The 72,089-nt window shown below is 37.5% G+C and overlaps 1 protein-coding gene across 5 annotated transcripts; it reads right to left on the reverse strand.

Annotated features, from left to right (window-relative positions):
- Positions 1-4,838: 4,838 nt before the first annotated feature.
- On the reverse strand, positions 4,839-53,356 carry VGLL3 (vestigial like family member 3). Of its 5 annotated transcripts, none has more exons than XM_032882212.1 (6): positions 53,159-53,356; positions 39,403-39,688; positions 31,153-31,680; positions 12,877-12,913; positions 6,849-6,931; positions 4,839-5,219 (listed from the first exon to the last, which is right to left on the reverse strand). In XM_032882212.1, the coding sequence occupies exons 1-6, from the start codon at positions 53,282-53,284 to the stop codon at positions 5,215-5,217; spliced, it is 1,065 nt and encodes a 354-aa protein (XP_032738103.1). In that variant the 5' UTR covers positions 53,285-53,356; the 3' UTR covers positions 4,839-5,214. The 5 variants fall into 5 exon arrangements, 4 of the variants coding, with proteins under 4 accessions (XP_032738103.1, XP_032738105.1, XP_032738102.1 ...); XR_004385535.1 differs by having other exon boundaries at positions 5,209-5,219; positions 6,849-6,926; XM_032882214.1 differs by having other exon boundaries at positions 4,839-6,931; positions 39,403-39,520.
- Between the last annotated feature and the right edge of the window lie 18,733 nt (positions 53,357-72,089).

The following is a 72,089-nucleotide window of genomic DNA, read 5'->3' on the forward strand; positions in this document are numbered from 1 at the left end:
TAAACCAATCAGAGCTAAGTGAGTAGAGGGTAAGGCTAGATAACTTATGTCTTTAATGGTATATGCCTGTTAACTTTCTCTCTTGTGTTGGACATAATTAGTAATAATACTGTAAGCAAATTTTTTTTGATTTGTACATTTCTATTTTCCACAACTGACTAATTCAAACCAGCACGTGAGACACATGGGATGAGCAAAAAAAGTCTAAATTATACACAGGTTGGAATATTGGCTCCTTGAGGGATAAACTGTGTTAGAAATACAAATTCCAGAATGCCTAATTTCTAAGGGAATTGTCTCTCCCTTGCTTTTTTTTTTTTCTTTTTAATTTCAGATTATATAAATACTAATGGCATTTGTTACAAAGAGATTCTTCGGAATTTTTCTTTGTTACACTCTGTACAACATTGTCATGATTGAATTTTTTTTTTTTTTTATAGCTAAGACTTACATTGACATCTGAACAGTTGTTAAATAATCTTTTCCAATTAGGTTATTCTTTCCAAAGTATTTTAGCTCCAGGAAAATTTTAATTCTGATGTCTAAATAGGTTAATGTGTTTTATTTTACAAAAATATATGTAGAATCACAGCCCTTTTAGAATTAGAAGAAGCCTTAAAAATTCTGTCATTTTAATGTCATTATTTTATAGATGAGAACACACACCAAGGACATATAGTGATTTTTCTAGAAGCACATGTGTTGTTAATGACAGATCTAGGTCAGAAATCCATTTCTTTTTAGATAATCTAAGAAAGCATTCTTTGTTTCATTATACAGTAAGACTTCATTTTTTTGAACATGTTATATAATTCTGGTTCATGATCATGAATAGCTGCAAATATCATATAGCCTTTTTTTTTTTAAGATTTTTTATTTGACAGAGGGAGAGAGATCACAAGCAGGAAGAGCAGCAGGCAGAGAGAGAGAGGGAAGCAGGCTCCCTGCTGAGCAAAGAGCCTGATGTGGGACTCGATCCCAGGACCCCAAGATCATGACCTGGGCCAAAGGCAGAGGCTTAACCCACTGAACCACCCAGGTGCCCCAGATAGTCTTTTTTTAATCCTTAAGAAAAACAAGACTGTGCTGTGAAGTGTGTAAACCTGGCGACTCACAGACCTGTACACCTGGGGCTAATAATACATTATATGTTAATAAAAATTAAAAATTAAAAACAAAAAAAAAAGAAAAGAAAAACAAGACTGTTTTTTCCAGGAGGTAACTCATTCCTTACTGTTCTCAGCTTCAGGTTATTTGCACATAAATTCTTCAGTTTAGTCATCTCATAAACTATTTTCTCCTTGTCTATATTAAATTCCTTCCAAAAAATTTCAGCTTTTTCTTCTCTCTCCCTCTCTCAAATGGAAGCCTTTTTAAATCTTGGTTATTCAGTATGAAACTCTTATCATCTTTGGATTTGTAGTTTAATGTACTATAACATACAGGAACTGGAAAATTAAAACTGTGAAGCCACATATCAATGCTCTTATAAGTAGGACCTTTTTAAACAACAGCAGCAAAAACAAACAAAAAAACAAAACCATGGGAGACACATTTAAGAGGCATGATTTGTCCTAAGCTAATGAGAATAAAGCTTGTGGGCGCCTTATTTGCAAGGACCACCTTCCAAAGCTCTGAGATGAATCCTAACATTCATCTTGACAGAAGTTTTTGCAAATTTTAAAAGATAAGCTATTTTAATGACAAGCATATAAAAATGCTTTCTCCTTCACTCAGATATCCCCTCCACCACACTTTCCTTTGTGGGTTGGTAAGAATCAAGCTATCTACCAGATAGTTTGGATTTACATTTAGCGGATATATTCATACCTCCATATATAATTAAGTATTCATGTCCTAGGGAACAAATGGTGTTTAGGAATACTGCAACCCCTCACTATGTTGTGTCAAGAGGGGCTGAGAACATATTAGTCTATGAACAGAACCTACCTGTTCTACCACCAAATATGAGAAAGGAAAGAAACATGGTTGAAATGTACTAAAGATAAAACAAAGATAAATGTGCAAGCTGTTGGAAGGGTAGTATGTTATGTTATACATATGGCTTGAACAGGTAGTGAATACAAATTTGCATGATTTTTCTTAATTTTGTGTTTATGTTCATCACCTTTACAAAATTTGTTGGGATTTCTCATACATACTCTAAATACTCACTCTCATAATTTAGTATGATTTTGTATCTTCTTAAAAAGCTCCCCTCTGCACAACTTTTATAGGATTCAGATCCTAGATCAGCCCTTGGGTGATCAGCTTGCCAAAGTTAATCATTTCTGCCTTCAGGACAGCTGGAACCTGGCTCACTTCAGGAGCTAGAATCAGCAGGGCTGGGTTAGGAAAGACCCTATTATGAGGAACTGAAGAAGTCAAAACAGGTACAAACTTCTTTGGGAAGCACAATAAAAAGTTCAACATCAAAGCAGTTGAATTCTACTGATGTCTAAGGGCATTATCATGGGGCCAGGAAACAGACAAGTTCAGAAGCTTCGCAGGCCCAAATGTATGGCAGAGAGCAAGAAGCAGTGGTTGCATCTAAGAATATTTCCTTGAAAAAGCTGGCTTTTTAAAGACTTGTTTTTATGAATGGGAACTGCCTAATAGGAAGGTAGTTGGCTTATCTCAAATAGTCAACATGGACACTATATCCACTGTTAACCATTCAGGCTAAAGAATTTAAAATCCATATGACTTCAAGACCATAGCCCCAAGGGATTGCAATCATTACTTCATTTTGCTTGTATGAATGTCATTAGCGTATATAGGTGATCTGTAGAAAAAGTAGATGGGAGAAGAAAAAAATAGGTTACATACACATACACACACAGTAAGTTCTGAGGTTCCAGGAGACGAGAGACATTAATTTCTGAGGTTCCAGGAGCCAAGAGATTTCTACTGCTCCATTTTCATAGGATTTGGAGGAAGAAGAAAATGGGAATTATTCCAGTTGGTAAGAAATTATTAAAATATTCTCACTGCAAATACCTTCACTTTAAAAGGTAGTATGGTGGTCTAAGATTCTTTTCTTGGTTAAATCTGGGTTTGAATCTGGTTCTGCCACTTGTAGTCAAGTTCCCTTGGGCAAGGACTTAACTGATTTCCTAAATTCCCTAAATTACTAAAAATAAGGTTAATAAGAAGAAAAGCATACTATTTACTTAGTGATAAATGATTTATACATGTTATTATTTAATTGCTGTAACAATTGTTTGGAGTAGTTACTTTTAATATCTTCATTTGACAGGTGGACACACTGAAACTTAAAGAGGCTGAGGAAATTGTCCAAGAAGACGTCCAGCTTCTAAGTAGCATCATTAAAAATGAAATCTGCATGGTTTTTATAATGCTGACTGCCTCCCAAATAATGCTGTCTACATGTTGCTATTTGTGAGAATTCTTTAATATAAATTCATGCAATGCTCATGATATACAGAGGAGTTTTAACAAATATCAGTTCCTTCTCTTTGTATCTGTACAGTACTATTAATTTTCTCAAAGCAATTCACATTTATTTTATTTGATTGTTATGCTACTGATAAGGAAACTGACTAAATGATATCAACAAATTATGACTGGATCTGATCCTAGGTCCCAGGGTTTCTCACTTCACATTTTCCACCTTCTCGTCTCCAAACCAGTCCAAATGTCTTTAGAAGAGACTCGTTTTTACTTTCTCTTGGGTCCTCCCTCCTTTTTATAAGCTGTAGGCAGAAAGGAATTTTTTTTTTTTAAATAAATGAATGAGTGCCTTGATGTTACAGAACCTGATAGCACACATTTAAAGTGATTACTCTCTGTTCTTTGGGAACATCAGAGCAGGAAGGCCACGCTCAACCAGACATTCCCTCGCCTTGCAATGACAAGCCTTAATGGAATCTGGCCTGCAGAGTGTCTGGGCTGTGTGCGAGGCTGGTGTCAGAGCAAGTGCAAGCAAGTTCGGGAAGCACAGTCTTTATGACATCGTGTAACTCAAACAGTCCTTCAAGGCGCCACCCACCTTTTCCAGGGGGAATCTGCTTAAGTGATTCTCTTGGAAACAGTGTGGAAGGGGGGTGTGTGTGTTCAGTTACGTGCTTTTGTATGTGGATGGGTGAGTGGGTGGAGACAGGTGGGGGTTTGGTGAGGAAGATGAGAAACAACGGTGGAAAAAACCACCACCACTGCCACAAAATATTCTGCTCGAGGATGAGGGAGTACACCCTACAGCTGTTAGCACTGTTCAGCATATTCTGCATATTTACATATACCAAGTATTTCCAAACAGCCTTGTGTTTGTTTTAAAATCCCACATGAAGATGTCTGGTAAAGCTGTCACTCGAAAGCTTATTTTCTCGGTGATGTTTACAAAACTGTTTTCAAAATTCTCTGTCTACATCATAGACCAAGCAGAAGAGTTAACTGTCGTTACCAACTTTATAATTTAGACTAATCCATCTACGCATCAGACAACATTCAGAGCAAAACACCCATGTTCTAAGGCAAAGAAAACACCTGGTTGGTTGAAGACAATTTTTTTTTTTAATTATTTTTTGGTTCAATACAAAATGAAACACAGAACATCACCCAGTGATACTCTGTCTTGAAGCCACCAAAGTGTGATATTCTTAATTACTATTGATTCTAATCTTTGATTTAGAAATATTTTGTTTTTAGGGGGGTTTTTGCTTGGCACTTTTTTGGTGTGTCTTTTGTTTTTCGTTTTGTAAGAAAAATGCTTAATAGTGGCTGGATTTCTCATATAGCCATTTTCTTTAGGAAATATAAAAATACAAAACCACACATAGCCCATTTGAAAAAAATTAAGAAACTTCCAGCAGAAGGAATGGGGTTGTTTAAAGCTTTATTTTTCTTTTAGCAAGATCCACAAGAAAAGGATAGAGTGTCGTGTTTAAAGGGGAACAGATTTTGTATTTTTTGGCAAGATAATAAATCCTCTGTTGCTATATTTGGCTCTCTGCAAACAGTGTGTTTTACAAGTGCAAAGCAAAGATCCATGCTGGTGTCCTTCATTCAGCCACAGCCAAACTTGGTGTGGAAAGTAAAACGGTTGTACTTGAGTGTTTCGAAGACAGTCTAGCTCATTTACTGATCAACAACATTCCAGAGTACAGGTACCTACTTTACACATTAAATGCATCAAAACAGGTTTGCTTTCCATCACAGTTGTTCCACTGCTTAACTGATAACAGATGTAATGATTCAATCTGGACAAAAATGTAAAAGCTTTACTGTGTCAGTGTGGTCATATATAGATATTTTTGTCACATGTGTATAAGCAGGTCAAATGAGATGGTTGGAGACTTAAGGCATCACAGGATGATCACACGTTCCCAAAAAAGGAAGCAAAACAATTAAATGGTAGTTGATTATCCCCAGAGAAAACACACTTCAGCTAGGAAGAATCTACACCAGATGTCCTGCCCTCCACCCCCCTGAATGCTTGTCTGACATAAATACCGCATAGCCCTTTAGATTCCAAGGCACTATAATAACCACGTGAAATGTTTCAAATAACAACAGAAATTCCCTTCATATGCCATTATTTAACTGAAGGAAGATGAATTCTCCACAAATGACCATTGTAAACATGGAATAAGCCTTGCTAGTTTCAGTGATACATTAAATACTCTCAGGTTACAGGGCTGATGAAAAAATATATCGAAATCTACTACTAATTGTGGTGGTAGAATAATGCCCCTTTCAAAAAAATACTCACATCCTAATCTTTAGGACCTGTGAATGTCACCTTACATTTAAGAACTTTGCAGATGTAATTAAATTAAGAACCTTGAGATGAGGAGACTACGCAGGCAGACTCAATGTAATTACAAAGGTCTTTAAACATGTGAGAGAGGCACAAAAGAGAGGGTCAGAGTGATGCTATGTGAGAAGGACTTGGCCAGTAGCTGATGGCTTAGAAGATGGAGGAAGGGGGCCATTAGTCAAGGACTCTAGAAGCTTGCAACAAGGAAAGAGACTCTCCCTTAGAGCTTCCAGAAGGAATGCAGCTGACACTTTGATTTTAGCCTGAGAGCAGTGCCGAATGTCTGACCTACAGGGTGGTTAAGATAATAAATGTGTTGTTTGAAGCCATTAAGTTTGTGGTAATTTTTTACAGTGGCCATAGAAAACTCATAACACTAATCTCGTTTAAATATGGCAAACAGTTAAGAATGCGAAATTATCTCACCTAATATGTTGGAGAGCCTACTGATTCAAACACTTATTTCTAGACTTTTGCACTTCTAAATGAAAGATCCATTTAAGAAGAAAGTAGAGTCCAATGTAGGAAAACTCCAGCTTCCTTCAAAAATTCTTAGAATTTTCCTTTCCAGGTGCAGTTGTTCAGTGCCAATGAATTGTTAGGAAAGTTTTTTTGTTTTGTTTTTTGGATTTTTTCCATAATACTTATATCAAGTTCTGTAACCAACAAGTGTAAAAACAAAGCAACAAAATGCATTTCTCATAGTCAATGATAATTTTAGAAGCATTGTACTAAATTCATTCACAAGCTTCCTGCTGTTATGTAATTAACATGGCCCATTTCACTTGCCCTTCCATTATAAACACTTCGCTTCTAACCCACTCCTCACTGTAACAATTAGATTCCCTGGCCTTAGAAATTAACCTCATAAAAACAAACAAACAAAACACTAGAATGTTTTAATTTCCAAAGATATTTATAAATCGCTTAATCGGATAAGAAGAAAACAGAGCTTTAGTTAATTGTCAAGAAATGCAGACCAAACCAAAATGCTACCTTAAAATACAAACATTAAATTCACATTAAATTATTTATTGAACATATTGAAGATAACATTGTTTTTACTTACAAAGTCCTCCACCATCTTTTATCACTGACATATTATGCGACCTGCATTTGAAGAATGAACAGAAATATGAAAATGTCTCTTTCCCGAACCCCAGAAAAAGAACAGAAAAAAAATTTAAGATTTTTGAATTAGTTTGTAAAGCCAAAAGTCTTATGAACTTTGTAAATTAAGACTGACAACATAGGCAAGATTACTTAATTTGTCTTTCTGGAAATGTAAAATTAAGATAGCATAAAACTGCTCATAAAACTATCAAGTCTGGAATTTTATTGTACTTCAATGGTGCAGGATAATATTTCTATTAATAGTTTTCAGTTTACTTAATCAAGTGACAAATATAAAGTCTTCCACATTATTTCTTATAAAAGTATTTCACCTTCCTAGATTTATATGATAAAAATTAATCCGTTTTCCCTTTCAACATATGCATTTTAAAATGATACAAAGAATTCACATGGAAACTCTTCCCTATACTGTATATCCAGAAAAATGTATGGAATAGTCTTTTTAAATCATATATAATATCCAAGATTGTAAATATCCTAAGAAATTAAATCATGTGTGTAAATAATCATTATTAATTTCTGCCCTAGCCACAGCATAAAAAAATGTACATCTCTATTAGTATAAAGAGATATCATTAGAAAAGTTCACATCTTATGCATACACCAAACAAAAATCTCCTAAAGAATCTTATATTCTAAAAGAGCTATTCTTACGTCAAAATTTAGTAGTCCAGAAATTTAAAAAAAAAGAAGCTAATTGACAGTAACCTGCCCTTTCTAGAAGGTATCATAGTTTACTTATATAATGGAATTGGTAAATTACACTTAATCCAATTAGTATTTCCTGGAACTTTAGAAGGAGATTCAGATAAATTTATTGGATCTAATTAATTTGCAATTTCAAGTGAATACTTGTTTGATCAATTATTTGAAACTATACAAATATTTTTCAAACAAACAAATAAAGCATAATGGACAATAAAGGAAATAAGAAAATTAGGATATTTTAATAATAATGGCTATTTCTATATTTTGGCAAAGTGTATAGGGTGAAATTCCCAGAGCGCACTAAAAGAAAACAGCCCGTTGAAAAATTCCGAAAGTCTGTTCTGTGCCCAATGTCCATGACCAAGTTACCAAGGTAATTAACATTTTGAAGCTCTTCAGACTGAGGTCTTCCTAGAGGGCCCACCCATACCCCAATCTTCAATCATCCACTTTTGTGCAGCTTATCTATTTGTCTTCCACACACAATTTTTAACTAAAACTATAATCCGATTTTTTGAAAATGACTTTAATAAGAGTTTTAATACTTTAACAAGAGATTTAAAGAGCTCTTAGGCCATGTTTTCAGAGAATAAATTTTAATTTCTCAAAGAAGCTTTAAATTTTCTGAAAGACATGTCTTTTATCCTGGAGGAAAGAAAATACAAAATGAAGCGAAACTGGGTTCTTAAGATCCTGTATATGAAAATCAGCAGGCTGATTTCAGTCTTGGTCTCATACAGTTTTTGCTTTTCTGCTGTCCTTATGTCTGCTGTAAAGGTGATCAATCACAGGGATTCTAACTGCCATCAATACTCCTTTGTAACTGCAATGGTTCAAGTGAACTCTTTCCATCTTCAATAACTGACACAGTGTCAACATCTGCTTCCAATAAAATTGTTTCTTTTTTCTCAAGCAGAGTAAATCTGCTGAGATTGTAAAGGGATTTTTTCCCTCCCCTTTTCATGCAAACGATTTTTTTCCATCATATTTTGCAATTTTTCCTCCAAGGCAAGTAAAAAAAAAAAAAAAAAAAAGAATAACTTCAAAAGAGAGGTTTTAATTCCAGGTGCTAAAGAAGCCAAAATAGAACTGAAAAAATATAAATTTTGGTGATTTAGTAAAGATGTTGCCTTAATATGAGAGAAAATACATAGGATCCTGGATGAATAGGATTTTGGAAATGTAAGAAAACTCACAGTTGGATCTACATACCACTAAAAGGTTAATTTATTTTCCTTCATAAGTGACACACTAAAGTAACAGAAATAATTAAGAAATTTACATTTTATCTTCAACAAATAATAGTGGACAAGATTCTCTTGCAACAATTTGTGATGAAAAAGCAGTCATATATCTATTTGATTGCTGCAGAAGTGGATATGGGAAGTATAAAGAAGGGACATCTGGGAGCTCAATTTTATGACTTACTTAATTGACAGACATTTGTGGTACACTGTGGTACTTACTGAACATTTACTATGAGGCAGAGATGACTGATGATAGATAGATAGATGGATACATAGATAGATAGATATGATTTTCAGACTTCACAGCCTGCCACTTAGGTACTGTTATCTCACTTTGCTCATAAGATAAATAAAACCCAAATCACACATACCTAATTGTGGCCAAGCCAGAATTCAGACAATGACCTAACGCACAAGTCAATGCTCTTTTCCATGAATTCATTTTGCTTCTCTATTCATTCCTCAGTCAACACTCCAATATATAAACCTTCCTTTTCCACCACTAATGCCATTGCCCCATTGACTTAATTTGGCAATATTATGTAACAAAGGGACACTCGTTAAGAAATAGAATTTAGTTTCTTGAAATACTGTTTCTGATTGCAACTTCAAATGACAAATGTAATATTAAACCAGATAGCCAATGCAAAAACCGGATAGATCCTGCGTGTTCTGCAGGTCTTAGCATAGGAATAGGCAGTATGATTTCCAAAATGAATAATGAGCTCCACAAGGGCATGTTTTATGCCAGTTACTAAAATTTGTCTTTTTTTAAGTTTTTTTATAAAGTTAACAGAATTAATTCCTTAAATTATTTGCAACCCACTGGTTCTCATTTGCAAAATGTAGAGCAACCCTGGCCATTTCTGCTTAAAATAATAATGTAAATAATTTTAAGAGGACAGAGAAAGAAAAAAAAAAGCAGATGAAAGTTCAGAGGGGATGGTTAACCTTCTTAAGAAGAAACACTGGTTTTTAAAATATTTAGATGCTCTTTTCAAATAAACAGTGAGGGACAAAATAGCCTGTTGAGATCTAACTTAACACTACTATGTTGTTCCTTAACTCATGTTGGTTTATAGCGGTCGAAGCCTTGACTCAATGTCAAATAAATGAGATGATTTAATAGGGTCTATCTAGCTCAAAGACCTTTAAAAACCTTGAAAGAAGTCTAATTTTTAAAGTAGTCAAAAGTGGAGTGGTTCCAAATGAATGGGGAAGAAAGTTGGTAGCCCTCAGTGAAGCAGGTTAGGAGCCTCTAAGTTCAACAGCATCATTTTGATGTGCAAAGAGCAGACCCAGAGAGTGATAGCATTTTAAACTTAAATTTAGAATATCATGCTAAATTACAACTCATCCTCTTTTAATTAAGGTGGTGTAGGTAATATGATCATAACAAGGGGGTACCAGTCAAAAAAAAAAAAAAAAACAAAAAAAAAACAAAACAGAACACCAAGGGGATGCCAGACAAAGATAGAGACATGCACTCTCTTTTTACTTAGACTTTGATCCATTCCTTGCTTGTTTAAGGATCTAATCCTTGCAGTATGTCAACAATGCCTTTTCTTAACAGGAGACCTCACTTACAAATCTTTCCTGGATACAGCAGAATTCAGATCTCCAACTTTTCTTGGACCCCAGAGCCAAGGAACCTTTCATACTGTAGTTATCAGGAGTGGCACAGAACACAGTCCAAATTCAGGGGGTAGCTATACAATTGTCTCTCTCTCCTTGAATTCAGTTCAATGGTGAGTAAGGAAAGGAGCAGAGAGTTAATACTTTTCTTCTCCCTTCGTTGGGAAAATCCAACTGAATGACCTGAATGAGCTGGAGTACAATGCTGTTCTAAGAGAAACTGCAAAGGAAATTAATAGGTTCCAAGGGAAGGGGAGGAAAATAAATAATTCCCAGGGAGTCATCCCATGGGAACTGCACGAATACTTCACTTTGAAAACTCAGGAGGACACAAGAGGAAACCAATTTTATAGATTCATTTAACTTCATGCTCCACATATTGGGCAAAGTACATATAACCATAACGAATCAAACTATAGATCAAAATATAGATAATTTAACCAAGCCACTCCCTAGAAATCTAAGTTCATATCATTTGTAATATGATTTGTAAGTCAAAAATTCCTTAAGTTTTGACCTCACATTCGGTAAAAATATGCACATTGTGTTAAGGAAAATTTGGTTAAGAAGAAGCAACTTATAACAATATAAGAGAGTGTATAGATTTATAACTCATCAGAAGCACCAGGAAAGAAAATCAATGCAAAAAACAGAGATAAGGGAACTACTTTAAATTATCTGTAAGAACCCTGCCTAGCTGAGCAGAGGTTGTGCTGCTCTTATAGCTAAAATGTTTATGCACAAGATATACACAATTTAAAGTGGAAAGTGGTATTTCATTAAACACTGTATTTCATATGGGTGAAGACCAGGATGGGGCACATTTGAAAAACTTTTACCAAACTAAAACTTCTATATAACACTAACTTTTTAATGTGACCCATCTCTGGAAGCAGCTAGATGAGAATGGACTTGGCATCAAAAATTCTTCATAACTGCTACTTTTATAACCCTAATCTTTTCCTAACAAGGTCTTAATGGTAATTCCAACTTCACCTTATTTAGATCCTGAGGGCCATCCCAAGTAGAATCCTGAGTTTTCAAAGATAAATTTCAAAGAATAGTCAAATTGTAACCCAATTTAAGTAACTGTGGCATAAATTCCAATTTAAATTTCATTTTGCTCTAAAAAGTTTTCTTAAAAGAGTTCAATCAACTAAGACCAGATTTAAACAAACAAGAAAGTCTTGAAAAAAAGATGTTTAAAATATTACATATATAATATATTATTTTTTAATTTACAATGACGAGTAAAATTATCAGAAATAGTCATTGAATTAAAGGCTTTGTGACACGTCTAGTACCTTCCCAAATATTGTCCCTTGAACATCTCTAGGAAAAAAAAGTCCACTTAAAATATGACCTTAAAAATTGCCATGATTGCATAAATAGAAACAAGGAAACCAAGCCACTGGCAATCAAAGGTAGCATGGGTAAATGCATTTTTTTTTCCAGTAGTTGATATAAACTGGTTCCATTTATCAACGTTGGATGGGCTAAAAAGACAATTATATACTCTAGGCAAACTCTCCCTCTGATTTAAAGTTTCTGCAAAACTTAGTCAACTTCCAAGTACTCTTTGGGACAAATCGAAGTAATGAAATATCCTTTTTTAAGTGTGGTCATTAAAACACTTCCTTTTCAAGCTATGCATATAACTCAAAGCTAAGTGAGCTAGCATGGCATTAAATCTTCACTGAGATTTAGTGTAAAACAATACTATATTGGCTTGGCTATGGTGCTACTTTTATAAAAAAAGGAGAAACTGTCAAACACTTGAGGTAACCTAGAAAGCACAGAGCATATTACAGACATCTTAAAGACAAGCCTTTTCAACATTTTTGCCAGTGCTTCTCTGAGAGCAAGTTCTTTAAACAGAACTTAACAATTTTTACAATATTAAAAAAAATACATCCCTCAAAAATAGCCCATCAATGCTAAATCAAACTTTCCGTATTTCTACAAAAATAGATACACATAGAGCTACAAAATCGTATTCCTGAAAGAATGAGCATTTTCATTTGTGGTTCATCTTTTCCTGACAAGGTGGTTGGTTTAAAAAGGAAAAAAAAAAAATCCAAAGGAAACAAAAATTAAACCATGTATCCATAAAAGCAAGACTTAAAAAAGAGAGTTGCACAGTTGGCAAAGGCTCAGATGAGGGGAAAAAACAAACAAAAATGCTTTTCTTCAATGTCTAGAACCCACTCTGCTTTCTCAAGAAAAGGCTTCCAACCAAAGTCAGCTGGCTGATACTTCCTCTTCTTGCATATCTATCGTGTCCCACTGCAGAATGGGAAATCCTGGCAGCATCTTTCCCAGTGGGCCCACGGAGTCACACTCCAACCTGACTTGCTAATACTGTTTCAGTACCATGGTGATTCCTTGCTCTTGTCTTGATGCTGTAGACCTGGGAAAGATGAGAGTGAGAAAAACGAAAAGCTTTAATATAGGAAGTACTCAAAAGTGGGCATCATCTACAAGGCATTGGATATAGAAGCCAAAAAGACAATCTAGCCCACTATAGGATATGGACTAAGGATGACCTGATCTCAAAAAAATTCCTTGCTTGAGTTCACAATTTTCACAAAGCCAACCAATACAGCAGTGGACAAAAACTCTAGACCAGCACAGTGCTATTTGGATAGTAGAAGTTGTTCTTCTTTTTTTCTTTTGGTATAGTAGAAATTCCTTACTGTAGTTTTTTATTTTCTTAGAGTATGAGTGATAATAAGTACAATAAAATAATATAAACAAAACCTTTTTATTTCTAATTCCAAAAGGAACTGATATTTGGAGAAAACAAGTTAACCAATCTTTGGGGCACTTCGGTTAATACCTTTCAGCAATAAAAATGATACTTTCGGACTAAAGGACTGAGTCAAGTCTGGTGCTATTTTGGAAATGTAGTCCATGGAAATGTAGTCACCATCCAATATGGTGAGCAATGAGACATGGTTAAAAACTGGATTTAATAGTGTTTAGTAAAACAGATACAGTTGGTTCATAGCTAATAGCACAAAATATTATTTTTATAAATGTACTTATTTTTTCACATCGTCCTCCAGAAAATAATTAAGATGGTATAAAAACCTATACTTCATAGCAAGAAAATAAAATTTACAGATAAAGTTTTAAAAGTAGTAACAAGGAAAATAAGTGAACACATATGAATTCCAACTCAAAGCTAAAGTGATTAAGAAGCTTATCAAACAGAAAATGGAAATTGTGATTCTGATTTAGTTCCAATACAGTCAGTTGACTGATTTCTGAGGTGGACAATTAGCATAGCACCTTCAGCTTATACCTACTTGAAGTCACTTACCTCAGGTTCCTTTATTTTTGGCATAATCATTTAGAAGAGGACAGACAAAGCAATGATTAAAACCAAATACCAAAACATTAAGGAGTGGGTAGAAAAGCAGCATGTCTGCTGCTGTACGGGTGCTCAGATCACAGGGTGTTTTCTTGATCCTCGATCTAAAACGGTTGTAAGTCTGGGGTGGATGTCAGAAATGGAATGGTTAAATGAGCCAGTAGGGTTTTAAATTAAAATTGTTACTAAAACAGCTGCAATGATTTCATTTCTTGTCCCTCTAACTTGTCAAAGAATTTTACAAAACAATGGATATCATTACAAAACAGACACAATTAGTCAGTCATTGATGGGAGACATTAAGACAATCTACAATAAGACTACATAAAGGGAGAAAGAACAAAGAGAAAAAGACAAAGCACCTCATAAGAACCATAAGTCACCATCTATATCCTATAGCACTTGCATACTGGGGGAAAAAGCAACACTTTCTGAAAAAAAGATTAGTTTCATCTTAATTTTTGTTTTCTCTTGAGACTAGTATTATGTTTAGATACAGAGTCAACAGTTTGTTTTCCTTTCAAAAAAAGAGGAGGAGGAGGAGAAACAGGAGGAAGAAGGGAAGGAAGAAATAAAAGGATTTGGGGTATACCCATTCACTCTAAATTTTCTCTACTCGTTTTCAAATGATTTTGTGGTTAGAATAATTTGTAACCTGACACAGTCTCTGTTTGGTGACTCTTATAATCTAAACCACCTTAACTGACAATTTGCTGACTGCATAAACATTTTTTTCATTATTGAAACGTCTCATCTTCTGTATGACTCAGTATTTCCAACACTTGACGACCCCATCAATCTATAGAATGTCAGCACGGCAAGTCATGAATAGTGTTGGAATCATCAAGTGGTTTGAGTGTCTTTTTTTTCCTCTTAGATAAAGGCAATCCCTAGTTTGCTTTGCAAAGACATATGACTCCTTCAAAATCATGTTAGCCTTTTTCTGCAGACAACTATTGCATTACTTATCATAGCTCCACATTTTCCAACCAGAATTAACAGAGAGCATTCTCTCCTTATAACTTCATCTCATTGTTTTGTTTCCAAGTCTTTGCATTACTGTAAAGCAAACCTTAAAAAAAAAAAAAAATCAATTCGTCTAAGGCCTCAAATGTATTAAATAGCTAATGTGGTCCTTGTGGTTTAGCTGCTTCTTGGTGATGGTACAGTCTGTCAAACCTTTGCTTTAATTACCAGGTATTTCAAAAATATGCATAAAATTCAACAGTTAGGCATAGGTAAAACACAAGAAAATGAACAACCACAAACAAAACACCCTACTACTAATAAGCTGCAGGAGAGAAGCAGCTAGGATTTTTCTTATTAGACAACTGATGAGGATAGATCGGGACATTTAAGAGTCAGCTGGCATGTTTAGTTTTTTCAGCAAGGGTTGAAGATGACAAAATCATTGACTGTATGTGGTCTACATACATTTGGGGTTTCCCCAGCTTTTCTTACCAAAACACAAAATCTACTCTGCTATGTTCTCCTATTCGGGCTTGTTCTGCCTCTCACTTTCCTAACTCAAACTGATAGGAAATTGGTTCGTAACATATACTGAAATCTCCCCACAGGCTGTCTGAAATCACCCATGTTTATCTTCTTGATATCAATAACTCAGTTTTAATTTTATTGTTTAGTCTGTGAGATTTTTAGTCGAAAAGAAAATAAACATCATAAAAATGTCAGTGAACATTTTCTTAAGGCTGAATATGACAGGCACTGTGTGAAGTACTTTTCATGAAAGATTTCATGTAATGCTCCCAACCATGCTACAATAATATTTATTTTACAAATGAGAAAATTAAGACTAAGAGAAATTATGAAACTATTAAGTGGCAGAGCTAGGATTGAAAACAAGGTGGTCTGATGTCAGAGTCAAAGGTCTCAACTACAATGTATATGGCTGCCCCCATATGGACTATATTTGCCAGAGACTATGTCACTAACCTCTACTACCCACAATTCCCCAAGCCAAAAATCATTTCATTAAACCAATCTGAGGAAAAAATACATTTTTTAATATTCCTCTTCACACTGTTTAGAAATCACCTGACAACAGAACCAATGTCAGAGTTAAAAGTAGAGCTCTTTTAGTAACCTTTTTAAACTATACATCTGTAATGTTTTTTAAAAGCTTTTTAAGGTGCAGTAATTGATTACACAGTAGTTTATTATACTTCAGATGAAGACTACTTCAGTTGTGTAATGGGATATTCCACGTTGACTGATACGTTTTTGATATATAACCCTCCCCACAACCACAAAAAAAAAAAACCCTTCCCCACTGTTAATACTGAAGGCGCAGGGTGGCCATCTGGTTCATGAGGTGTTTTCAGAAATGAGACCAGAGAACAAAAACTTCAGATTGTTGGCTTCAGAGTTTGAGAGTCTGGGATTCAGTTAGGAGAAAAGCTTGAATGGAAACACAAGCCCACAGACCAGTTCCTCAATTCAAAGCAGGGAAGGACAGAGGGAGAAACTAACTCAGTGAGGGCAGGGATCCATCCCACAACCCTGAGATCAGGACCTGAGCCCAAATCAAGAGTTAGATGCTCAACCAACTGGGCCACCCAGGTGCCCCAGAGTTCCACCTCTTACAAAAGGCTCTGGGAATAAGGAAGTAAAGATGGCAACGGGGTGTGTCTAAGGATGAAAGATCTGGACACTTCCCGCTCTCATTTCCCTCCACTCTTAGGTGTCTTGTGAGAAGATCCTAAAGTTTTCATGGGACCCCCAAAAAGATACAAGAGTGAGCTCAGAGAAAATGTTGGTGACCCTGCTAGTGTGTCTGATGTCTGTGATGTGGTTACCCCACAGCAGAAGAAATGGCACCAGCCACCCCAACTGAGAATGTTGGAGGGATCACAATGGCTAGAAGTTGAACCTGACTTAAATGGGTCATTACCTGGAAGAGCACTGTACAGAGAATGCACTGAGAAACAGAGTGAGGGAGAGGGGATAGGTTTGGAAACAAAGGCCAGGATAGGAAGGAAATGACAAAATCATGAACCAGCAACCTCTTAGTTAACAGTTTTTATGATACAATGATTCTAGGAATACAGAGGCAAACCCAAGGAGAGGGTGAGGATGGAATCTGAGAAGAGGTTCCAACTTTAAATTGGACATTGTACTAAACTGAGAGCAATGGAGATATCACTAAGTTGGACTAAGTATACTCATCATTAATGAGGTTAAGTTTTCTGCTATTGGGTAGAAATAAATAATAATTTAGGTTTCTGAAAAACTACACCCCAGCACATCTGAGCTTTAGGGAAAGTTTGATTGTCAGAGTTATACCCATTAGGAAAGCATGCCCTGCTTCTAAGTCAGCATAATCACTTGACAACACCACTGCCTATAGCTCTTCAGTAAGTTGAACATGCTTCCAATTAATTTTATTGCTGTAGATAAAAGAGGTAATGTGGTAACCATACACCAGGGAACATGCTGCTGATAAAAAAAGAAAACATAAGAACATAAAACATTGAAGTGTGGGTAGAATATTTTATGACCTGAAAGCCAAGAAATACTTAGATGCATAAATATAAATTTTTCATTTCATAGATACTAAGAGTCTAGAAACTTTTTTAGGATCAAAATGCTTGCCATTAGAATAAAAGAAGCTGATAACTTAGTCCTACATTAAAAAAAAAAAAAAGAATCTCCTGCTTCTTCCCTGCTTTAATAAAGGTAAGTCATACTTACTACATACTGTAAGTATACACAACACTGTGTTGGCTACTGTATCAAAATATCTAACCTTTACCAACAATTCGACATCTAACACTGAAACACTGACAAATGATCACAAAGTGATGCAAGAGACAGTTGTATTATCTTCTCCTACTTTATATAATTTTCATTGGTAATGATCATACAACTGCATTTGTTTGTCTGAGCCCCAGGGCAATCAGTTTAAATGCTAGTTAAGAATTTCTAAATAAAATCTATGCGGGGATAGCACCTTAACACTAAATAGGAGAAACACAAAGTAGAGGAAACACAAAGTGGGGGAAAAAATAAGAGTGAGAGCTATCCAATTCAGAAATTATGATTTCATTTCAGGTAAATACTTAAAAAATGTTTAACCACCGTGGACATATCCCTTCATTCTTTTTAAAAACATCTTTTTTTCAAATTCCAAAACATCATAGATTTCTTGCTTAATATCCAGTTACAGGGGATTTAGAAAGTGTAAGTTCTACCTAATAGCCCCTGTCACCATAGAACTCACGAAGTACACTTTAGATGTACACACATACTCATAGCACTATTTATACTATGCATAACATGCTTATTTCACCTGCAATATTATCTTGGAAAATGTTTTACTCCACATCAGTACATGTACATGAACCCTTCTGGAGGGATGTAGATTATGTATTCTACCCTGTAGTGTAAATTATCCCATTCTCTATAGATGTGTATCATATTTGGATACACACACGTGTACAAACATACTTGTTACTAATGTGAACATTTTGACAGATAAGACAAATTCCTGAAAATATGTTTGCATAATTGCTGAACCTCAGCACATATGTTCACTTAAATTTGCATATTTCCATATTTCATTGTGGGTGCTACATGTTTCAGCAAGTTTGTACCAATATTCATCTTACTTTTTATAGATTAAAAGTATCTATTTCAATTTGCATTTCTTTTCACCTTAGTGAAGGTAAACATTCTGTGACTATGACATTTCTTCCTTAGTGTTTTATCTTTGGTCAATTTCCTATGCATTTAAGAAAGCAATTTTCTCATTTATTTCTAAGTGCTTTTTGTATAGTAGATACATAAGGGTTATTTTTCTCATATTTTACAAATATTTTAGCCAGTTCGATGAGCATTAAGCATCTTCACAGTTAGCACTTCAATGTTGGACAATAATTCTTTTTAAAGTCATCACAAACAAAATGTACTCTTGAACCAGACTGAAGAATAAATTTATTATGACACTTGAATTACAATTACCTTCTTATCATTACAACCCTTGCACACTAAAACAATGGTAAGAGATACTTAACTATGGCAGAGAAATAATTTATTAGCAGAGGGATGTCTTTCTGTATATAAAGATGTTTTCTCCAGGCACATTTAGAAATGACTGAAAAATTTCCATGTAGTCGTACTGTCAGAAATAATGAGGTGAAAACTGTCTAAATACTTGCTAAAATATATTTAAGTTCAGATTCAAGGGACAAGTAGAAATGGAAAACCCGCTGAACCTCATAGACCATAATTTACTACGTTTTTGTCAGAAGCACAGCACCTGCACACCTGAGGCAACCATTGCAGGCAGTAAGCGGGTCAGTGCCCAGGTGTTTCCGCTGCTCCTGTTTTCCCAGACAGCCGCCCCCACCCTACCCCTGCAGCCTGACTGCTGCCTGCCCTCTCACCACCTTCCTCCCTCCAAAGCCACAAACTCTCCTACTCACACAATCGCCAGCCATTTGGCCATGTCCACTTCCTCAGACTCGTGCAGGTTAAAATGGCCAGCTAGCAGGGACACTGGCAAGTACTCAAACCCTCAGGATATGGAACTACAAATCTGAACGAGTCATTTTAAAATCGATCTCATGGACAAATACAAAATATCAATTACAGAGTTGGGTAGTTTTGTATCATTGTGGCAATTTACTGCACTCAAAACTGAATATCAATTAAGCTCTTAGGTGAGAGACACTGGGGATCAGGAGGGAGGATATGTAATATAGACACTGCTCACCAATTCCAAAAGCAGATATACACAACAAAACAAAACAAAACTTCGAAGACAGAGACAAAGAATAAAGGAAAGAGGGAGTGGAAAAGAGCGAAATGAAATACCCTCTGTAATTTCTTCTACAGACTTTCCCCCAGAACTAGAGAGGAGCAAGACCAAAAAATGCTTGGATCACTTATTGTAACTGAAACCACAAGTTATAATACTCTCAAGAGATTCTAACTATCCAGACATCTGTTGGATAACAAATGCAGCCAAACATGCATCTTTAAAGAGGTTTCTAGGTTATGCAGTGACAGCTTTATGATCCAGAAAATAGATAATCCAACCAGAGGAAGAGCTAATCTGGATTCATTCCTTACTCATAAAAACATAATTAGGGACACAACACCAACACAGGAAACACCATACCTAGGAGGATGAGTTAGTTAAAAAGACTTCAAATTTTTTAAAAATTACTTCAGAACTGCAGAAATATAAGTGTCTTTTTCTACCCATTTGATTTAAGTAATCAATCTCTCCATTAAAGCAAAACATAATGGAAAATATTCGGTTTGAGAATGAAGGTATGTTGCGTATCAATCATCTACACTGACATCAGTAATTTCTCATCTTACTTAGATGTGATATAAACACAAGCTCGTTCTGACATTTTCCAGAAGGGACTGTCCAATCCAAGCAAACAGAAATGGGGCTTCAAAGATTTTGATGATGCCGAGCATCACCTGATACAGTTCAGGCAAAGCAACCATGAAAATAAGCCTTATAACACATGCTTAGAATTGACAAAAATTATGAAAGTAAATACATAGTACATCAGGCTGTATCCAAACAAAGAATGGTATGGTTTGCCCCTAACAGTCTCTCATAAGACTTTTTTTGGTCATCTTTTTGCCAAGGAATTCACAACATGTTGGCCACAGACAACTGTTTGTGAAACCTTATATTGTTGATAAATAGAACAATAAGAATTAGACAGCCTGGAAGGGAATAAAAAGAATCTGTAAATTCCCCAAGCCGTATAGAATTTTTGTATGGAATCTTTGCGGCCTATTTGAAAACTGATGTGAAACTGTCTGGGAACAAGTTCTGAAACAGATTTCTTCATTTGAGCTGTTTCTTTAAGAGGTACCCCTATATGTGATATGATATGAGCAAAGTGTTACTGAAAAGATAAATACCCTGTGAACACAAAATACCGACCCTGAAATAGGACTTTTAATTCTTTGAGTGTTTCTCCATTAAGAGTCATACTAGAATATCCTGGGAGGGTTTTTTTGTTTTGTTTTTTCAACCTCTACACCTCTCCTCTCAGAAGAGCACATATGGTTCTCTCAGGAAGACACGGTGTAGTTTGAAAAAATACCCAACTGCCAACCATAACTAGTTGCGAGGTCTCTGTTAAGAAAACAGTCAAAAGCTGATGGCATTGCCTAGTTTTGCTTGCAGTTCTTGGGAAAACATTTCAGAGACTAAAAGATGCTACCCCATTTACAGAGCAATAAATAGAAACTTGTTTACAAAATTAATATTGCAATGGAAAAATGAATCAGTTTTTAGTTCACAACTTTCAAAGATTAGCATGTATTAATGGAGTTTGGTGAGTCTATCTATACTCTAACTGCCTCATTCTGCACATAAAATTTCCTTTTGATCTACATGAGTGATGAGGACAAATATCTCAACAGTACTTAATTCCAAGGGGATAGGATCAATTTTCTAGTACCTGCTCAGTCCACAAGGCAGAGTGCTATAGACAGGAAAACAAACAAACAAAAAACTTGTCTAAAACTGTCTTAAAGATGCACATCCTGATATTCCTTCAAATTCTTCTTGATTCTTTATTATACCTCTCCCATTGTTTGCCCGACCAATACAAAGTACACAGTTTTCACTGGATGGCCAATACCAGCAAACAGCAGTATTAGGAAATTTAGCTCTAGTAAACATCAAAATTATTCTTTTCTTTAAGATTTTATTTATTTATTTATTTGAGAGAGAGAGAGAGAAAGAAAGATCGATCGATCAATCAGTCGATCAGGGGAAAGGGGCAGAGGAAGAGACAGAAACCCAAGCAGATCCTATGCTGAGCGTGCAGCCAGATGCAAGGCTCAATCACATGATCCCAAGATCAGACCTGAGCTAAAACCAAGAGCCAGACGCTCAATGGAGTGTGCCATCCCAGGTGCCGCTTATCACAGCTATTCTTCAAGAACAGAAGCAAATTAAGGTAGACAGAGTCAGGGAGTGACAGGCATTCAAGGCTTGCATCTCAGTTATTCATGATGTCTCACATCTCCAGTATGGATTTCTTTTTCTGTTTGAAATGCAATATATGTAGTAAGAATAATGAGAGCTTTAGTTCTCCCTCATGTGCACCATCTAGGAAACACAACCATGTACAATCGTTCATTGGAATCTCCCAGCTGGGACAGAGTAAGAATTATTATCTCCATTCTGCATCAAAGGAAGAGGAGGACCATACAGGTTATAAGACTTGCTCAACATCATGCAGCTAAGTGGTAATGTGGGTCTTGGAATTTACTTTTTTGGTCCTCTGCTTTTCCCATACACATCTCTAGACACACATTTCTATATGTCTGCAAAGATTAAAGTTCTCTGTACTGACCACCATTTTTATGAGCCCCTAAATGATTGGGGGGAGGGGATAGTAAATCATCAATTAGATCAATCTCATCTCTCCTTGCCTCTTTCTTTTTTACACACACATACACACACACACCATTATTTGTATTATTATGCAAATAATCTCAGAACATCTGGAATCCTCTCAGAAGGCTCCTGCACTTGCTCTGTAAAGTAGAAGGAGGCTCTATGAGACAAAATCCCCATGCCATGGGCACTGTGACATTATGGCACTATTCAGTGGAGGAAGGCCCAGAAGACAGCATGGGCAAGATCTACATGGAATTGGGAGAGCAGGGGAAATTCATTAAGGCTGTACAGAATCCAGCCATGGATACTTGAAACTGACAGCAGTACTCTGGAATGCATTTCTCCCTCTGATTCACCATCCAGTTACTTTTCATGCAGATCTCACTCTCTGGCTGGGATCTCCTGGCATTTTGCATGCATCTCAGAGATGGTTTCCATTAGCCTTCTGGTCACGAAACTGTCATTCTGGACATGTGCCCTATACAACTAACACCATTTAGGAGTGTGTAAATATTTTAACATAACTTTGATTTTTTTTTCTCTCAGTGGAAAATAGGATTATGACATAAGTCAAAGAAAAAGAAAAAGATCTGCAGAAAGGGTTAAACAATTAGTTGTTAATTACTAGAGTATTGTTACCAATCATAATAAACTGAAAAAGTCCAGAGAAAGTATAGTTCAAAAAACATCCCAAAATATACATTCTTTTTCAGCTGCAACTATTGCTTTGTGACATCTTCACTATCCTAATTTAGATGATGTCCTCAAGGTAAGTATTCAGAAATCTATAAATTTTTATTGAATAGCATAATTGCCACTGAAAAATCATATAGTCTCAGGGCAGGCTTCTATATAATATGCCATTTAATATGTCTACCTGCTGAAATCAAATTATAAGAAGTAAGCTTCTGTGTCTATCCTATGTTAAAACATGATTACGGCCAATTTCCTAATTTCCTCATAACCTACAAAAATTACTAAAAATGTCAGGAATGGCTTCAATAAATCCCTAACCCTATAGCCTCCAGAATTCAGATAACTAATATATATACTCCATGAGAAGATGTGAAGAGGAAAGGAAGGAAACTGCTTTTAGTTGAGCACCAACCATATATATTACTTTGGTGTCCTCTCTTTTCTAGAACAAGAACTACCTTAGTGCTTTAATATCTTATATAGATCATACTATCCTGTCAACTATTACTGTAGTTTTCTAACAATTTATGTCCAAACTTACCATATTTCTCACTCATTGTAAAGCCTGTAATTGGAGCATTAAGATATCAAACAAATATCCAAGTGTACTGGGTTGATAACTAGTGGTTTCCTATAGGGTTTTTGTTTGTTTGTTTGTTTTTGCAAATGTGTATGTTTAGAGAGAGAAATGATTTCCAAGAGATCAGTGGGTATAACGCTCTATGATTTGAATCCCTTTGATATCCCCAATGAAATTCAAAAATTAGTAACATTTTACAAGGGGATGTTAAAATAGTTTAGCCTGGTTATTTTTGAGAACTTTCATGTAATCACAATCTTTGTTGCCCAGGCTTGTCAGCACCAGACCACCTACAAGAAAGTGCAGGTCTTGAGATGTGATCTAGAGAGATGGCAAAGTTACAGGTTGAAAGGAAAAGCAAGTGGTAACTTGATGTCCACCTCTCTTTCAGGGAGGGAAACTGCCTATTTGCTGCTCTAGTTCACTAGCTACTTTCCATCCTGCCTTCTATTTCCTCCTGTATTTGATAAAACAAAGACGGATATTTCTCCTCATGGATTGCAACGTAAAGCATCCACATAGTATTGAACAAGACTGACCACCGTGGTCTTGACAGCTAAAGTCATTTGATCAGCCTATTTCAAAGGGAACAGTATGTAACAATTCTGAGCAATAATAGTTTACATTGCTTCAAAATACAATTCTGCCTTTTGTGAATGAGGTCCCTTTTGTAAAATCTTCAGATAAGAAGATTAAAATTAAATGCATTTTGTGAAATGTAGTATACAGGACTTATATCATAAAAAATTTTTCAAAGAAACATGTAAGGTTGATTCTTTCATAATATTATCAGACACCAAGTATCCGTGGAGAGGACAAAAACAGATAAAAAGGACATTTAGTTACTCCTAACTTCCCCATTGGTGCCCAGTGCTCCCTACCCATTATCAAAATTTAAGTTCTCAAAGAATGTTTTCCAGGACTTTTAACAGGGTAATTCTATTCACAGGTTAATCAAGGCCATTATTGTGAAAGTTTCTTCAGAAATATGTTTATGCCTTAACATCTGAGGGAATATTAGAAACATAGCTTCTTGTACCTATGGAAAATTTCATAGCCTGTACCCAGCAAGTTATTTTAAGATCTAGTAGCTACTGTTTTTCTGTCTAACAAGGGTGAATGTCCCATGCTGTAATACATAATCTTGATTTCACTCAATAATTGAAGATATGCTCATTAATGAGAGATAAACTAGATACTGTTTAATATCTGGCTATAATCATAGTTTGGGGCAGAATCATTTAATGATCTTCTTAAAAAATCTACTACTTATGCAAATGTATGGTTAATGCTTATATGACAAATTTTTTAAGAAGCCAGAAGATACATCAACATATATTAATTCCCTTTTAGACCCAGATTTCCCAAACCCATGTTATAGTAGAGAATGTTGTTTTGTTTTGTTTTCTAACGTTAGGCTATTTAAATGTGTTTTAGCAAAAAGAAACTGTTTATGTATATTTTATATTGAGTTATTGTGGCATTCCTCAAGGTAAAAAATGATAAATTTGTAACAAAATTGTAGCTTAAAAAACACGAGGAATCCTAAGAAAAATAAATCTGTGGCTGTGCAGATAAAAACAATCTCAAGCCATGAGCAGCTTATGTTTATAGAGAAGAAGTCATACTACAAAGCACTACCCTTTTTCCTTTTGGTAACTTTAAATATAGTGGATGAAGTGGAACTTAAAAATAAAATAAACTTTGTATTTCAGTAAAAAGTCCTCATGAACAAATCTTTGCTTAGAAAAATTAATTCAAACTGGTTGGGATGAATTACATTGTATATTTTATGTTAAGTAAATTATTGGCAATAACAGGAAAGAAGAATGACAGCATTTCAGTGAAATAAATTGCATGATTATGGTCGCTGAATGGTGAATACTGCAACACAATTTACTTAATGTCATTGTAAAATTTCTGAGCATGATAGAGATAGATCTTATTTTTATGTGCATAGCTAATAATATGTTGTATCATAATCAATAAGATAAAATCAAGAAATATAGAAGTATACAAAAGAAAAAGTAAAGTTCTCTCTCAACCCCAAAATTTCACCCCTACGTACATACCCAGAAGAACTGAGAGCATCGCTTCACAGAATATCAGTACATGGGTGTTCATGACAGCATCATTCATATTAGTGAAAAAGTAGGAACGAATCAATGAATGAATGGATAAGCAAAATGTGCTGTATCTATACAATAGAATAGTACCTACTCCTAAAAAGGAATGAAGTTCTGATACATGCTATGTGGATGAATCTAGAAAACACAGGCTAAGTGAAAGGAGTAAGATATAAAAGGCCACCTACCGTGTGACTACATTCATAAGAAATGTCCCAAGTAGAAAAATCCATGGAGGCAGAAAGTAGATTAGTGGTTGCCAGGGCACAGAAGGAAGAAGGAATATGTATGGGCATATGTTTTATATCCCTAAGATATAGGGATTTCTTGTTGAGGTGATGGAAATGTTCTGGAATTAGATAGTAGGAACGGTTGCACAACATCATGAACGTACTAAAAGCACCGAATGGTTCACTTTAAAACGGTAAAGCATCTGATATATAAAATGTAGTTCAATAACATATATTTAAAAATTTATTTATTTGAGAGAGAGAAAGAGCACGGTGGGCAGGGGCAGAGAGAGAGGGAAAGAATCCCAAGCAGACTCCATGCCCAGAGCAGAGCCCAATGGGGGGCTTGATCCCATGACCCTGAGATTATGACCCAAACCAAAATCAAAAGTCAGAGGCTTAACTTGACTCAGTCAGCCAGGAGCCCCATCAAGAACATATCTTTTAAAACTACAAAAAGTAGGGGTTTGATCACCTTCCCTTGAGAGCTAAAATTTAAAGAGTACCTATTATCCTCAGAGCACATTTGTAAATGTTTTACTTCTTCAATTCATTTAACCCTCAATACAACCCTATGAAGCATCTTTTAAAGATAAGGAATTTGAGGCACCAAGGGGGTTAAGTAATTTGCACAAAGTCCTGCAGCTACTAAGTGACAGAGTGGGGCTTCTAAAACCAGGCAGTCTGGCTTCAAAGCTCAGGCCACACACTAATTGCCAGGAGCAATGACCATTAAAAGTTGTGATATATGCTTCCAGATAATTTTTATTGAGGGAGTACAGGCACACACATGCATATGTGTGGGTGTAGACAGATAAGAGTGATACATATGGAACTATACCAGAGGCCAGCAAACTCCAGCCCACAGGCCAAATCAGGCTCACTTCTGTTTATACACAACCCATGAGCTAAGAGTGGAAGAATGGGATTTATGTTTTTACATGACTGAGAAAGAAGGAAATACAAAAAGAAGAGTAGCATTTCACGAGGCATGAAGAGCATTTCATGACAAATAAAATTCAAATATCAGTGTCCATCACTGAAGTTTTAATGGGACACAGACATCTTCATTTCTCTAAGTTCTGCCTGTGGCTATAAACACTACACTATAAACACAGAGTTGAGTAGTGGTGACAAACAGAGATAGTGTGACCCTGCAAAGCACTGACTATTTCTACCAGGCCCTTTATAGAAAACTTCTGCTGACTCTTGGATTATACCATATATGATACTCCAAAACTTCCCTTGTCACTAAGCATTATATCATTTGAATCTTCCAGATTTCCTTAATTTCTTTAAATGGCTGCAAAATAAAAATGTACCTAAACTTATTAAACCTTTCCCCTACTGATGAAAATGTCATATCCTTTACCAAATTGCTCTCAACATAGTCGGATTAATTTATTTGCCTCCTACCAAAATGTGAAAATGGCCTATATTTTGGTGGCCTTGGTAGCTGCACGTTGAGGAGTTTCAAACGTGTATCACCTGAATACGAGCTCTTCCCTTGACTGCTCAGGAGCCACACAGTGCTGCTGCTGAGTCCTGAGCTAAGCCACTGTTTGGGACTACCTGGTCTAGATAACTCTGCATAACCTGTACAGAGGAAGCCACCTCTCATTCTTTTCAACTATCCTACCTTCTTGGCTTAGGAATATGACACAGAAACTTCTGTTCTTTTTACATAGTTGGAAAAGTGGAAAGGTAGCTACCATTCTTCAGTTGTTCCCCGGCCGTGGATAGTGCCGTGAGCAGTCAGATACCTCCCTAATCCACGTTGAGACTTGGGAATTGCCTTCAGCAGAATAAAGTCACTTTGCCTTATGTCACGTCCGCTTTCCAGAGAAACACATCCAGTAATTGGTCAATGCAGACGTATAAAAGCCCATGCACCTTGAACTTAAAGTAGGACAATTAAAGTCCCAACTCCAGAGCTTCTTCTAGAATCCACTGAGTCTCAGTTGAATGTAATTGTAGTGAGACTTCTCTTGCCCAATTCTCTCATTGCACAAAAATGTTTTCCTGAGAACTCTACCCCATAAACTGTCTATAATCAAATCTGCATCTTCGAGTCTGTTTTCCTGGGGAAACTGACCTAAAACACTCTGCTATAACTCTTCCCAGAGAAAAAGAGATGCGATATTTGATAGGACGTCTGGCCTTAGGAGAAGAAAATGAGTACATATGGCTCAGTCCCTCCCCCAGTCTCTTTTTCAGGCCAGCACCTGAAAGGCACACCCTCCTCCTACTTCTGTCCTTTGCAGGGTAGGCACACCAGGTTCATGCCAACAGACCATGCTTTTCAAGGCAAATCTGGGCAACCATCAACCTCTTTTCACAGCAATGAGGCTTTAAACTACATGACAAGGAAGAGGGCTAAGGGAATCTTTTCTGAAGTCTAGATATTTTCTAGGATTGAATCTCCCAGAATCTAATCTTAGGGGAAGACACTAGAAGTCCAATTGTGGGAGTAAAACGAATCAAGGACCTCTAATTCAGGCTGATCAATGATTATGCCAATAATGTGATCTTTATCTGCTTTTTTTCTTCATCTTTGTTTTCTCAGTTGGATCAAAGCTATGGGACAAGGGTGAATCTATCATCATCCTAAATCACACTGGCAAAGAGTAACACTATGTACTTCCAATAGACAAACCTGCATTCCTTATTATTAACAGTGTAATAGGCTTAATAGTCAAATGTACCTATATTTATGGGGAGATGATACCCTAGCAACTTTTTAGATTTGGGGTAGGTTTTAGTTCAAATCCAGCTTGGGCATTTAGATTTAAGAAGCAGTTTTCAAATAGGAAAACTGAGACTTGGTTTCCTTATTGCTAATATCTAGATACATCTAGCTCAGATTTAGTTTAAGAATTAAAAGCAATAATATAAATAAAGTACCTCTGGCAATACCTTATATGTAGGTACTCAATAAATGTTAATTCACAGCTCAGTAAGTATTAAGAACTACTTATATTAGACCCAAATGGGTCCACTGTAGATTTTTCGAAAAGAACAAAAATCCTCCCTTCTCCACTTCCAAAAGGCAACATAACTTTTCATCCTGAAAAGACTATTTCAAGTCAAAATTCTGAACTATGAGTAGGGGAATAAAGCTCACACCCAAAATAAGAAGGACTGCAGAAGTAGGTAGCAGATGACAGAGAAGTAGAAACAGAGAGCAAAGGCAATCATGTCCCTTTTCCCCTTTACATTACGCTGCAAAGCACAGTTACAGACACCGAGTGTCTGTGACCCTCCCAGCTTTCATATGTTAAATGTTAACCCCCAAAGTGATGGTATTAAGGAGGCAGCACGTGATTAGGGAAGTGATTAGGTCGGGAAAGAAGAGCCTTCTTTAATGGGATTAGTGCCCTTACAAAAGGGAGTCCTTAGAATTCCCCTGTCTCTTCTACCAGCTGAGGACACAGTGCCGAGAAGCAAGAAGTGGACCCTTATCCAACACCGAATGTGCTGGCACCTTGATCTCGGACTTTCCAGCTTCCAGCACTGTGAAAACGAAATGTTTGTTGTTTAAGCCCCCCAGGGTACGGTATTCTGTTATAGCGGCCTGGACTGACTACGAAAGGAGAAAATAGTTCCTATGCCTGCTAAGAGCGCTGTTAGTTCTGGCCACACAGATACCCCAGAAGTGAGATAGGGAAGACCTCCAGAGACTGGCTGCCCATGATGGCAGTTACCAAACTGGGACTCCAATCTGATCCCACCCCAGGCATTAAACCACTTAAGAAATGCCTTCATTCTGCGTAGTATGTGGCAATGAAAGGAAGTGTGTGATCAGCCCCATCTCGTTCTCTTCTCCTACACTGAGAGAATCAAGTGCCCTGATTGTTTAGAGAAGCAGCTTAAACTCAGGGACTTAATAAGAAGCTGAAACAGGTCAGTTTAAACAACAAGCAACACTGGAAAGCTCAGCAGAGAACCAGTTTACCAAAATAAGAATGTTTACGTACGTCAGGGCACATGCAACTTAATGCTAAGCAATGATTACTCCAGGGAGTCCTCTGCTACAAACCAGCATTCAGGTGAAAGACCTTGCACACTAAGAATAAAACTAAGAAAACTAGAAAAACTAAGAAAAGAATGAGCTTCTTTACACTTCTGGAAAGAAAGTCCTAATATGGGGCGCTTGGGTGGCTCAGTGGGTTAAAGCCTCTGCCTTCGGCTCAGATCATGATCCCAGGGTCCTGGGATGGAGCCCCATATCTGGGCTCTCTGCTCAGCAGGGAGCCTGCTTCCTCCTGCCTCTCTGCCTACTTGTGATCTCAGTCTGTCAAATAAATAAATAAAATTTTAAAAAAAAAAAAAAAGTCCTAATATATCACAAAGTATTCCAGGAAAAGAACCTGGGATTGGAGGTGGAGGTGGGTGACTTTGGAATGTAAACTCTGGGGATGTAATCAATGACTTGATTTGTGTTTTAGCCTCTGATGCCTCTGATTTTTGTGAATTCAAAACCATTAATACTATTAAGATGAGTAGTCTGATCTAAAAACCAAGATCAAACATTTAACACCATGACTTTCAGAACTAGTGAATTCCAGAGAGGAGCTGAAGGCGCTGTGAAGAAACATTTGCCCTACCAATTTTATCGAAATCTGTTGAATACAAACTTTATAGCAGTCTTTTAAGTCTTGTGCTATTTAAAACAGAGTGAGAGAAAGAGAGGAAGGAGGAGAAGGTAAAGGAAGGGCAGGGAGGGAAGACAAGGGAATTCCAATCCTTTAACATATGCTCGCTAATTCTTTGCAAAAGACCACGATTATATTCCATGGCTTATATTTCAGGAAGCAGTTTTATAAATCCTAAGTAAGACGTGACAAAGAGGAGAGAAGGTAAAATTACCGAAGCATACTGTTTCTGAATTCTATTCGGCATTATACATGGTACAGAGCACAGACAGCGGAGATTTTAAAAATGTGTTCAATTCTTTGTAAACATAAGGTAGTAGAGATTCTACTTCAAAGACACAGGCTACTAGTTTAAGAAATGGGAAAAATGTTCTGCCACCTCCCTCAAGCTAGTCACCCTGCTTCTGCAGGAGTGTAGGAATTACTGCAAAGTGGTTAGTTCTATAAACGTATTGTCAACGCTGTTTTACATAGAAGAGAACAAATATTTCAAAATATTTAAAAACATCCTCCCCGTTTCTATATTTAGGTCTTTACTTTGGCTTCTTTTTATGGAAAGGAGGACATTCCCCAGCTCACCTGTTTCAAACCCCACACTTGGCACTAAGTCCACGGTTCCATGAAAGGCTCCGGCCCACGCTGAGGTAGCAGTGGTGACTGTAGTCGGATCTGTCTTTGTGATGTCACACTGGGGAGCAGGAATCCTGGCCGCACGCACTGAGGGCATCAGCAGGGGCCCGTAGGACGGATCCAGGGCAGAGCCAGCAGAAGGGTGGTGGTGGTGGTGGGGATGGCGGTGGTGCATGTGGGCACTGGGGTGGTGGTGTCGCATGTATACGTCATGCATGTGGCTGTAGGACGGGCTCACCTGAGATGCCAAAGGATAGTGCCAGGGCTCGGACACGGGAGGGGGCGGGGCCGGGCCAGTCTGATGCAGCCCGTGTCCTGGCCAGGGGCTGGGGTCAGCTGCGGTAAAGGTGCCAGGGGGTGCAGTGACCTGGAAGTCAGGATGAACACCCCCCAAGCAGGGTGCAGATGGGGGCTGGTAAGAGCTGGTCCAAAAGGAAGTCGGGAAACTACTCCGCTGGCTTGAGAGAGCTGAGCTGTCTGAGAAGACAGAAAAATTATTTACATAAGATTCAGTTCCAAGATAGACTTGCCTCTACTTGTCCCATATTTTACAAGCCGGCTCATTAGTATTCACTCTTTGCTCCCCACACAGAGGTAAACCGGTATTAGGCAAGTCTCTGAGATCCCATACCAAGTCAATGCACACGGTGCAAGGTGCTGAGTGATGGCCCCCCCCACCCCTTTTTCACTTAGCTTATGCAGTCACAGTCTGGGCTGTGGTTTGCCAAGTCTGAGATTGAAAAGCTTCATTTCCTGCTGGGTGGCTTGCTGCGATTGGGTCTGGGCAGAGGTCACAGGTACAAACATCACAGGTAAAGAAACTTATGCCCTCGTATGTGAGTCAAGTAGGTTGAAAATGCTGATATTTATCAAACTTCTTATAAATGCAAATGCAATTTTCATTCAAACCACATTTTAATGCTGAAAGTGATAAACAGAAATATGATCACACTGAATTATGCTCACCAACACTCATTTCCCATCAAGAAGAGTGTAGCCCAAGCTTATTTTTTCTGTAGAGGTCTGGGAGTCTCGGATTGAGAGTAATAGTTGTTGATATTTAGTAACAGTGACCAAATGCCCGATCCTAGTCCTGGGGCTTTTCATGGATGATGCTATTGGATCGTCACGCCAATAAGGTAGTTATTGTTATTACCCCCAGTCTAGAGAGATGGAAACTGAGGAAGGGAAGAAGACCAAGATTGCACAGCTGGCAAGTAAGAGACGGGGCTCTGAAGGCAGGTGGCCTGCCTCAGTGGCCGGCATACTTCATAACTGTGCCATAAGAGGGCACAATTGCAACTGTGACATGAACATCTAGCATTCAGTGATGACCATGAGTAGGGAAGATTCAAGTAGGGTGAACAAGTAGGAGAAGGGGTTAGGCAGAGGGGTAATACAAAACAAAACAAAACCACTTAGAGATAAATAAAGAGGGAAACCACCCCCACAACTATTCAGTTAAATTTCTCCACTCAATCATCGTATTTGTAGATGACCTACTATGTGCCAAGCATAGGGAGGTCAGGGATGGCCAAAATGATCACAATCTAGCAGGGGACAGATAAGTAAACATGTCATTGTGACCTGGTAGGGGGGTCCCATAATGGGGAGAACAGAGAGTGGGAACAGAGGCAGCCTAAGAAAAAAAAAAAAAATTACAAGGGTGGGTAGGACTAGCCTTGTGAAGAGGTTGGGAAGAGTAATTTAGGCAAATAAAAAAGTATATGTAAAAGGCCAAGCATCACACACACACACACACACACACACCACACACACGCACATACAAAGTAGCACATGAGGAAAAAAAATTGTGTGGGCAGAAGGTGGCAAAAAATTAGACTAAAAAGTCAGACTGGGTCCAAGAAAGACTGAGATGGGCTTTGCCAGCCATGTAATGAATGTGGGCACTGTCCTAAGAAAGTGCCAGTGAGCTTTGAAGGGTTTTAACCGAGGGAATAATACAGTCAGATCTATGACTGGAAAGATCCACAACTCCAGCTATGGCCAGCTGTCTACGGTGGGGTTATAAAAGAGCAAGCTCAAGACTGGGAGTCTAGAGAGCTCAGCCAGAGAGCTAGCACCTACCAATTACCTTATCTGATTTCATGATCTCAAATGGATCTGTTGATCTCTCCATGGCTCAGTTTCTTCCATATGAGGTATCTCAATTAAAATTCCAAATATTTTCTGGCTTTATGTTTCTATCATTCTGTGAAGTGGCCTATGATGTCTATCTATAGATGAAGATAAGGTTGCTTAGTCCATGAGTCATGCGTGGATAATAAGATGCTATTTTCATACAAACTTCCACAGAAGAGAACCTAGCTAAATCTTTTCATTGAGTGAAGAAAATCCCAAGAAGTACTCTGAAACAGAAGTATTCAGAAGTCTGACATAGCCATGTTCTCACTTCATAAATTTTCAGGTCATAGTTTTCTGACCGCAGAGGAAAGCTTCCATAACCTGAACCAGCCACTGTATATATAATTTGATTAACTAATTAGGATATCACCACGGTGTTCATATGTTTCCTTTCTCCAGCTTCCCAAGTGGCTGTTGCACTAGCCCTGCAGACCCTCCCCCTCTCTCCCTGTCAGCCCTACACCAAGGCTACCATCATTCACCCCATTCATTCTTCGGACAGACAGCCATTTGGTGTCTCACATTCAAGTCTCCCCCTCCCCACCCCACCTCACTTCCCACCCCACCCCCACAGAATCTCCAAGGTCCTCAAATCCCTTGGGGAAATTAAACAAAATAATGATAATGATATTCTCCAAGAGGCAAAGGATGGAAGTGCACATTGTTCTTCAAGTCTTCCAACAGTCCAGGCAAACCGTTAATCGAATGACTTCGCTTTGTCACCATCACATCTACCAGAAAGTAACACTTAAGGTCAAACTTACTGGCATTGGGGCCAGTCTGTTTTATTTCAGAATTGTCTCCCTTTGACCTATGAAAAGTGGCTGCTAATGACCTGCAAGGAAAGTTGTGTAAGCTTTGAGAAGAAAATTCAAATTTGCCTTAAATGGTGGCCATTTGTAGACTATTCTGCCACACCCACAATGAGAGCTATCAATGTTAAAATTAAAGCCCATGCAAAAGTTTATAGAGGCTCCTTAGATTATATAGTGCGGCTTTGCCAACCTGAATCTGTGCCACTTTGTTGTCACAGATTCAATCCTTGGGTAGCAAACTCTTCATTCTGCTCTTAACTTTCATCTCCTGATGGGGCCAGAATCCCGTTATGAAAATGGTTAAGCCCAACCCACAGGTGCGAGCCAGAGACACTGAGTTCCCCTTATTAAAATCTCCCATTAAAATGTCAAAACTACAGAGTCTATGTCATTTTCCTGGATACTTTCCTTTTACTTCCTTTCATTTATATATACTTAGACCCAATTTTATTTTATAGATGCTTAGGCATTTGGATATGCATGCACCAATGTGAATAATGAACAAATTCCTTACCCAAAATATTATCCTATTTATGAATAATTGTATTGTAATTAATGAACACACTGTCAATGGAAGTGGAAATCTGTTTTTAAAAACGTGCTCGGTAAAGGCTGAACAAAGCTTTAAAATGCCCCAGGGAAAAATAAAATTAGAAGCAACTTAATATTTTCCCAGTCTGTACATCTCCTGAGATTAATATAAAGTCTATAGAGATCTTTGCAGCCCTTTTCAAAGACAGTGTTGCATTTTTCAAGTAAATGAAACAATATTGAAGAGAAAATATGTTTATGGAAGTCTACACTTCAAAACCACTATTTGGTATCTTGGATGTTAAAAAAAGTCTTAATACAAAGAAACAGATGATATACTTTGGTTCATGCCTGGGAATCAGTGTACTTATTTCATATGTATGTAAATTTTTTTCATTACATGACTCTTGGCTTAAGAGTACTTAATCACAGCCACATTTGTTTGATGAAAAAGCATATGAAAATTTTGTGCACAAGCTATTTCCATGCAATATTACTTTTCAGGTTAGTGGAGGCAATTCAGAACTGTCAGATGTTAACACCCGGTGGTGACTTTGGACTCAGTGGTACTCGATATTTGGATGATGTCAGCCAACACTGACATTATGACACATACAAAAAGTCTAAATACACTTTGGTTCAATCTGCATTTGGGAATTTAAAAATATTACACACACACACACACACACAAACACACACACACACACACACATCCTTGTTTCTAAAAAACAAAAATGACAAAATTGTTATGCTGCCTAATACAACCCACCCAAGGCATACCCAGTAACCTCACTGTGTGAATTATACAGAAATATACTTTAAAGACGCAGAAGAGTTTAACATGGAACATCAAGTTATTCTTTCAATTTCATAATAGATGGGATAACTTTTATATTAGCTCTAAATATTTCTGAAAAAAAAAAAAAAGAAAACTCTAAGGGTAAACAATTTAAACCAGAGAAGATTTAACATTTAATTTCATAAATTAAACATCTTACTACTTAATTTTGAAAAAAAAAATGAAAGCTATGTTAAAAGGAAAATGGTACAATAGAATGCTGTAAAACCTCTACCTTAAGTCACCTTTAAAATCCCCAGGAAACATATTCTCAGAGTAATGATATAAAACATTAACATTAAAAGATAACATTTACCTTTTTATTAACTTAAGTGAAAGAAATGTGACTCAACTCTTAATCCAAAGGGTCCTAACTGTAATTTAATTCCCACCTTCTTATTCTGGTTCCCATGAGAACAAATTGTTGAGTCAGAGGGGAAAGGCTACGTTTTCCAATGTTTTCTTTCACTCAGGGATTAGGCATTACCATTATGTTCAAAGTTTGTCCTCCAGTTACTTTGTTCTAGAGTTGCTCACAAAGGACACTGTGACTAAAATGGCAGTTTCAAGGAGGCAGGATGATGACGTTAAGTCAGGCCTCGTTTTCCTTCCATGTGTTCTTCCTAAACTTGCCAGCAGCAATGACCTCCAGGGCTTCCTGGAGATGCCTCTCCGCCATCTTTCCCAGTCTCACGCAGCTCAGAGATGCGCCCTCCTTCCCCTTCTCCTCTTTTACTGTTTTCAGGTTAGTGCTCATTGTGAGAGGTCTTCGCAATGAGAATGAGTTGCTCTAAGCAGACACTATATAAATAAACCAAGTAATAACTATTTATTTTGTAACAGCAACAAAATACTAAGTTCACCACTCAGCAAGGTTTTTCCCTGAGTGATACTTCTATTTTGTTAACTCAACTGCTTCACTTTCCTACACACACACACACACACACACACACACAAACACACACTTTTTGTAATAACACTTGGGCACTGAGATCAATACATAGACATATTTGGAGCCCATATTTCTATTTAGATGGGGATAAAAGGGCAATCAGATTCGTTACGTTTTCTCAATTGAGAAGCCCTATTCAATCCCTGTAAGAATATATACTGGGGTAAGAGGTAATTGATGTGACATTGTGCCAAGTAAAGTACAAATACTTCCTATCAATTATTTGCCTAAAAGCTACAAACACCTAAAAGAGGACTTTCTTAACTCCATCAAGACACACACTTAAAGTATGACCATTATTCCATTATTGCTGACACTCTATCTTTGTCTAAAGATTTACTGTGGCAATACATTCTGCAATCAGACATAACTCAGTTTTAAATTCCTTTGTAGCACTATAGCACTTGTGCAGCATAGTAAAAACTTCATGCCATAAATTAGACCCTTTAATTTAATACAGCTGGTTAGCAGCTCCTGCATAAAGCATCACCACCATGGCCATCAACATTGTCAATAGCATTGAGTAGCTACTTTGTGCAAGACACTGTTTTTTGCTAGAAAGAGAAACCTCCAGAAAACAGTGTTTCTGGATCAAAAAACCCAAGGTTGGTTTTCTATGTGCCAAATGAGTGGAAACTTACTTAAGGAAGAGAGAAAAGACGTATCTCTCATCATTTAGCACCTTGCATAAAGCCACAAATCATTCATACACATTATCAAAGAATCTTTACAATAACCCTGGGAAACATATATCAATAAACACATACTATAGTTGAAGTTGAGCTCAGAGAGATTTAAGTATTCAATCCAAAATCATGTTGTAGTCAGACATAGTAAGAGGCCTATATTGCAACCCCAAAATGAACAGAATCCAAAGACTGCATTATCCAAACCTGTGTTACTTCGCTAATTAATACAAAATTACCAGTAACTCTCTTCAGTAGACATGGGAATCTCAATTTATCAGATCTCTCTTAAGGATATTATTTTCTAAATCTTTAATTACATTTTGGTAAATCTCCTTTCAATCACATCTAAGTAATGTGTATTTATCAAAATCCGACTATTTCGCAGCTAGAAACAGTTATGGCAAAATTCTATCAATAATGGAGAGTAAATATTACTTTGTAATAATACGCTTGAAATCATAGAATTCTACGGAGAAGAGATGTTAACAGTCACTTAATTCAACCCCCTTATTTTATAAATAACGAAACTCTAAGCAAAGATTTCACAGTTAACGCTCACCAATTCTACGTTGAGAACTTTTTTGTTTTCTCATCTGGGATAAATGGTATGAACTTGATTCATCTAATTCAGTCACAATCATCCAATTCATATGCATCCTTGATTTTCCAGGCAGAAATGCATTATCTTGAGAATTAGGGAAAATGACGTGAGAAAACTAGATACGATATATGTAGTCTTAGTCTCCGAGGGAGGGATGAAAATTGAAGAGGCTGCCATGTTTGCCTGCACTACCCAGATACACTAAACTGACAAAGTCATAAAAATCCTAGTCTCTAGCTAGCGCCCTGCTTTTCATTCCACTCATGGTAGCAGTCTTGCTTCTCACTGAACACTCTTAAGTCCAGTCCTTCCACGGGACCTTGGTACTCGGTGTCTCCACTGCCTCAAATAACTTCCCCCTAGATGTTCATATGATGAGGGACATTCTTATTTCCTTCAGGTCTGTGCCCACATGTAACAGACTCAGAGAGAGTATCTCTCATCACCCTAAGTAAAACAACACCTAGGCATTTCAATATTTACTTACTACCTGTCTCTTCCACCAAAAAGTTTCATGAATGTAGAGGCTTTGACTCTCAAGTTTGAGGATATATTCCTGCTATCTAGAACACAGTAGGACCTTAATATTTGCTGCTTATGTCAATGAATGAAACAGGAGGTAAACTTGAAGGCCAAATTCCCAATAATCCCAAGAAAATTATAACAACAGTTACAGAAACATTACTATTATACGTTCTTTCTACTCGAACATTGGACATCAGTCCAAAGGTCTCTATGCAGTGGCACAGATAATGGGAAAAACACTGGACTGTAGAGCTTTTGCATATGCACAACACCTCACTTGAAACTAACCTGGTTATAGTGCTATAGAAAATCACTCACTTCTAACTACAATTTGATGCTCTTGTTTCTATATTACAAATTAAATGATTAGTAGATTGCATTGTATTTAATTCTCTGCTAGGATAGATTATCCTAATATGATTCATTATTGACATATCAGACTAATTTATTAAAGCCAGCTAATTTACTGAAGCTTTCCTACTTTTCACCTTAAACACATATTAAAAGTATTTACCACATGCTATCAAATAGGCCACTGCTTTACTTTTACCAAGGTAAAAACAATAATCTAAACCACAGAGACACAGTCAATAATGTCTGGATTGTAAACTCTAAGAGTTCATCCCACAACAAAGCAAGACAGAAAAAACTATCAAGAGAACACAGAAGGCTTTCAAAGTTTGGACTCCTGGGTCAGACTCAGATTTCTGCTATGTCACCACGTAGCACCTAGTGGAATGAGCAAGAGCTAATTTTTAAAAGCTGATCCAGGCACGCCTATCATTTGGAGATCCAAACTGGGCCATTGGGGCTTTAAGGAATGGTGCTTCACAGCTCAGTCCTGCCACTATAAACTCAGGCCGGTTGCATCACTACTTTCCATGAGGAATTTAAGGGGTGTGACTGCATCCTTTCCAACCCTGCATTCCACATGTGACAAAACTGATCCAGCTGTTTGTCTGAAAGAAATTCCTTGCTGTCCTTAAAAATTAAAAAGCAAGTGGATATCCGTCCTCCAGGGGCAAATCTCCAGCTGGAACCTGGTACAGGCAGTTGCGAAACAGAGACAGAGCCCTGGAGAGCATCTGCTTTTGAATTCTTACCTCGCCATAGGGGGGTTAGCCCCATCTTGCTTTTTGAAATGGCAGATTCTGGATGGAGGGTGCTGGCTTGGCCCAAAGCTCTTGAGAAGTGTTCATCCACTACTGACCCAATGTCTCCCTGGAAATAAGTGAAAAGGACACAGCGAGAGTTAAGGTACTCCATCTCGGCAGGCTGGTCTTTCTCCTCCTCCTCCTCCTCCTCCTCCTCATCCTCCTCCTCCTCTTGTTTGCTGGGAAGGGTGACTTCCAGAGAGTCCTGCATCTTGCTGTATACCGCTAACTTCTTCTGGGATGGAATAAACAAAACACGGTATCAAAGACAGTTTGTAAAAAAGCATTAACTACTTAACTTTTCACTTAAAAAAAAATCTAAATATTAACATATGTTTGCAAACTGATTCTTCTTAGTCTGCTTTACTCCATCTTTTCCCTCCCAAAACCAATCTTCTCCTTCCCCCCCAAAAAATAAGTCTGTTACTTCAAATTTTGCAAAAAAAAAAAAAAAAAAGTAAATTATCATTATCAGACAATATATTTCAGAGTGTAAAAGACAGGTTTGTTTGGTTTCTCTTTTTCATAATCTAAAATACCAAAGTAGAACGGCTTTAAAGAAGTTTTTTTTTCCAGTGTTTCATCAATTTTCTATTTTAAAATTTGAATATACATATATCAACATTATAGTTTGGGACAGAGAGGAATAGGGGACAGGCGGGGGTGCCTGGGGTGGGGATGGGGAAGAAAAGAGCTTTCCATAAATGAAATAAACTAAAATAAAAACAGGAATGTAGCGTCTTATAAAAGGATTTGGCAGATGTGCCAAACTCATTTCTCAAAAATCAAACTAAAATGACAAAGCTAAGTCTGTGTGAAGATCCATTTTGCATGGAACATATTTTGCAGATGTTCCACTTGCCACCATTATCATGGAGGGGAAAAAAGATAATATTATAGCTTACTGAAAATAATACACGGTGTTACCAATGTCTAGGGTGGCTTTCAAATAAAAATGACAAAATTTTGATAATTTTAAAATATTCTTAAAACCTCTGATCACAGCTGTAATAATAATCCATGTATATTACACCAAGCACTCTTATAAAACTTTGAACTTATTACCTCAGTTAATTTTTATAATTCTACATCATGGTTATTATTACCATCTATATTTTAAAGGTGAAGAAACAAAAGGACAGAGAAGTAAAGTCACTTGCCAAAGGTCACAGAGGATGAGAGTGGTGGAGCCAGAATGCGTAATAAAAATATGCAGGTATACTTATATGTGTTTATAAGGACAGTGGAGGGGGATCTAGAGCAGGGAAAAAAAAGCCACCAAAATGGTATGTTATCATTTTCTGGCTGGTAAGGTCTCTAGTTGTTATTCCTGCTTTTCAATATTTCCAAATGTTTTTCATTGAGTACATATGATTTTTATAAGCAACAACTTCAATGTGAATTATATACATAAGATAATGCTAAAGATTATAAAATTTACTATCCTAATGATGAAATGAGTTCTCTATCATTTGTATACCTGCAAAACCTGTTTCTTTGTTATACTATTTTTATTCCAGAAAAAAAAATGCATGCTGGAAAATGAATGTGAGTCGAAAAAATAAATCATTCTAGAATACTCCGTAAGCACATAGTTCTGCAAATGTTATCAAAACATGTAACCCAGATTCGTGTTTCTAATGGAATTACTAGCTTCAAAAATCTATAGCCCCAAATTATAAATGCATCATTCAATAAATTGAGCCCTTTCCCCCAAGCAATGAATATGTTGTTCTTGAGGGAGGTGGGCCCTGAAATGTTCAGGCATATTATGAGCTGTTAGTTATTATGTAGGAGCTGTTATTTATAAATACATGCATTATTTTATATTTAAAATCTGTGTCAATGTGGTTATCGTTTGTTGATGAATAGATAATTCATTCCTGTGAGGGAACACGCCTTGCTGATGAATAGCTGGTTGTAACGACGGTGCGGTTATATTTCCTACAATCTGTGTCGCACAGGTTTGAACATGTTTATGTTTAACTTCAAGAGCAAAAACACCACGGTAACAAAGATTATGTATAAAATAAGGGGGTTGAACCAAATGGCCTCTAAAATTACTTCTGACTTTAAATTCCATTAAAAAATAAACAAATATTACAATTTATTAGTCAAATCACACTACAATTTCTCTGTGTGCCTGTGTATTTATCTGAAGTTATGCCGTTAAGCATATACGCACACTCTCTGCCAAGTACTCTGGTATATGAAAAAGAAGCACTGTTTTTACATAGGAAAGGAGCTTAAACTGATCCAGAGGGAGTGACTTCACTGTCCACTGGTGTTCATTACTATCCCTGAAACTGATCTTTTTTTCCTGTTAATGTCTAGTTCAGCATCGGTTTGTGAGGGTCAGGTTTTGAATCTAATTGTTTCATTTGTTCAATTTTAACATCAATTCTTTAAAGGAAAGAGCCTGGGCTGTGCTAATTATGCAAAGAAAGGCAATGTTTTATTTTATCCCAATTAGCAAATAATTCTTAGATGAAATAAAATTAAAGTTTTATAAATATGGAAAAGATTTACAACTACAAATCCTGATATAAAGATAGCATAGTATTATGACCAGTAATAGCAGTAATAAAATATCTTATTAATTAATGGCAGTTGGATTTAATCTATAGATTTTCAATTTATTTAAGATTACAAAATTTTCTAAATGTTGTAAAATTTCATATTACACTTTTTTGACCAAGTGTTGAATGGTTGTATACAAATAAATTAATCTAAAATTTACATATGAAAAATTCAATATGAAATGGGGAAAAAGTGAACAAAAAGTGAACTGCCATTGTATTAAAATACCTTTTACGAGTCTATTTTCTAAAAGTTATTCTTCTGTTTATGGTTGCATTTATTCCCTATATCCTTTACGTTTCATATATATGTAATATATGTCTGGATATATACACATGCATTTACATAAATATATAATGATACCTTATTTCTTTTGATAGGCAAACACCGGTGACTTTATTAAAATATATGTATTGACTCTACTTAAATACAATTTTTTGAAAGGATATAAGATACGTTTTTTTTTTCCTCTCCCAGCTCTTTAAGACAGGTCTTCTATTAAGTAAATACATTTGCTTGGAGACTATCAAATAAAATACAGCCTATGATACATCTACCAATAGGCTGGACATAAGGCATTATCTATCATTCTCTAGTACTTTTTTCTGATAAAGATGAGTCGATTTTCACAAATTATACTGAACCAACTTAACTACTTACATTTAACACACACACGCACTCACGCATAAGCACACACGCACACGTGAACACACGATTAACTTCACCATCGATACCACTCATTAAAATAAGAATTCTAAAGTACCCAAATGGCCTGAAACCTTCCTAGAATGCAGTGAATCTGCATACTTTTTAATGTTTTTAATTAAAGAACAATATAAACAGAAAAGGCTATATATCGTAAATGTTTAGTTCATAAACTTCATAAACTGAGTGCATCAATGAAACGAGCAACAGATCAAGAACTAGAACATCATCAGTACCCCCAGAAGGCACTGCTTCCTTCAAGACACTATCTCCTGAATCCCCACCACTATCCAGACTTCTATCAATGTGATTTGCCAAAACTGTCTTTTGTACTTTATATAAATGGACTCCTACAGTATGTACCCTTTGTGTCTGGCTTCTTTCATTCTCTATTGTGTTCATGAGATTCCTGCATATTGTCGCATGTAGTCATAGACTGCTCATTCTCATTGCTGTGTAGTAATCCATTTATCTGTTCTACCACTTACAGCCATTTGGCTAGTTTCCAGATTTGGGCTATTACAAATAGTACCCCTATGAACACCTGAGTATGTCTTTTAATGAACATACGTCTGCATTTCTTTGGGGTATATACCAAAGGGAAGATTGCTGGGTGAAAGGGAATGTACGGATGTGGTTCAGCCCTAACAGATATTGCTGGTTTTCTCAAGTAATTTTCACCAACCTACACACGGACAGCCCGTTTATGAGAGTTCCTGTTGTTCCATATCCCTCTCTACCCTTGGTACTGTATTTCTTTTTTCAGTTTTGCTCTCCTGATAGATATCCCAATTTTTAAAATTTTTTTTTCTTTGAGGTGTAATTCACATAAAATTGACCTTTTGAAAGTCAATGATTCTGTGGCATTTAGCACATTGAGAATGCTGTATAACCACCATCTCTCTCTCTCCAAAACATTTCATCAACCCAAACAGTTCATGATAACCACCGATCCGCATTCTGTCTCTAGGGATTAATCTATCTTGGCTATTTCATATAAACTCAATCATACATATATGACATTTTTGCTTCTAGGTTCTTTCTCTTAGCATAATGTCTCCAAGGTTCATTCACACTGAACCAGTACTTCATTCTTTTTATAGCTGAGTAGTATTCCATTACATGCAAATAGCATAATTTGTTTATCCATGTATTCACGGATGAATATTTGAGTCATATCTACCTACTGCCTACTGCAGATAATGCTCTTATGAGTATACACGTATTTGGTTGCACACCTCTTTTCAATTCTCTTGGGTAAGTATGTATGATAGTTGGGTAATATGGTAACACTACACTTAACTTATTAGGGACCTGCCAAACTGTTTCCACAGCGGCTGAACCACTTTAGATTGCCACCAGCAATGTACTTGGGGTCCAATCTGTCCACATCCCTTTGTAGAAAAATAACACTTGTTATTTTCTGGATTTTGAAAAAATTATTATTACAGCTATAGTCACCCTAGTGGGTATGAAGTGGTACCTCACCGTGGTTTTGATTTGCATTTCCCTAATTACTAATGATGTTGAACAATTTGCATACATTTAAAAAATATTAAGTGTGAGCACAAAGAAAACAGGAACAGAATTTAAACAGTAACTGACTCATATGCTGACAATCATACTGTCTTAACATTCTCCTCCACAGACCCTTAAGCCTTAGCTACTTTCCGATATCCGTGCTTTGGTGACAGTAAATCAATTCTTTGCCTATTTTGAACTAAGTAAATTATCCATGTGCACTTTTGCCATATTCTGTATTCACTTGGTATTTGCTTCTTAGCATGAAACTTGCCTGGTGTTACATTCTTTCTTGAGAATAATATATAACATTCAAAATGTTGAGGATAAACCTCAAATCATCAGAATCTAGATTTCCTGAATCGAGGTCAAAAGGCAATCTAGTTAATGTTGTTTTTTTTTTCCTCAAGATGCACAATACTTCCTAAAAATATCAAAGTCTCAGAAATGTTCATGCTTTTCTTACAAGACTCTGAAGAATTGTTAACCAAAACAAAGACGTCATCAAAAGGGACTTCAACACCTACAGATTGGTTTATTTAGTGCACATGAACTAGCTCATCCCCATTTCAGAGTAATGACAATTTTCCCCCAGGCAAAATGACCCTGCCTTAGGTGAAACAATGACTGAGTTAGCAGCCACAAAGTGAAAACTAACCCACGAGAAGAGGTTAAAGCAGTGTAGGAAAGAGTGAGCCTGGGCAATGCAGACCATACCCACCCACCTCACAGCCGGCTACAAGGCACGACAGGAACAAACTCTCACAGGAATGTGCAGGGGAAAGGATTTTGTCTGACAAGAGAGACTTCCATGTCAGGAGCCAAATACCACTAACTCCCCAAGGCTTAAGCTTACAAAATGCCAAATGATTACTGTGCATATGTGGAAACTTCTTTTCCTAAAAAAACAAAAGTATTTTAATGAATCATTGGATATTTGGAAACAGCTTTGTCTCTCTCTTTTTTTTTTCATTCTTTTTTCTTTTCCTTTCTTTTCCCAATTTCTACTGGCTCTCTTCTCTAAATGCAATGATTCTTTTATGTTCAAAAAACATGGTCGATGCTTCTAAGAAAGGACCACTAGGCTGAAATAAATGTTTCAAATTCCCTACGCTTCAAATTGTAAAGTCCATAAAAGCAACTGACTGCTCCTTGATTATATTTTTCTGTATTTACTCGGTAACAGAGTTTTAAAAATATATCAGAGAGACTTGAAATTTTGATCTTTAGCCTGTTTGGAAAAGGAGGAGGAATCAGGTTCAGGGAGGGTGGGTCGGGATGAAGAGCTATGCCACAGACCTTTCACATATCATATTTTGCTTCCCTCTCTCAAACACAAGCACACAAATATTTTGTCCTAATAATTGTTTCCAATTTACAAATGCAAAAACTGATTTGCTTGGCTGGGATCATCGAACTAATAAATGGCAGAGACAGGATTAGAACCTATTTCTGTCTGACTACAAAACATGAGCCAAGAAAATAGACTACAGGAAATGAGTGTCTATATATTGAGGTTAGTCAAATAAATAAACAGAAGCCCACAATCAGCAGGGCATCAGATGCATCCCATAACTAAGGAGAGTCGAGTTACTTATAACATTAAAAAAAAATAGAGATGTAAACATATAACAGAGTTACAGCTATTAAATCATGCAGTGCTCTTCAAAATAGATATACATCCACATAAAACTGAAGTCTCTATCCAAAAAAGGTACTGTACCCTTGGCAACTCAGATACATAATGTTATTGCCCACCATTTTTCTGGAAATCGTATTTTGGAAATGTGAGCAGAGCCAATTTTGTGAGACACAGTCATAACTCGAGATTCTGTGTTTGTTTGTTTATTTTGTTTTGTTTTCATTTTTCTTAAGAGTTGGGAGTAACAAACTAAAAATACTATTAACTCGACCAGCTATTTTTGAGCACACTTGAGTCTCAATGATTCTGGTCATTATCAAAAATCAAACTCATCCCTTCCAAGGATGAAAAGTTTCCAGTTTCGAGGATGTTCCAAAAAAATGTGCCACATACTTAGACAGAATTTCAAAATTTGCATTCCCAAAATATTTTAAGCTATGATCACATCACAAGGGTATGTGTTCTCTCTCAAACTGACTACTTTGAATGAAACAAGTTTCCAATATGTGATTTTTTGATATGCCTTTATAATCCTATTACTAGACATAGGGTATGACTTCATCTTTAAAAATTCATCTGTTATTCATTTAATCACCAATTAATTCCTCTTCTCTATCAGAAATTGTGCAAAGACATGGATTCATCACAAAGATGAAAGTCATGGCCTATCATTAAACTCAAGCTGCTCATAGTTAGTCAGAAGAGCATTGTAAGGGCAATGGTAAATAAAGAGAACCTCACAGTTTATCCATATGGCTAATTGTCCAATTTCTCCAAGTAGCTAATATTTTAAAATTTTTAAATAAGAATAGTAAGAATGTAACATTAGGTCAATTATTAATTGTTTCCTTGTTTCCAAAGAAGTCCAGATGGGAAGGAACCACAATAGAAAGAGAGCGGGAATAGAAAGGAGGTTTTGACCAAAATGAGTCCGTGAGTCTGGGTCAGTCACCAAACCGTCTGGCCTTCAGCTTCCTCCTCTGAAAATGAGGAGTTTTGAGACTTGATTATCTCAGAGGTCTCGTCCAACTCTCTATCCTAATAAGCAACATGCTAGAGCTCTAGACAAATTCACACTTAATTTTGTTTCTTACGTTGGCTGCCTCTTCTGATTTTGCAGGACACCAGCCAAAAATACCGTACAGACCATTGAAGACTAATTCATTCCTAGACATGGGTCATCTAGCCCAATTCCCAAGAATTAGCTTTGGTATCTCCTTTATCTGTCTTCACAGTAAGAAGAAAGGATACATCCTACAACTGCCCCGCCCCTCGCTCCATCCGCCAAGGACAAGTGTTTTGGCATACTACCACGTTAGAGTTCTAAGAGAAAAGGACACCTGTTTACTTTAGGTCATTCTTCCTTTCTTTTCTTTGTCTCCTCTCTACTAAAACACAAGACAAATGAAAAATAGTTTGGTTACCCCATTTCAGACCACACTTCTAAATTATTGGCATAAATCTGGTATCCATTGAGATATCTATAAATGCGGCATATATGACTACTTGATTTTAGCGGCAGATGTTTGAGTCTATTGGCTCAGGGCAGTGTTGGGTCTTCCTAAATGAATAGTTAAAGCAGAAAACCAGCTGCTTAAAGAGGTGCTTTTTGAAGATTCAGGGCAGAGTTTTGCCCAAAATTATTTCCTTCACTGTGTCTGCCAGAACCTGAAATTCAAGTATCAGAAAGCTTTTGTTTCTTGAATGAAGAATGAAAATATTTTTTCTGGAGATAATACCTTAAATTATTATCTATTACTGGATTAATTAGTTTGGGATTCTTTGTGGGGGGTTTTTGTGGGTTTATTTTTGTTTGTTTGTTTGTTTGTTTGTTTTTAAATGCTAGCTGGAAGTAGGGCCTATGGGAATGGGATCCAACTTCAGCACCCAAGTTTTCGAATGATAGACAGAAAGTCTAATACACAAGTCTGCTTTAGGATCTGCCCTGAGTATCCTAAGCATAATATTTTTAGTCTCGTTGAACATTCCCTTTGCACAGAAGGATACAAGACAGAAATACATACACTATCCAAAGGGATCAGCTCAGCATCTTTGCTGCAACAGCCCCAAGAGTCACTGTGCACGATGGCAAGCTTCTTCCCTCTGAACACCCTCATTTCCTTCGCCATGGCGCATGTCCCAGCCATCCCCAATTTCATGAGATGGGAGACTTTATAAAGTGCAAGGTGAATTAGGCCTTACTTGCATTTGTCCAAAATACCCCTTCCTTTCCAAAGAGTTGTCACCTTGTCCTGGCATTTGGTTTTCTGCTAAACATATCTTCACTATGCATGATTGTATGGATTCCAAGCCTTCCCTTTCTATCGTTATTGTAATCTCTCTTCTGGTTGACTGCCAGAGACAATAGTTAGTTTAGTCATTTTAAAGTTTAATTTTTTTTTCTAGCTTTGAATTTTCTGGCTGCAAAGTTATTGGGAGCATAAAACTCTGTGTACTTTAAGCTTCTAAGTTTCTGCAGTCAAGTTAATTTGTGTAGTGTGGAATTATGGGGGTTGTTCTTTCTCAATGAAGTCCTGTATGAATTCTTATAAGTCCACTTAAGTCCTTGCTTACAGTTGCAAGAAAATTGGATCCTCCACCTTAAATAAGTTGGCTGTATATTGAGACTATTTAGGATATAACTGTATTCTTTCCATTTAATGAATTTAAACTTACGTTGAAATAACAGTAACATATGAGGCACTTAAAGCTGACTGTTAATACCACTTCCTGAAGATTATTTTAAAATAAATAAATGTTCATTTGCTAAGTGGATATTCTGCCTCATCAACAAAGGATGCAGAATGGATAGCAAAAGTCATTAGCATAATATAAATGCTTTCAAAAGGACTTTGGAATGCCTGAACTAAAAAAGTACACTACCAAGGACTTGGAAAGAATTTCAAGCTCCAAGGCCAAAGAATCTACTGCATATTAATCTTCTTTATCAAAAAGTTGATTTGGAGCACTAAAGACAAAAATAAGCCTATTGTGCAATTGCAAAAAATGAAAAATAAAAAGGCTTGGAAGACTGTATAGAATGGTAGAAAGATGCTACATTGGGGAGCAAGGCATCTGGTGGTCTTAATTTTGTCACCAATTAACTCTGAAATCTTTGGCTAGGTGGTTCAGCCGCGTGAGCACCCATTTTTCCCGTTTGCAAAAGGAGGGGTGTAGTATGTTTCTTCAGGGTGTCTTCTTCTGACTACATATGTGTGTGTGTGTGTGTGTGTGTGTGTGTGTGTGTGTGTGTTTTGTGACCTAACCAAGGTATCAAAGTCCAGAGAAATAGTTTGGGGGCGGGGGAACTCCTTATAAACTTATAACTGGAGTTCTGCCTCCTAGGAGCATTTAATTCTTTTAAGTGAAAGCATGCAAGAGGATTCACACAGCTGTGGACAAAGTAAATATGCTCTAACTTATATGAAGCCCGGAGCATAATTGTTAAAAACCCCTATGCACAATTAGAAAACTAGCGATCTTTTTTTCTGCTTTCACCACCTCATGAACAAACTACAGGATGCTGAAAGCTTTACGTATCTTTCTAATGTTGACATTATGAGTAAATGGGGGGGGCAGATTTAGACAATAACAGGCTGTCTATATTTAAGATGAGAAGTCCCCCGAGTATGAAGGGAATCTATGATTTCATATCATTTCCCTCAATTTTTCCTGACACATATTTGGAAATTTGTTTCTCTTAGTTCCTACTGTCACTGTTAGAATGCAAGCACATTCCTTTCTGGACACGTTCTGCAGTGTCATCATGCCTCCGGAGCAGGGGCTGAGAGACTGAGTCAAAAGTTCTCTTGAGGAGATGTTAAAGAGATGGTGGGCATGAGGACCACAAAGCTTAGCATCTCTTAGCAAACCCTGTCTGGATAAAGCACACTGTAAGATTTACTCATAGTCATGCAACTTCTAGGAATTAATGTCAGGGACTATAAAACTTACTCTGCAGACATATTTACAAATTATTTTGATTCATGTAGTCTACTGTATGCCTAAGTAACGCATTACAGTGCCACCTGAGATATATGCAGTTCACTAGGTTTTTAAGCCACCAACCTATTACTACCTACAATGCATAATATACTTGATGAAAAAAAATCTGAACTTAAAATTTCAAGTGCACATCTGTGCTTTTAAGGGTAAAGCAGAGTACACACGCCTGGAGGATGATATTCTATTATTTCAAAAATAATTATCAGCTATATGATCATACGTGAAGAGGAAAAACACACCTGTGGATAAAATCCATCATAATAAACCATTATAGGGAGCCTGGGAGGCTCAGATGGTTAAGCGTCTGCCTTCAGCTCTGGTCATGATCTCCAGGTCCTGGGATCGAGCCCAGCGTCAGGCTCTCTGCTCAGCAGGGAGTCTGCTTCTCCCACTGCCTCTCCCCACTGTTCCTACACACTCTCTCTCTCTCTGTCTCAAATGAATAAATAAAATATTTGAAAAAAATAAACCATTATGCTATACTAACTTACAAGGACTTCTGAGCTATATGGATTTGAGGGAAAAAAATAAGCTCAAAGATACACCACTACAACGGATTACAGAAGGAACACAAACCTGAAATGCTTTCTTTTCTAACATTTTATCAGTGACCATGAAACTTTCTTTATAACTCTATCACTTTTTCTGCTTTTCTTTTTTCTGCTCAGCAAATCAAGTTTTCAAATGCTGTAGGAGTGGTAGCCTTTATTTTTGTCTCCCAGGCAAGATGCTATTAGGGGTCACTTCCCATGGATGGAGAAAACAATCTTCAAGGATAATAATGATAAAACCTTATGGAATGCAAAAACAACCAAAATATGTATTCTCGGATGACTGCATTAGGGCCAAGTCAATATTAGTCCCACTTCACCCACGCACCGCATAGTCTAAAAATGTTGTCAGCCTGATAAGAATTTCCTGATTTACTCTTTTTTCCAATAGAAAATATAGGTCATCAAAATAAACGCCTGACAGTAAAAGAACAGTAGTTACACTATCAAGTCTCTTTATTTCACTAGCCAGTTATAGTCCATTTCCTTACTTAACAACAGAAAAAGTAACCTCTAACAAGCCATTTTTGTAAAAGTAACGTGAAAATTTCCAAGCACACCTCTCAGCTATGTTCTTAAAGTCAACTCAGCCAATTATGTATTTGAAGGATACCTACAGAACCCTAAAGCGTAGACTAATATGCGCAACTTATCAATGTGGACGATTCAGGTGAAAAAGAAAATTCATTCTTCAGTTAGTTGATGGTCTCAGCAAAAGACTGATATTTGGGGATCAAGTTGTAGCACTGTTACAAAAGTTGGCGTACTGGAGTTTTCCTCACTGAAAACTTAATTTTATGAATAGTAATTTATAATTTTTCTGATATGAATTTTATTTTCTAGTTCAAGAGTATTATAATCCCTAACCTCCACCACAGATTCATATATTAATGGAATTATTTTCACAATTCTATAGAATAAAACCCTATTCATAACTTACATAGTTCAAGTTATCTTTTAAGGGGAAAAACACTTTTCTGTATACTTAGTAATTTTGAGTCTGTTGCTTGTCTACATTCCAATTGACAACTGAGAGCCTCTACAGTCCCTGAGATGAAGGAAGGGAAGGGAGGAAATAGAATGGTTCATCTGGGACTGACTGTTTATAAAACACATAAAAATGATATCCAGCATCTCTTTGCCTCACTTGCCTAATTTGTACCTAAATGTTTTTCTCTATTATTTAACGTCTTTTATGTTTAAAATCAAAGAAAAGCAAACAGCATAACCAAAATGTTTAAATCTGTCACCTTCGACCACAAATTATAAAATGTTTTCCCATTCTCTTTCCTAAAAGTAATCTTGCTTTCAAATGCTAAGGCTGCTGAATATTAAAAACATAAAATAAAAAAAAATGGTAGCAATAAAATGGGGCTCCTTCCTCTTTTGCCCTACTTGGTCTGGTTAAGCTTATATTGTTTAGCAGATAACTCTGGGGCATGTACCCTGCTCCAGAATCAGCTGAATTTTATAGTCCTTAAATTCTAAACTGAAGTTATGATTTCTTTCCAAAGAGTAGCCCTACAAATCTAGCAAAGAAACAAGTAAAGGGAATACAGAAATCAAAATTAATTATGTAAGTTTTAATAAAGAGCCAAACCCTTAAGACCATAATAAAACACATGGTTCCTAAGAAATTTTTTAAAACCCAATCAATAAATTCTGTGAATGGTAATTTCCAAAGCACATCTGGTTCCCTGGTAAGTGTCTCCACCTCGGAGTGCATAAATTGTATTTTTAAAAATTTCACCAAATCAACCATAATTCCCGAATTCCCAGAGTCTGAAGACCCTACTTCGGTACAAGCTAGTGCCACAAACTCACATATGTGTTCCTAGAGCGCTAACTGAGGCTTGAAACACATTGTGTTGGTGTCCAGAGAGGAATGTCCAGGGATACCTAGTGCCAAATTCCCCACACCCTACTCTCTCTTCTAAAAGAACTATATCATCTCTCTGGTTCCAGAACCCTTTTTAATCCACAGCATTCTCCGTCACTCTCAGCATGGTGAAGACCCAACATCCAGTGATCCAAGGTTACCTCTTGAGTGGGGGACACACTTCTAGTAGGCTGAACTATAACATCTCTGCGCTTTGATGGAATTAAAAATGAATGAGGAAGTTTGGGATCAATTCCTGCCCTCTCAGTCACAGTCATAAGAAGACAGACTCTACAGAGAAGTTTAGTAACATTTGACAGACATTACACTAGACCTCTGTTCCATGAAAGTTCCAGAAAGGTCATTCCATGAGCTCACTGTCCAGGTAGCCTCCCCTATGTCGGAGACACAATTTTATCCTCTTAATCAAGAAAACCCTGAAAACACTTCACCTTTCCAAAGAAAAGAAAATATTTGATTTAAAGTAAGTTTACTCACATACTCCTAAGACAGATGCCCTTGGTGGGTTTCAGAGAACTGAGCCCAAAGAGCTAAGGTGGCTATGCGGAGCAGCTTTGAGCTCCGGTGACACCAGCTCAATGAAGGCAGGTAGTGCCTCACATCGAATCTCCACCCGTCCACCAGGCTGCTTGTCCCTTCCCGAAGCCTTTCCTCCGTTCTGCTCAACGGCGCTCCCCCAGGTCCCAGAGCATCCTCCGCGCCACCCGTCCGGGCGGGACGTCGCCCGAGTCCCAGACAGATACTCTCGGTGCCCCTCGCCCCCGCCCCCGCCCCCGGCGGGCTGCCCGGTCGGTGACTCACCTGTTGGCCAGGTTGGGGCGCCGGGTGGTAGTAAGCTGTGGGGCAGGTTGCAGCTGCCACAGGGTTGGGCAGATACTGGGGCGCTCCATACGGCTGGGGGTGATACATCACCTCCGCACAACTCATGGCAGCCGGGGCAGCGGCGGCCCCCGAGCTGCCGCCGCCGCTCTGCGTGCTCGGGCGACGGGCGCCGCCGCCACCGCCACCGCCGCAGCTGCCTCCTCTGTCGCTGCTCCAGCTGCTACTGCGGCGAAGGCGGGTCCTCGGCGGCCGCGGGCTCCGCGCGGGGCGCGGGCTCGGGAGGGGTTGGCAATCAGTGGGGGCCCATGCGCGGGCACCTTCATCTTCAGCCCCTCCGAGTGTCCCCTTGCCTACGCTTATATAGCGGCTCCGGGACGCAGGGGCCCGCCGCGCGGCGGGGGCATGACAGTGCCCGGCTCCTGCGAGGACAGCAGCGCCCACTGCAGCGCCAGCCGCCGCCGCAGCCCCGGCCGGGTTGGGCAGCCCTGGGGAGCCGGGGCTCTGGTTTGCATATACACAATGCACGCCCGGGGGCTCGTCCTATCACCGGAGCTCGCGCCTGGGCGAGGACCGGGAGGCGGGGGCAGAGGGAGGGGGGCGCTGGGGAGGAGGGGGAGCACTTCGCCGCTCCAGGCTCTGGCGCGGAGCTGTGCAAAGTTCCTCCAACTCGGTCCGCGGCGGGCGGGTCGCCCAGCGGGGGACCCCGGGGAGGGCAGGCTGCGGATTGGAGCGAAGTTTGAAGCCCTCTCCGCCTCCCGGCGGTGGGATGATGGTGGGAGGGGAACGGTATGCGAGAGGCTCCGCGCCCTAGAGCTCAGTCTTTCCACCCTGTGTCACCTGGCTGTCCGGGCGAGGGCTTCCCAGCCCCAGGGAGCTTTTAGGGGGGAACACCAACACAGAGGCCAGCGCTAAACCAAGGCCAAGTGTGCAAAGAGGTTAAACAGAAGGAACAGGCGCAAAATAAACTGGGATTAGCCCCTGCGTTAAATATAACCGTAAGTGAAAGTTAACTTTATTACAAACGCGCACACGCCAAGAATGCAACAGTTTTCTACAAGTAATTTCGCTTTAAATTTACACCTTCATGGTATGAAAATTTTGTGGGACGTCAACCTTTTCTGGCTCTTCCTGCCTGGTTTCCATAGAGTAATAGACAATAACAACTGATTAAGCTCATTCAGCTATTAAAGGTTTATCTACTTGCAAGTGGTTTATAATCCTTTCCAAAATTAAAAAAAAAAAATCTCTTTGTGGGAATATAACTATTTTGATAAAATCAGGTGAAGTAGAAAAGAATTGTAATTATTTTATAAATAAGCAAACTCTTTGAACTTTAACTATATGTCTCCCCTTCTATTTAAGTATCCTCTTTTATGACACAGAACAGTTTGTTTTCACAGAGACTATCCTTTGAGAAAAAGACAAGCTGAATGTTATATGTACTGATGTTGTCATGGACTGAATTGTGTTTCCCTCCCCCCAGATACATATGTTGTAGTCTGACCCCCAATGTGACTGTATTTGGAGACAAGGCATATCAGGAGGGAGTTCAGATTAAGTGAGGTCCTAAGAGTGGGGTCCTAATCTAGGACTGGTATCCTTATAGAAAAGGAAGTCACACTAGGGATCCCTGTATGCCCTGGCACAGAGGAAAGGCTTTGGGACAGCCGGTAAGAAGGTGCAGTCTACAAGCCAGGAAGAGACTTCTCACCAGAAACTAACCTTGAGGGCAGCTTCATATTGGATTTTTTTTTTTTAAGATTTTATTCATTCCCTTGACAGAGAGATAGTGTACATGAGAGAGAGAGAAAGAGAGAGGACACAAAAGTAGGGGGAGAGGGAGAAGCAGGCTTCCCACTGAGCAGGGAGCCCCATGTGGGGCTCAATCCCAGGACCCCAGGATCATGACCAGAGCCTAAGGCAGACCAACTGAGCCACCCAGGAGCCCCATATTGGAATTTCAGCCTCCAAAGACATCAGAAAGTAAATATCTGTTGTTCAGGGCACCAGTCTTGTGGTTTTTTTATGGCAGCCCTAGCAGACTCTTATACTATATCAGAGATATACAGAATTAATATATTGCTAACTTGATATGAATGTATATGTGTGTATACATAACTATACATTCACACACACATAAATACATATATATCATACATATACACATTTACACACTCAAATACATAACTATAGTATTTGACAGGAACTCTGCTATTCATAACAGCTCCTATTCACTCATTCATTCTTTCATCTACTGAATATTAAAAATACATTTATTAAGGGCAATCACAGTTTGGATTTTGTGCTTTTTTGTAATGAAGAAGTATTCCTATCAATAAGACATATACGAACTTATTTGAAATGTTGTCCCTGCCTTTTCAAAAAATGACATCCTCTGGTCATCCTTTCCTGTGTTCTAGGTTCATCTATTTGACTTCTATCTAGATGGTTCCACATAGATGTTCCATAGGAACCTCAGTCATGATAGCACTGATATTTTCCCACAGTCCCAATCTGAGTCCACCTGACCCCAACTTTACACTTGTACTGACTCTATTCCCTCATCATTTATCTCTCCTGCTATAACCCTTAGTTCATGCAGCATCTTTCTCCCAGACTCCTGAAGGCAGCTTCTACCTGATTTCCAGGCTGTAATAGTCTTGTCTTCTGATCCATTCTTCACACAATTTATCTTCTTTTTTTTTTTTTAGAGTCATCTGTTCTTTCTTTTTTTTTTTTTAAGATTTTATTTATTTGACAGAGATTACAAGTAGGAAGAGAGGCAGACAGAGAGAGAGGAAGGGAAGCAGGCTCCCTGCTGAGCAGAGAGCCCGATGTGGGGCTTGATCCCAAGACTCTGGGATCATGACCTGAGCCGAAGGCAGAGGCTTTAACCCACTGAGCCACCCAGGCACCGCCACAATTTATCTTCTTACTGTTTTCTGTCCTAGCCACTGCAAATCCAACAGAGTAATAATGTTTTGTTTAACTTTAAAAAACATTTATAATAGCCCCCCACAACCTCAACTCTTTAACCTTCAAATTCTGGTCCCTTTGTCATCTTCTTCTATAAACTATCCATTCAGCCACATGAATTGAGACCTCCCTTTCCAGGAAAGAACGTGGTTTCTCCTATGACCTTCCCTCTTTATGTATGACCTGAACTTCTGTACCAACACACTCAACTTTCTTCACTTGCAAACTCCTTTTTGTTCTTCAGGGGATTATCTTTCAAAACATCCACTGAAGACCAGCTTTGACAACTCTACTCTCTGCAACCCCAGCACCCTATGAATCCTGCTCTCACCATACTGATTACGTGATTTAAAATGGTCTATTTGCTTTTTTCCCCAACGTGACCATGGGACTGTGATTTTTTTTTTTTAAGATTTTATTTATTTATTTGACAGATAGAGATCGCAAGTAGGCAAAGAGGCAGGCAGAGAGAGAGAGGAGGAAGCAGGCTCCCCGCTGAGCAGAACACCCTATGCAGGGCTTGATCCCAGGACCCTGGGACCACGACTCCAGCTGAAGGCAGAGGCTTTAACCCACTGAGCCACCCAGGCGCCCAGGACTGTGATTTTTTTATCTGTGAATCTCAATCATGTAATGCCTGGCTTAATAAGCATTCATTGAATAAAATATTTTAAAAGGAGAAAAAATTCTTCAAGGAGCTTACAAATTCATGGAGGATCCAAGCAGATCAGTGAAGGTTAGAACATGGAACATGGTTTCAGATCCTGTATCAGGATTTCTACTGTATGTTAGAATGAGAAGATCCTTGTAATATGAGAAACTTTTAGACCTGGAGTGGAAAGTGACTAAATTAGGCCACAAAACTAGTTTGCAAGAGCACCCTTTCCTCTACGGAAAGCCTTCTGTTTTAAACACTTAAGAGTTCCAACTGTATCTTCAAATAACTTAATTATCTGTAGCTTTAATATAATCATGTGTTCAATATATTTCCTCTACTAGACTTGCAGAGAGCATTTATATCTTATATATTTAACATTAAGAAGATGTTCAGTATATATCTGTTAATTCAGAAAATAAAACAAAACTAAATCCAAAATGCCATACCCACAATTTCTGTATCTTCCTTGTTCCCCATATGGCCTTTAGTATGTTGCAAATATTTATTATATGATGAAGATGTAGTACTTGAATACTAATAAGTCACAGACCCAAAAGTCTGGAGGTATTTGGCAAAATCTTTCTTTAATGAAGTATCTTTATTTTGATGCCCTCCTTCATTTCTAAATTGTACTGATAGGGGAAAAATGAGAGACTAATGAAAAATTCTGCCCAGAATTAGAATATAGAAGAAGAATGGACTGGACAGAGAGGGATGACAACTTATTAAGGCCTGGAGGCTTTATTTGCTCATTAACAGAATGTAGGATAATTCCTGTCAGGAAAGTACCTGCCTTCCCTGGTAGATGTTTAGGGTTTTAGAGTGGAAAAGAATAAAAAAGATCATCTAGTCTACAACATCTTTCAATGATACACAAACACGTGGTCTGATCCATGTCTTCTACAGAAGGCACACTAAAACCAAAATCAATTCAGTTCTCTCCCTATCTCCCCATGCTAAGTCTATGTAAATAAGCACATATGTATTTTATGTGCATACATGCCACATTTATTTATGCCTCTCTCTATGTATATATACAAACACACATAGACACACGTATGTATGCATGCATATTCATATATATCCATTTATGCATATATATATATATATATACGTGAAAGAAGAGGTTTTAGATTAGATCATTCTTTGGTCATCTTGGAGTTTCAGAAAAGGGGTGGGGAAGAAAAAATGTAGGCCAATTGCATTTAACAGTAGTGAGTCACTCAGATCAGAGAATGTGATCTGATCACTGGTGTACTCATTGTCATGTCTAGTATGTGCAGGTGTCACAATTACTTGGAATAAAATAATAATGAGATGGAACTTGATAATTTGGAGTTAAAGTTTTTGATACTTTTGAGTTAAAGTTCCTGAAATTTTACGCTTTTATCTTTTCTCTCCCTTCTTTCAAATTGTCCCACCTCCCTTTGGGTTCAGTTCTGATGTGGAACTAGACCTTACATTACCCATTGGTGTTTAACCTTTCACTCCTTTCTGTTCCAGCCACTGCAGTTCCAAAAGAATACCAAAATTACCTTAAATGTTCCCAGTTCTTCTGAGTCAGGGGTTTACACTCACTGTATTTTTGGCCCCACTCACCAAGTTTCCCAGAATGTTTCCCATTTTCAGCTGGAATTTGGTGATGTGAACTCCCCAAACCAGTTTTATTTAGAGGGGTAACATGAAGTGGGTTTCCCCAATATCCCTTGGGATAAGATAAGGCAAAAAGGAAAGCAGCTTTTATTTTTTTTGAATGATGACAGCAGCTTGGTCTTTAACTTGGGGTATCAGTGTAAGAAAACATATGGAATCTCCAATACACACACCTGGCTTTCTCAACCTGTGTATCCAAACCCTCCTCTCAGTTCCCCAAACAGCTGATTTTACTCACCCTCTGGCCTAACCTGATAGGTTAGGATAGGAGATAGATAGGAGCCCCCTAATAATGTAGCCCATTCTAGAAATTATGGCTCATAGGAAGTAAGCTTGGGTCATCTGCACAGGGATTTCCCAGGTCTTTAGTAGGAAACATGGTGGTTCTAGGCAGAATAATGTTTCTCCAGCTCCCAAAGAGGTTATACTTTAATCCCTAGAATTTATGAACATGCTTATTTTACATGGCAAAAGGGAGCTAAGATTGCTGATAGAATGAAGGCTACTAATGAGCAGATTTTAAGACAGGAAAATTTTCCTGGATTATGTGAGTGGGCCCAGTATAATCACAAGGGTCTTTTTAAGAAGGAGTTAGAAGGCAGAAGAGTCAGTGTCACATTGATCTTCAGTGAGAAAGATCCTATGGGCCATTGATAACGGTGAAAATGAAAGGGGCCAATGAGCCAAGGAACACAGGCAGCCTCTAGAAGCTGCAAAAGGCAAGACAGGGAGCCTAAGACTGCCAGAAGGAACACAGCCCCGTTAGTATCATTTTGGACTTCTGACCTCCAGAGCTGTAGGATAATAAATTTGAATAGTTTTAAGTCACTGAATTTGTGGCAATCTGTTACAGCAGCAGTAGGAAACTAATATAATAGTTTAATGGGGAAGGGGGGACTAGAAGAAAGGGCTTTTGGTGAACACGCCCCCTTTACCCTACAGATTCCTATGAGGAGAGGCACAACTGGGACGAGGGCCAGTGGGGAGTCCTCTAAAACTCACAGGCCAGAGAGGGGCTCTGGTTGCATAGATCTAGGAGTGGATCCAATAATACCAATGGAATGGCTGTAAAAACAGAAGGTTAGAACTCACATGTAAAGCAATAAGCCACTTTATTCAGTTGTCCTTTAGGATCACCTGCCTTAAATGGGCCTTCCTCAATGTTCAGCAGCTTTACATGTTTCTCTAACATGCTTACCCATGTCCTCTTGTAATTCTTGCCTTCTATTCTCTCCAGCAATCTCAAATCCCTCAGAATCACTTTCTCCATGTTCTCCCTTTCCATTCCCTTATTGAGTCTATTTGCAATAAGATTTCTGTCTCATAATCCCACCAAAATTTATTAAAGTCCAGTAATGATCATGTTAACAAGCTCAAAGTTCACTTCTAAACTGCATCCTAATTGATGCTTCATAAATTTTGACATCAAGGATTAATCGCTCCTTAAAATTCTCTCCTTCTTGACATCCTTCCATGACATCCCCCTGTCTTAATCTGTCTACTTACATTTTGGTTATTCTCTCTCAATATCCTCTGTCAAGTTTTCCTCCACTTATACTCTAAATATTGAGTTTCTTGGTTGCTTTGTCTTAGGCCTTTTTCTTATCTTACTCTATCCTCTCATCGTAAGAGATCTCATCCATCTTCAAATCACCTATATATGCAAATAACTCACAAAAATTAGCCTCCAACCCAGGGCATTTCTCAAAACCCAAGACTTATGGAGTGGAGTCGTATCTTATTTGGAGTTCTAAAGGCAATAAATAAAGCAAATGAAATGATATGCAGCCCAAATTCTAACTGAAAATTTCTTCAATATCCCACAATAAACTGGATACACAGGTACTGAGTCTCAGTAAGTTCAACACAGATCATTTGAGCATCAGCATTGAAAATGCTTTCCTTGGGTTGAACACCAGATGAAGTATGGCCCATGTTTAAGGAGTAATGTCTCTTAAGAATTATGCTAATTTTTAAATGCTAAAATCATACTCAAATTCGTAAGATATACACATAATGTGAGAGCGGTATATGAGAATTTAGATCAACTCAAGGTATAATAGATTCCTGTGCCCCATCTACTCTTACTCTGGGCTAGATCAATGTCCACTGAGTTGAATCATGGATACAGTACTTCTTTATTATAAATTCTCTCTCCATCTCTCTTCCTCTCTCTTTCTCTTTCTCTCTCTCTCTCTCATTTCTCCTGTCTCTCTTCCTCTGCCAACTTACCTCCATAACCTCCTACCCACTTCCTCCTGTCCACTTTGAGACTTCATTGTAACACATGCCATCCATTCATTTGCTTCAGTACAATGAACTCTCTCCCTTTGTCTTTGCGTGCACTATTTACTTGGAAAATTCTCTCCCTCCACACTTGGTCTAGTTGCCATCTAGGTCTTAGCTTAAACTTGTTTCGTTAAAGATACCTCCCAATTTAATGTACACCCCATCCCATCCCCACCATTCTCTCCAATACCTGCTTGCTTATGACCTTCCTTTTGAAATATGGGTTTTTTTTCTCAACTTTTCTTTCCCTTGTCTCTCCATTGTGATTCATGTAGGCATAAAACACATATGTTTTATTCACTATTATATCATAGTATCTAATAGATATTCATTAAATATTTATTGGATGAGGTAATGATGTCATGCTTTATTAAGGGATAATTTCCTTTGGGGTTCAACATAGTCACAGTTGGGATGGGCTTAGCTTTTTTTTTTTTTTTTTAAGATTTTATTTATTTATTTGACACAGAGAGAGAGATCACAAGTAGGCAGAGCAGCAGGCAGAGAGAGAGCAGAGAGCTCGATGCGGGACTCCATCCCAGGATCCTGAGATCATGACCTGAGCCAAAGGCAGAGGCTTAACCCACTGAGCCACCCCGGCACCCTAGGCTTAGCTTTAAAGACAATTTTCAACACTTGAGATGTAGGTTATAGACTGGTTAGATGATTTAAAGCATAGGCTTTTATAAGAGGATGAAGGATAATGGAAGGGGTTTATATAGATCAGGTATTTAGGACTTCTGTACTTCCATGGAGAAAACAGTGACAGAAGGAACTCACACTTATGAGGCTCTGCAGTTGGTCGGGCATTTATGTTAAAATTGTTTTTAACTCACTCATTTAATTCTCACAATGATCCTATGCAGTAGTTGTTATCATCATTTTAGATATGGAAGAGCTGAAAAGAAGAAAAATTAAATATTTTAAATATCACCTAGTTTGTGAGTTGTTGAGCCAGGATTTGACTGCAGTGTTTGATTCCAGAACGCTCCAAAAACAAACAAACAAACAAAAACAAAACAACAAAAAAACCCATACTACCTAATAATGAATGGGCACTAAGTCTAATCAAATTTCACATACGTGTATGAAGGAGGTAAGAAGATAGACACACCAAAGAATTAACAAGCCTCAGAGTAGACTCTCTAGATCAATTATTTGTCTAATGGGTCAGTTTAATTAAAATTTCTGCTGATTCTGGATTTCCAGCTTTAAGAACTGGTTTGGAAAGAAGTGTATAAGGAGCTCCAGAAAATTCCCAAGTTCAATGGAAGAATTAATTGTAAAGGCTTATAGGAGCAACTTCCAAATTTTCTCTTTGGGTAGAATTGAGAACTTTTATCTCAAAAGTACTTTTCTGCTCAGTTTTTCTTTTTTTTTTGGTTCCTTGAAAATGTATTAAAAATTGAATAGCTTTTGATATTCAGAAACATGGCATGGCTTCAGGAAACAAGGACTTTCAGTGGAGCAAAGAAGAGTGACCAGAGTAGGCAGGTGGACAAGACAACAAGTTGTGTAGGAGACGGTGATTAGAGAAGTCACAGGCAGAGGACCTCCTTATCAGGAGGGAAGAGGCTGGCCATGCTGTGAAATGACTAGAAAATTCAGGATCACAATTGGGCCCTCAGATATCTACATGAAGACTGAAAAGACTGTAAATGTTGCCTTCTGAAAAAACACTGAACTTCAGTTTTCTCATGTCAAGCAAAGATAGCCACATTCATAGGACTTCTCTGAGGATGAATAAATAATGTATATAAGGTTCATAAGGGGGGCACCTGTGTGGCTCAGTCAGTTTAAGCATCTGCCTTTGGCTCAGGCCATGATCCCATGGTCCTAGGATCAAGTCCCGTGTCTGGCTCCCTATCCCTGGGCAGAGAGCCGCCTTCTTCCTCTCCCTGTGCTGCTCCCCCTGCTTGTGTGTGTTCCCTCTCTCTCTCTCTCAAGTAAATAAATAAAATCATAAAAAAATCAGCTCATAAGGTACAACCTGACCCATGCTGAACTTCAAAATATTAATGACTTTTCCTGTCACAAACCTACCTTGGCAAGTAGTAGAACAGACAAAAATCAAGAACAGACCTATCACAGAACAATTAAAAACTTAAAAAAAAAAAAACCATAATGTGGTGGTCTTTTTAAGAGTTCTGATCTAAACACGCACAAGCCAACAATTCAGTCCTGTAAATTCAAGGACAATCTAGAGTGGAAGACACATGAGAGTTATGCACGGCACATACCTTTTATGTTTTGCACTATTTTATTCACTTTCAGCCTGGTAAGATTTGCCTGGTGAGCTTATAATAGCATGTTCTCTCTGTTGAGTATTTTAAAAACATCCATGTAAGAATTTCTTAGTGCTTCTTACAGATATTATTTGTATCTGAGTCAAGGTGGCACTTTTTTTTTTCCTGATGGTTTTCAACATCTAGTAAAGTGGTCCCTTCTCTGACATATTTACTCGTCTTATAATGTCTTTAGGTTAGAGCATGCAGTGCGTTACAGGTTGAAGACCTCACCTAAAGATTCTGAGGATAAAGTTCCACCTATTTGCAATTAATAATGAGGCTATTTCTAATCTTTATAGTTTGGTTTGCTTAACAAAAAGTGGTATTTTAAATATCTCTGGTTGATCCGGCAGAGACACATAGCAAATGGCATCACCTGCTTCCCAAGTTCCGACATGGGAGGTTTGCCATGACCCTCTCTTAGTACCTCTACATACCGCCTAGAATGTATTCTGTAAACAGTCAACATGTTCTCTTCGCTAAGTTTTTTTGTTTTGTTTTGTTTTTAATTAATTTTGGTTGTAATTGTGGTATTAAATGGTACTCCTGATCTAGTGTATTTTACAGAGATTTAATAATAGAGGAATCTAAGTCAGGAAACAGAATAGATGAAGAGATATCAAGACACTTCTTAGCCTGTATTAAAAAAATCAGCAAAGAGTACATACTTCATCATAAAATAGAATCATTTGTCCTCATGGAAGATAATGACAGACCATTAGTTCAGTGTGTACTTTGAGTTCCTTGTCTACTTCTTTGTTGGTTTTCCTGGTAGTCATGGTAGATCTGGGTTAATTTAACTACATTGTCTCTGTCAGCCTCTGACAAATAGAATACAATCACATGGCATCTGGCCTGGGTGTGGGTATGGTTCTATCCATGGAATGGAACAAAGCAAGCAAGCAAGGGAGGATTAAACCCTTGATCTTGGCATCATTAACACTCTGTTCTAACCCTGTGGACTAACTAGCCACAGACAAAGACCAATTGGACTAATAAGTCACAGCAGCCAGAACAATGTGGTTTGAATTTATTTCTCATTTTTAATACATTGGTTTTATAATTTGATTTAAATATTTTAGGATTAAGGAAGCCAAAGTCCCATGTTGCTGTCATTCAGAAGAGAGAAAGCAGAGGGGAAATGCTATGCCATACAACTTTCCATGATCAACAGGCACAAACTGGCACTAAGGACTGTATTGTCACTTTGTACAACAGGTGTCAACCTGGCACTTTGAGAGTAAATCACAAGTTTTATAAGTAATTTATATTTAATAAACACAAAAGAGGTTTTGCATTTAAGGAAACCTTTTTGGATCATTTTGAAGGCCCATAACTTTTGTGAAACAAACAAAAAAAATTGTTTGGTTTTGCCAAATTTTCCTGCGTGGTGTTTGATCCAAAAATGAGGTACACATGGTACTTCAAATCCTGAAAGTGATTTATTTGGCTCTCAACTGCCTATTTCATTCTTCTTATATAAATAAACAACTGGAGAAGATATCTCAACATTATTATCCCAGTGGCTTTAGATCCCTGGGGTATATTCAAAATCCCACTTACTTCCAATGCCCATTAGAAGTAGCACCTATTCTAGGAAGCATATCTTAACATTTAAAAATTGACACTATAATTTTTACTGCCTGCACCTAATATTTTGTGGCTTGATTGTATGCAATTATTATTATTGTTATTCCTTATTTTGCCCTGATCATTTCAATTACCATAACTGCCTCCCTTATGAAAAGATAAAATAATAAATTCCATGGGGGAAATGGCAGAGTTAGATGTTTCTTTGGTGACTCACACAGCACCAAAAGTACAGCGTAAGCCTGCTGTAGTTGATTTGAATTGAACAACTCACTCTGTGATCTATGAATGTTGTGAAATTGTTAATCTACAATGTTTTCGTCTCTTTCAACGCCAAATAGGAAGAACACGGACACTAAGAATATTTTATGTGAACTCTACCCAGAAAATATACCTTTAACTACTATTTACCCTAATTTTCACTCCCTTCTTTGACAATAATGTCTTTAAATGAATGTCTCTTTTTGTATTGTCTATAGAATAATGACAAAATGTTGGATGTGATGAATATTTTCAACACTTTTAAAAACACTTTTTTTCATTTTCTAAGGATTTTAATGTGAGCAGTTTCTTTAATACAGTATAACTGTAGTACAACCGAAAAATACAAAATCCACTGAGATTTCAGGAGATTCATGTCATCTCCAATGACAATATATTATAGTCATTTATCCTTCATATGTTAGTGTCCAAAAAGATTACCAAAAAAAGTCTACCCTGGTAGTAAGTAGAGATAGATTCCCTAAAGTTATCTAACCATAACAGAAATTTGATCAGGATAAGGAAATAAAGTAACAGCAATAATAGTGATGATAATAACAATAATAATAATAATAATAATAGTTAACCTTTATATAGTACCTGCTATGTGCCTGGCACTTCACATATATCGACTCAATTTAATTCTCATAAAAACTTCATGAGGTAAATACAATAATTATCTCCATTATACAGATTAGGAAATCAAGGCATCAGGTGGTTAAGTGACTTGCTCAACATTATTCACCCAGGTAATCTGGTTCTACAGTCCAGCTCTTCACAAGTATACATACTGTATCTCAAAAGGGATGTTAAAAAAAAGTGGAATTTTGGCAGTTCTGGTTGATTTTACCAATTCTATCCTAGGAAGCCATGGTATCTTGTCTACAACTTTATCTTCGTAGTTGAACAAATGACATCATTCCTAATGTTTACAATGATGTTCTGTACTCTAGACAGTAGCGGTGTTCACCAGAGGGATAGAAAGATGGGTGAAAACAACCTGTCCCCACACATAACACCTTCCTGGAATCTCAAAGATAGAGACAGTAAAACCAAACAAAATAAAATGGTATCTCTATTGCCTTAACACTTGTTTCATTTTCTTTCTTACAATATTCAAACATAAATTTTGTTCATTTCTTAAAAGTGAATAACTGAAATAATGGTATGTCTACTGCCAACTTTGTGAGATTAAATATCATAAATTCTCAAGGACTGAACTATTTGTTTAGACATTCCCTGGAAGCACATCATGTTCTTTACGGATAATAACAAATATTTAAAAAAAAAACCCTAAAAGAAATTTCAGAGTATTTGATAATCAGGTCATGACATCATCAATTTCAGATACGCTGAGAATATGAAGAACTTGATATGAACAGATGGGAGAGATAAAGAAATCTGGGAGCTATTCTGAGGCAGTGTGAGGTGTACTGTTGAATGTTGCTTTGGGCTCAGGAAATGTGCAAAAACTGGTCATTAACTAAAGCACTGTTCCTTGAAGTATGGTCTATAGTCTAGCAGAATAATGTCTACAAGCTTGTTAGAAGTAGAAAATCTCAGGCCCCAGCCCAAACCTGGGGCTGAACCTGAATTTGCATTTTTGGTAAGATCTGCCAAGTGATTACCATGCACATTAAAATTTGAGAAGCACTGAACTACAGTATCTCTCTATGCTCAATATCAACATGTAATGTCAAATCACTTACATTTAACTTAAGCATAACTTTAAGACCTACAATCAGCTGGAATAAATAGACTAATGGTGATATATTTTTGAAAATTTAAATATTACAAAACCATTTTGCAGGTGTTTAGCTCACTTAATATCCCCATTCTGTTATGAGAAAATCAGAATATATGTTTTTCATGATGAAACTGTTGCTAAGAGAAAAGCTTTATATAAAGGGGCCAAACACATAGAGGTGATTTAGATCTTCTAAATTCAAATCCAGTACCTTTCCCATTCACAAGCAAACCATCTGCAGTTGTCAGAATATTTTTAGGTTCTGTCCTTGGAAATGCTAAAAAGTTGGTAGTGTTTTTCTTGTTTTTTTTTTTTTTATTTTTTAAAGTTCTTTTCAGCATAACAGAATTCATTGTTTTTGCACCACACCCAGCGCTCCATGCAATACGTGCCCTCCTTAATACCCACCACCTGGCTCCCCCCAACCTCCCACCCCCGCCCCTTCAAAACCCTCAGATTGTTTTTCAGAGTCCATAGTCTCTCATGGTTCACCTCCCCTTCCAATTTCCCTCAACTCCCTTCTCCTCTCCATCTCCCGATGTCCTCCATGTTATTGTTATGCTCCACAAATATGTGAAACCATATGATAATTGACTCTCTCTGCTTATTTCACTCAGCATAATCTCTTCCAATCCTGTCCATGTCGCTACAAAAGTTGGGTATTCATCCTTTCTGATGGAGGCATAATACTCCATAGTGTATATGGACCACATCGTCCTTATCCATTCGTCCATTGAAGGGCATCTTGGTTCTTTCCACAGTTTGGCGACCGTGGCCATTGCTGCTATAAACATTGGGGCACAGATGGCCCTTCTTTTCAGTACATCTGTATCTTTGGGGTAAATACCCAGTAGTGCAATTGCAGGGTCATAGGGAAGCTCTACTTTTAATTTCTTGAGGAATCTCCACACTGTTCTCCAAAGTGACTGCACCAACTTGCATTCCCAAGAGGGTCCCCCTTTCTCCACATCCTCTCCAACACACGTTGTTTCCTGTCTTGCTAATCTTGGCCATTCTAACTGGTGTAAGGTGGTATCTCAATGTGGTTTTATTTGAATCTCCCTGATGACTAGTGATGATGAACATTTTTTCATGTGTCTGATAGCCATTTGTATGTCTTCATTGGAGAAGTGTCTGTTCATATCTTCTGCCCATTTTTTGATATGATTATCTGTTTTGTGTGCATTGAGTTTGAGAAGTTCTTTATAGATCCTGGATATCAACCTTTTGTCTGTACTGTCATTTGCAAATATCTTCTTCCATTCTGTGGGTTGCCTCTTTGTTTTGTTGATGGTAGTGTTTTTCTAAGACACCACTTATTCCCCGTTACAGCATTCAGTCCTCCTAAAGGCAGAAAAGGTAATCTCAGTCAAATATAGCAAATTCAGTCACTGACAGGTTTTCTCAACTTTTTCTGGGTAAAATCATGATTTCAGGTTAAAGTGGACATTTCAGATTTTCCCCTTCTCCTGAAATAGTATTAGGTTATTTGGGGTAGGGGGGGCTCCGTTGTGGAGGGAAGCCCATGCTGCTTCAGTTCTTAGTCTTGATCTTCCTTCCACAAAGATACCTCTCCTCACTTCCCATGCCACAGTGACATTCTTGGGAGGCTGCTGTCCCTCAGCATGTCAGACAAAGGGCAGAGACTCAGGTATTGTATCCTTTCAAATTTCATTTATGACCGATTTTTATTGTTCCTCCTCCCTTTTCAGGACCAACTGGAAAGATGAGGGTGGAAGGGGAGAGGACTGGGCATAGGAACCTTCTCTCCTATGCCTTCCCCAGTGTCTAACTCTAGCTTCCTCTGTAACTTTTCCCTATTTCTTTCTGCCCAGAGAATTATTATCTCCTCAAAGGCAGGAAAAACTTGATCTTCAGGTATTCTTGTGTGGCTTTTTTTTTTTTTTTAAGCTTAAAAGCCAGGAATTTGTTCTCTAGTTTCCATAGTTGCCACTCCCCCTTGAGGCAATGCCTTTGTAAAGTCCAGTGGCCTAAATGGAGAAGCGGTCACAGGTTAAAATGGAATGAGGTATGGTGAGCATCAGTTAATACTTTTTCTTTTTTAAGATTGTATCTATTTATTTATTTGACACAGAGTGAGAGAGAGCACAAGCAGGGGGAGCGGCAGGCAGAGGAAGAGGGAGAAGCAGGCTCCCCGCGGAGCAGGGAGCTCAATGTGGAACTGGATCTCAGGACCCAGGGATCATGACCAGAGCTGAAGGCAGACGCTTAACTGGCTAAGCCACCCAGGACCTCAAGCATCAGTTAATACTTAAAATTATTGTTCTTCCTGGTGTTCTATAATTCTCACGAGAGAATATGTAAGACCAGATGTCTAGAATTTAAATCACCTGAAATTAGGTTCACTCCATCTATGTTTGTCTGACAACATCTAAGGTACTATATTCAGTTCTTAGTGGTTCCCCTTAAATGTTATTGACAATGTAAGGGATGACCATGAGAAAATAATCAGTGTGGTAAGGTATCTGAGAATGATTTCATGTGTGTCGTAATTATAGGAATTATGACCATTTGGCTTACGAAAAATAACGACTAAAGGGAAATAAACATTTGAATGTCTATCATATCATATGGAATAGAGTAAATGCTTATTGTTGTGTTTTGCTCTAAGGGAAGACTTAGAATCAATGAATTAAGTTTTAAAAAATCAAATTTTAGTTAAAATTAAGTACACCAGAGGCAATTCTGCCATTTTCATTTTACTCCTACATAGAGTAACAGTATAGAAAGGTCCCAATTCCTGAGATATTACTTAGAAGAGAAAGCCACCAGGAAGACAAGCTTCCTGACTCATATTGAATGATAACATGAGAAAGAAATAAACTTTTTACTAAGTAATGTCATCCACTAGTATCTTGTAGTTTTTACGTTATCACAGCCTACTCTCTCCTACCTAGCTTGATTAATACAGTAAGGAAGAACTTCCAAAGAACTTCTGAATTTCCAAAGCAGAAGTACTACCATATTTTGGAAATATGGTAGTATATGTATATGGAAATAGGGTATTGAAATACTTCTTTACAAGCAGTAAAGAGTACACCTATATTAACAAATGTATTCATAAATTATTTATACACTTATTAAGCTTTAGAGTCTGTGAGTTCATACACTGCCCCATTTCTTCTATCATGCACTGGAGAAAAATTGGTAGGCAAGATCAGCATGACCTTTCAGCATTGGCTGGTAGTTTTGATTAGGTGATTCTCATGTTTGCTTCCCATTCAAAGGTTTTTAATGTCAATTTAATAAATTAATAGAATATAGCTATCACCACATCCTATGGTATAATGTTCCTGTTGTTATAATATCTAGCTATCCTCATTTTTTTCTATATACATGAGAAGAATATGTTTGTATACGTATATGAGCATTTTTGTGTTTAGACAGATACACTTTACATTTCTGATAATTCATCTAATGACTGTCAGGAATTGTGAAGAATTTGAGATTTTATCCAACTTGCAAGTTAACAAGTTAGCTTGGATGCCAGCAGAAGGCAAAAGACTCCTGGATCAGAAACAAAGGACAGTTTATTATTCACAGCAATAGTTGCAGCCAAAATATCAGCATTTGCCTGAGTTTCAATTCCTACAAGAAGGAATGATGAGGTCCAGGTGACATATGCGCATGCAATGGGTTACATTACAGAAAAGGAATCCCAAATTTAGAAAATGTCAGTCTTTCAGAATTGGCTGCTAGCAAGCCTGCCCACACTTTGTTGGGCAGAGAGAGGCATTAATTCTTTTATAATGGACAACAATGTCTCCCTCTGCTCTGGATGGGGACATATCTCTGTCTTCCAAGGTTGTTCTGTACATAAACATCTTTGAAAATATAATCATAACAAAAGGCTGTCAGTGCTTTAGCTCACAAAACATGCAGAAATATTAGAGGTCCATATAGAATTGTCTTGTAATGATACCCACTGGATTATAAGCTGCTGTGAACTAGAACTAAACATAATTTTTCACTACCATACCTTCAATTTCTAACACAGAGCATGGGACTCAGTAAAAGGAGCTATGACTTACTGAAGTCTTGTCATATGCCAGGACTTTTCAAATATTGCATGTGTTAACTTAATCCCAGCAACTACCATATGATAGTTATGAATAGTATCTGTACTTTACATATGAGGAAGCTGATGCCAAAAATATTTAGCAACTCATTTAAGATATTCTAATAATAATAATAAACTCAGCTAATAAGCAACTCAACTGATAATAGATGGAACTTAAATAAGCATGTCTTAAAGCAGTGGATTGAATGAATGGATGGATAAAGAAGTCTGGAACAGAAAAGCGTCTGCAAGTATATGCATCAAACTATGTACCAGGTTCCATTTTTGAGTTTGAACCCAGGGCAGTTCTATTCCAGACCTCACATACTACTAAAACCAGACTAAAACCAGGGGTTAATGCATATTGTTACAGTATCTGCTGATTTATGTAACTGCAGTCTGCTCAGAAACTCTACATGTAAGTCTGTACTACAGCATGTCTAATTGAAGCTTTATTGTCTAGGCTTCATTTGCCTGACTTGGCCAAACTTCATGGTAAAAGATTAATTCTCTTTGAAAAAAAAAATATATGAGAATTTATTTCATACTTATTGTTCTTAGCAGGATGTTCATTGGCAGAACATAAAAAACAAGTAGAATTGCTCTGTTTTATTAGCTGTGGAATAAATGTACAATGGAAAAACCAGCTCATGACTGAAACACAGAAAAGTCATTTTTGTGCTCTGTCGCTATCCCTGGATGTAGACAAGACTGTAGCTACACAAAGTACATACCACACTATGTCATGATTTTTGTTTTTCAAAAAATACAATGTTTATTTCTAATCTCCTTCTTTATAGGATTCTCTCTTTTGTCCAGTTGTAAACATAAACTGACATGTCCTGGGTAGAAGGAGATGGAAAATATGTATTTCTTCATATCAACAGGATATATATGTGGACAGCAAGATGGGAGAAGAGAGGGAAAAGTTCAGAAAGTTGGGGAAAATGTACTCATAATTCAACACCACAACATAGAATCATTGTCACATTAATTTGTGTATTTTTCTTCCAATATTTGTTTTAAGTAATTCATCAGTAAATTTACACAATATTTATTGAGCACCTACTATGTGCCATACACAGCTTTAAGAAGCCAGGGATATAAGGGTACACAAAATGGAACAAATATTCCTCCTGTACATTCTCTAGAATGAGGGATTTTTTAGATGGTATACATCAAATTTTGAAAATTACTTTTTAAACATACGAGCAAATGTTTAAATGTTCCTCTTTGGTTTTTATAACCATAATCTTTAAGGACTGAATTATCTCCCCTGAATAGCTAATGAAAAACTAGTTATATGAAGTTGTTATATTTTCCTGGTTTCCTTTTTTTTTTTTTAAGCAAATAACTCCATAATTAAC

The sequence above is a fragment of the Lontra canadensis genome, unplaced genomic scaffold (assembly GCF_010015895.1).
Source record: "Lontra canadensis isolate GAN:19392208 unplaced genomic scaffold, GSC_riverotter_1.0 scaffold80, whole genome shotgun sequence".
Taxonomy (NCBI): Eukaryota; Metazoa; Chordata; class Mammalia; order Carnivora; family Mustelidae; genus Lontra; species Lontra canadensis.

Excerpts from the sequence above, each read along its gene's own strand:
- VGLL3 (XM_032882211.1), bottom strand. The coding sequence starts at position 53,284 with ATGAGTTGTGCGGAGGTGATGTATCACCCCCAGCCGTATGGAGCGCCC. Across the intron at positions 39,689-53,158 it reads CGCCCCAACCTGGCCAACAG|AAGAAGTTAGCGGTATACAG; the intron begins GTGAGTCACCGA and ends ATTCCATCCCAG. Across the intron at positions 6,932-12,876 it reads AAGAGCAAGGAATCACCATG|GAAAGAGACATTTTCATATT; the intron begins GTACTGAAACAG and ends TCTGGGGTTCGG.